Source organism: Colius striatus, chromosome 2, assembly GCF_028858725.1.
Source record: "Colius striatus isolate bColStr4 chromosome 2, bColStr4.1.hap1, whole genome shotgun sequence".
Lineage (NCBI taxonomy): Eukaryota > Metazoa > Chordata > Aves > Coliiformes > Coliidae > Colius > Colius striatus.
The window spans coordinates 63308915-63381003 of record NC_084760.1 but is presented as its reverse complement, the minus strand read 5'-3'; the positions used below and the strand labels follow the sequence as shown (position 1 = coordinate 63381003).

Sequence of the window (72089 nt, the reverse complement as noted above, 5' to 3'; positions counted from 1 at the left end):
TGTGTGGAGAAGGAAACCCAGCTCAGTCTATGTGATGGCCGCTTATTTTTCCTGTTCAAGGAGGTGTCCTGCCTCCTTCTGCCCCTTCAGCGTGACTGTGGGTAACTGAGAGGGGGGAAGCAGAGAGGAGGAGCAGAAAGCCAGGCAGAGACATGGTTGAAAATCCACCCAGTGCTCTCCTGCGGCAGGCCTCCTTGGGCCCCCTTCAGCGAGGATGGTGGATCTGGAGCAAGAAGCAGAAGTGCTGATATTGAGGGCCAGGGACAGAGGATGGGGAGGATTGCATGTGTGGGTCTGCCAGTGCTGTGAGGCAGGGCACTGTGTGACAGGGTACTTCACCTTTGCAAAGCATGTACCCACTCGCGGTGCTCCACATGTTCTCTTCTTCTTTGCCATTCCAAGAAAAACAATCATAAATGATGCTAATAAACCTCATCAAACCGGCCAAGGGCAAGAGTGGGTGGGCGCTCGTCCTGCACACCCCGGGTGGCTGTGGGGCAAACAGGCTAGATGGAAGGATGTGGCGGGAGTGTGCGGGCACCACCACCCCACCCCCCCATCCCCCCCCCCCGCACATCTCCCGCGTGCGGAGCCTGTGTCTATGGAAAAAGGTGGATCTCGGAACTCGCCTCCGGGAGAGGGGCCAGAGCCGACGTTGCCCACGCGGGTGCGGAGGTCTCAGGTCCCCAGGGCCGGGCACCTGCACGGTGTCGGCGGAGGCGGCGCCGGAGCGTCCGGACCCACGCGTGTCCGCGCCTGCCGCTCCGCAGCGCCACGAGCGGAGAGGGCGCGGACGGCCGGGGCCGTGGGCTGCGGGTCGCGCGTGGCGCCGCTCCCCGCCACGGAGTCCCGCTTTGTTCCCGGGGGGAGGCGCAGCCTCGGGACACTCGTGTGGCCCCGGCGCGGGAGTCGGGTGCTCCGGCCGCCCTCCCGAGCCGCCGGGACCGTTTCCGCGTGTCCTCCTGCGCGCGTGTGCCCCGCTGCCTGCGCGCGCGGGGTGTTGGGTTTGGGTGGGATTTTCTTTTTTTTTTTTCCCATGCTTGCTCCAGGTTTTCCTTCTGGTTGCCTGTGAGGGCTTTGCTCCTCCCTTCTGAAATCCTATATTAGCTGTGGCCAAAGCCGGGTAAGGAACAGAGCTCATTGTTGGCAAGTGCCGATGAGCCTCGCAGAGGAGTGAGCAGCGGCTCCGGGGCTGCGGCAGCGATCGCGGCACCGTCACGTAAGCGCCGGGGAAAGAGCTGGGGAAGCCCTCTCTATGCTGGGTGACTTTTACTGACTGATTTCGCCGCCACCTTTAAAGCAAAGGAAGAAAGAAGCCGGGAGGTGAGTGCGGCGGCTCTCGTAGCTGGTGCTGGGTGTCCCTTTTGTGTGCAACAGGAAAAAGGAGACTGCTTAAACACGCGAGGAAAGGTGTTTCTCAGCTTCCCGGCTTCACCTCCTCAGTTGTGCATCCCTGTATTTTTTAAAATTCTTATTTTTTACCAAATTAATTGGGACTTGATCCCAAAAGTTGCTGACAGCTGCTAGGTGGGACTGGCCGATGCTTTGCTCGTTCACCGCGAGTTAGCCAGCGTGCCGTGGAAATCCGCTGCCTTCCCTGGCGAAGCCGGGGGGCTCGAGCGCCTTTCGGCCGGGCGGGGAGGAGGCGGCTGTTGCCGTATGCAACACTTTCCGCTGATGGGTATGCACAAGTTGGAGCGGGAAGGCGTGTTGCTCGCCGGATTAGCGGAGAGGACTGGGCTTTTCCCACCGCAGGCTCATCTTTTTATTTTTTCCTTTGTACTCCACGGTAGAGCCGCCGAGGCAGGGTTTTCCTTTTTTTTTTCCTAACCCCCTCCCTCCCCGGAGAAGGAGAGGCGGGCGGGACCGTCCGAGTCGTTTCTCCCAGGGCCAGGCAGATGCAGGCGGTCCAAGAGAGGGTGTCTGGGTGTCCGAGGGTCTATTTTCTTAACGTCTTCCCACGCTAACTTTCCAGGTGGGCAATGGCAGACCACATGATGGCCATGAACCACGGGCGATTCCCCGATGGATCCGGCGGGCTTCACCACCACCCAGCGCATCGGATGGGCATGGGGCAGTTTCCCACCCCCCACCACCACCACCAGCAGCAGCAGCCGCCGCCGCAGCAGCACGCCTTCAGCGCCCTGATGGGCGACCATATACATTACGGCGCTGGGAATATGAACGCGAGCAGCGGCGTGAGGCACGCCATGGGCCCGGGGAGCGTCAGTGGAGGGCACCCGGCCGGCAGCATGCCGCCCACCGCTCGCTTCAGCGGCTCCCAGTTCATGGCCCCCCCCGTCGCCAGCCCGGGAGGGCAACTGAGCGCCAGCATGCAGCTCCAGAAGCTGAACAACCAGTACTTCAGCCACCACCCGTACTCCCACAGCCACTACATGCCGGACTTGCACCCCGGCAGCCACCAGCTGAACGGCAGCAGCCAGCAGCATTTCAGGGACTGCAACCCCAAGCACGGCGGCAGCGGCGGCAGCAGCGGCTTGCCTCCCGCCGTCCCCCACGTCCCCGCGGCAATGCTGCCGCCCAATGTCATAGACACTGACTTCATCGACGAGGAGGTCCTCATGTCCTTAGTCATCGAAATGGGGCTGGATCGCATCAAGGAGCTTCCCGAGCTGTGGTTGGGACAGAACGAGTTTGACTTCATGACAGACTTCGTTTGCAAACAGCAGCCCAGCAGGGTGAGCTGCTGATTCATTTAAAACAAACAAAGGACTTTCTATCGGTGCGAATGAAAACATTCCCCCAGACACGGTGTCTCACTTTTCAGGGCTTGAAAAGGTGAGAGTCTGGAAAGCAGAGTCAACTATGCGCTTGTATAAATTTTTTTTTCTTCTTCTTTAATCGCTGACACTTTTTTTTTTTTTGTAGCTTTTGACATTCACGTCCCCTCCCGTAGTAATAATTTCTAGCGAACTCTGCCTTTTTATGTTGGTCGCCCCCCTCCCCTCCTCGCACTCTTCATTTCCTCGCAGTAACGTGCCCATAATTCCCACAGTGCTGAACTGTTAGATATTAATCTTGGCAAATTGCTTAATCTTGTGGATTTTGTAAACGATGATTTCCAATGACTTGAACCGCATTCAGATTCTGAGTGAACAGGGGAAAAAAAATATTGCATTAGTTGGTTGCATGAACTTTGAAGGGCAGATACTACTGCACAAATGCTGCCATCTTGCTTAATTTTTAACTATGCATTGCAGTGCAGACTAAGATTTCTTCTTTTTTTTCCTTTTTTTTTTTTTTTTACCTTTTCTGAATACACTAAACTGGAAGCTTAACAGATGTGGGCCAAACCTTTCCAGATCAGGAAAAGTGATACTGTTACTTTAAAAAAGTCTGCTACCCATTCCCCCTCCCCCATATGTACAGACAATAATATGGTGTGGATGGAATGTTGACTAGTGGCAAACATTTCACAGATTTTTTTTTTTAATTATTATTTTGTTTCTGTCTTCAGCATTTTGACACTGTGCTAATATAGTTTATTCAGTACATGAAAAGATACTACTGTGTTGAAAGCTTTTCAGGAAATTTTGACAGTATTTTTGTACAAAACATTTTTTTGAGAAAATATTGTTAATTTATTCTATTTTAATTTGCCAATGTCAATAAAAAGTTAAGAAATGCTTTAGTTTTTCTAGAAGTCATTTACCAATATTTTTCTTCAAAATTCTTCCCCACTGTCCCTGGTAAGTAGAGCATCTATCCGTACAACCCTGTCAGTGTGCAAAAAGACATTCCAAAATAGAAGGTACACTACACCCATATATATGTCATGGTGAACTCGGTAGGTGAGCGGGATTTGAACATCCTTACAGCATAAAGCCTCATACGTAACATTGTATTATGCCTGTCAGTGTGGTTTTATGAAAAATAAAAGTTGCCGTCACGCAACTTTTTTGTGACTTGCCAACATACTTGCTTTAAATGTAGTTGTCCAGAGTTATGATGCATAAAGTATTTATTATATTTATCTATTAAACTTGTAATTTTATAAATCTGCTTTCATTTATATAGTAGACTCTGTTCTTTTGTATATTTGTTAATCTCACCTGGAAGACCTATGTAAAAAGGTTGAGCACTTCAAGTGCAAGTCTTTGTAATTTGGGACAGGGGGAGGGTGGTGGATGTTCTCCTGTCCATCTTGCCTCACAGGATCAACACAGGAGGTTGCTGCATCAAGACAGATCTGCATCACACCAGAGCTGGTTGAGTTTCATTTCCAGTGACCTCGGAGAAAGGGCATATATCCTTAAAATACTCCACCGTGGGACATCTCAGATCCCTTTCTGCCAGAAATTGCTACCAGATAATGCCACTGAAACAAATTCATACAGCAATTCTACTTTAAAATAATTGTGAGAAAAACGCCCGTTCTTATAAAGCAATTGACATCTTGCTCCTTTAGTGCCAACTTGTTGCAGCCTTCTGCCCCTGCTCGGCCTTTGGCAAAGCTCCTGCACAAGCTATTACTTCGTTGAGGACTGTGGGATCAGGACCCCGATAATACATGTAATCTTGTTTAGCCACGCTTCCTGAGTTCAATACAGGAGTGATACCACTATGCTTTCTTTTTCCTTACTTTTTCATCCACTTCTTCTGAATTTATTAGGAAGAAAACCAGCATAGTGGATGTAGTTAAATTTCATAACTGGGCAAGTAAATGGGGCAGGATATCACCAGACAATCGGAATGTAAATAGCAGTGTTTTGAATTGAGCTGGGAAATTAAACTGATTACTATTGCTAAAACTGTCCCAGCTGGTGAGAAAAGTGATACTTTGCCTTACAGACATGAAGCTGCTAATATGTTTTATGAATGTATTTTTTTTTAATAAAAAAAGCTTGTCTTAGCAATATTAAAAAGAAGAAGGTGTACACTTTGGGAAAACCTGACTAAATGCTCTGCAGGCAGTAAGAGCCCATTCTTAAGACAATTTGTCACCCAAGAACTTAAAAAAACAGCTTTCTGGTTTCAGCCAGTGACTGCTAATGTTTTGTGACAGCAAATTTAACATCAAATGGTAGAGAATCATAACTTAGCAACTCACTAATAACATAAGAGGCTGTTTAGAGGAATACAGGTGTAGTTTTAAGACCCATTGCTCAATTTGCCACTACATAAATCCTTTTTCTGCTTTAAGGCACACATTGCATTGCCTTCCTCTGCTGGAGTTTGGGAGGTGATTTTCCTGATTCTAATCAGCTTCTTATAAAACAAACTATCAAATTATATGCATACCAAATTGCATAGATATTTAATGCCTCCAAGATCTCCAAAAACAACAGGCACTACTCTCACTTTAATGACAAGTACTTTTGCTCCATAAAGTTAGTTAAACAACAGACTCTTCATAGTGAAGACGTCACCCATTAAGCCTGTGAGCATCAAATCCTTCCATATAAGCTTTTCCAAGAATAGGCAGTTTCACCTGCAAGCTGGTGAGTCTATTTGCGTAGGACTCCTTGTAAAACTTCTGAGGGCTTCCACCTGTGAACTAGCTACTGGAAGCATTAGCTCTGAGCAAGACATTGCCAAGGAGTTTAACAATTTCTTAAAAGCAGACCACAGGGAACTCTGCAAAACAATCATTCTGCTTACCCTGTCCCTTAATTTCTAATGAAGAATCAGATTCCAGCAGACTGCACAGCTACATGTTTTCTTCTCCATAATATCATCCACCAGGCAATATTGGGGGCCTGACCCTCATCTTCCTGACAAGAACCCCTTGGCAATCCTCCCACTAGCTCCCATGGCTGAAGCAGTAACAGGTCTTCAAGCAGATCCTCTCTGGCCACCACACTGTTTAGAAATACGCTGAAGTAATTTATTATTTGAACCCAGCGATTAGTGAAAAATGCAGAGTGACCCAGTTTTCCAGCTACTGCCGGATCCTCACGAAGGACGTTGCTGTCTTGCGTCCCAATAAGTTGCTTTGAGCACAGGAAATTTGACCTCTGTACTTTGGCAGTTTTTCAAGAACTTCCAACATGGTACATGAGATCTGCTCCTTTTTAAGCCCCGGCCATAAATAGACGCGCTGCTTTATTTGGAAGGGAGATCATCCCTAAGCCGCCCTGCCACGCAAGGCACTCACGGCAGAAAATTAGGTGCCGATTAAGGCAATTCGCTGCCTTTTCGCCGGGAAAAAAAGAATTCACCGGTGGGTGCTGGGGCGCGCGGTTGCCCCTTCACTAGCAAGGGAGGCCCGGCCCGGCCCGGCCCGGCCCGGCCCGGCGCGCCTGCCGCAGCCACCTGCGCGGAGCGACCGGCGGCACCACGGCGCCCCCGTGTGGGCGGCCGCCCTCTCTCCCTCCCTCCTTCCGCCGCCCTGCACCCCCAGGCCCGGCAGCTTCGGCCGCGGGAGGGAGAGGAAGGGGCGCGGCCTGCAGCGAGGCGTGCCGGCCGTGTGCCCGCGCGGCGCTGTTCACAGCCCTGCCCGAGGCATCCCAAAGCCCTGACGGGTGTGTAGCGTGATGCGGCGCTGTACGGCACGGCACGGCTGCCCGAGGGGCAGGGCCTCCCGAAATTTCTCGGCGTAGGTTTAGAGCAGAAGCAAACAAACCTTGTGAAAACATGCCTGTTGGTCTCAGGTTTTATTTAAAAAAAAAAAAAAGTTATATAAACGAGGATTATCCCCTGCTTATCTTGTCTTGCTTGGGGGATTGGAAAATTCCAACATCTGGATTTGCAGAGTTCCTTTCATTTATTTCTTTTTTTACTCCTCTTTTTTTTTTCTTTTTCCCCCGGGAGATGTTTTCCACACTCCAGATCTGCAAGATAACTTGGATACAAAGCCCTGCAGATCATTCGTGTTTGGCCAAAGGCTATGTCATGTCTCTGTGGAGCCACATAGTAACACTTCTTCAGGACATGGGTAAACTCAGCATCAAGGTCTTTCTATAGGAGCCACTCTGTTCTCATCCTGTCCCTCCTGCCCTCTGCCTCCACTGGCTATACTGCTCTGTCACTGGCTATGTGGCACAGCAGGGCTTAAGCACGTGAGCTGGTACCCAACGGACCGATACCTCTCAGCAAAGAAACCTCAGCAAAACCTGGGTGGGCACAGGCATGAAGGGGAGGGAAACAAAGTCACAAAAAGTAGGTATCGTCCCTGACCTTACAGCTGTCTTTTTTGATGCCTTCTTTTCCTCGAAAATATTCACTTCTGGGTCACTGCAGACAGGAATAAGAAATGCCAATGTTACTTATCTGGGTTACACACACCAACCTTAACCTGATCTATTTCTGTATCATCGCTCATAGGGATAGCAGTGTGAACAAGGACTAAGTAACATTGACAGGAGCTGTTTAAATCATAAGACAAAGTATTTTTTAAATAGTCAGACATATATTTGTCAGATAACACTGCATGTACAATAAAACTAAGACAAGGAATCAAAGGAATTAGAACCCAAGGCAGCAGTATTTTCTCAGAGTTTTATATATTCTAAGTGTATCATTTTGTCAGTACAGAGGAGATGTTTTACATAGTTTCTGAAAATGTATTTACACATCTCAATATAGTACCACTATTGTGCTCATGGAGAAGATAAAGCTGACTGCAACAATAGAAGTTACATCAAATGACTGAACAGATGAGCCACTGTTATGGTAGGTTCTGTTATTCTCTTCCCCTCATTTTAGAAAGAAATTTGCAACACCACGTTTTTCATAGAGATGGATCAGGTATTGTAGTCCCTGTGTGCCCTTCCCTCTCTTAAAAAATGACAGAAAGGGAATTTGATCACAAGCCCGAAAAAGAATTTGAAAGATGTATTTACTATATTAAAAATAAGCAAAACATTTTCCACCTTATTAGGCTTTGTAAAATGCAGGTCTCTTTTATAATCTTTTTCTTCCACCAGGTCATTTTGTTACCTCTGTTTATTGGCATGTTCATTTGGTAATACATTCCATTTTATCAGCACTAGTAAAATAAAAGAAACTTTCAGAATTGTCAAGCTCTGAAAACCATGTCTCAAGTTACTAGTGTGAGTACGTAGCATTTTTAAAGCTCAAAAGCTAAATACTAAGACAATATTTGTCCCAATAAGATGCTGAAGGCACACCTAACATGCAGTTTTGATCAAGAGCATCTCAAAAATTGCACTGTGAATTTTCTACTTCAGCCTGCTTAGCTAACTGTGCAACTCTACAGGAAAGAGTGAGGTTTCTGAAATGATATAAAATGCCTTACCTGCTAATGCTCAAACACAGTAACACAGAGTAACACAGAGAATTTCAGATTTCACTTTCTCTCTCTGATAGGATAGCTATTTAAGTCTATTACTCAAAATCTTTTCTATTTTCTTCTACCTACATTATTTGGCCTAATAATTGATATTATCTCTGCCTACAAACCTCGTTCAGTTATATGTCCTCTGTCAGCTTCATATGAAGGAAAGTATGTATTTGAAGGCAGGAATGGATTCTTGGGATTTTCCAATGATAGGAAATGGCTCCAAACTTCTGCACATACCTGCTTTGTGCAGAAGCTAAATAGTTATATTTTGGGTTGCTTATAGGATTATAAGGGTTTTTAAGTTATATTTTGGGTTGCTTATGGGTTGCTTATCAGCAGGCTGCACTAAGGCTAGAATGCGATCCTAGAAGATGAAAGACAAGGTTCAAACACAGGTATGGAGATGAATATAACGCCTTTCTAAGTAGTAAGTAGAAAAAAAAGTGAGTTATGGCCATCATAGAGGAAGTTTTAGGGGAGAGATCTGAAAACCAGCCAGCCCTAACCCACAGGCTAAAAATAGGTTCCCGTCTGTGGAGTGATAGGGACAGCTTGGTTTTGCTTGTCGCGTCTGACAGGACACAGTGTTGCACACCAGGGAAGTGGAGAATTCAAGAAAACGTGAGGCATTAACTTTCTTCACAGACCATTATTTACAACGTGAACCTGAATTTGCTCCATTGGATGTAAAGGAATGTAGTTACTCATGGATGGAGCCAATGAAGCCTGTGGTCCTGTGTGCCAGCTGCTCAGCTCTTGAGGACAGACAGAGGATTTGTGTCTTTGCCCCTGAAATCTAGTATCTCGGCTTCATCTGGAGGGATTTTCTTTTGTTGGCTAGGAAGCACCACAGGCTTTCTTGTGTTCCCACTTTAGTTCAACTGAGGCAAAAATATCATTGAAAGTGTTTGAGGCATAGAGTGTTTCCTTTGGGATGCATAGTTTTGGGTTATTGCAGCCATGCCTCAGGGTGGAAGGGGAGGGCGACAGCTGGTCTGTCACAGGTCACCTTGTGTGTGACTTTACCCTATAAGGACAAGAGCAACCTCTGGCATCTCATCCTGTCCTTGGCTTTGCAGATGGAGACCTGCTGCAGGGCAGCCCACGGTCCCATCCCTTGGCTTCATTTTTCTGAGCTCTCACTTTTGAGACAGGGTCCTCTTGCTCAACCTTTTGATCAAGAGCATTATGTGAAAGACAGCACTACATAGTCACACAGATTTCTGAGAGGAGCTGTTTAAATTATTGATACTTACTTGGAGGTGTTCAGTTTCAATCCACAGTTTCTATATCGAAACAGAGCGTGAGTGATTTAAGATGGCAGATAAACCCAGGCTATCAGAGTGGCTGAGAAAGGCAGCAGTACTCAGAGCTTGCCCACTAGGTGTAGCTGAAGCCCTGTGTTTCTTATTGATTAAAGTCTTTAAAAGAGCAGCCTTTTAATTTGATTTATCGCATAGGTTTTAACCGAATGAAAGGTAGTCAGAGTGAATAGTGATGGATGCTTATGGAGTAGAGCCTTTACCTAATGCATGGATTACGTCTTGGCAATTGCCCAATATCGTCTCAAAAATTAGATTAATATGTACAAGGGCTCTTTACTCGGGTTCCTCTAGTCCCAACCTTCTAGTCCAGCAGGGTTGTTTTTGTTTTTTTTTTTTTACATGATTGGTTTTATATGTAAATATCACAAGCAATGAAATCCTCTATTAGAGGATCTCAGTTTGCTTGTGCATTTTTTCCCCAGGCTCTAATACCAAGGGCTGTGTTTAAAAGAGCAGGTTGGCTCTACAGAAACCAGTGAAGCAGAATACTTCTAAATTCCAAAGCTGAATTCTCAGTTAGTATTTTCGCCTAGGGAAGAAAAGGAGAATACTTTGCTTCTTTGCTTCTCCTTGAGATCTCTCCAACTCTTTTTGTACATAACAGCTTTGCCCTGAGTGGTATCTTTATTGCTTTGATTGAAGATAAGGCAAAATAAGAAAAGACTTGGTATGTAAGCCAAGTTCAGGTTCATTCTCCTGTTTTTTCTTTTTCTTTTTTCATGGTTAACTTTCAAAAGGCAGTGATCTTGATTTATGAATTGTGATGATTACCAGATTATTATTAACCTGTGATTTTCCCAGATAAGCTTCATCACTAAAATCTAGATCAGTGATACTCTGGGTCTAGTTCTGACCTAGGTAACTGCTTGACCAGTAGTGTCCAAGTAAAAAATCAAGGCCTGACTGATAGCGTACCTTGTACAGCCATACTCTTAGTATCCCTTTTGGAGTGCAGGCAGCACTTTATGCCAAAACTGCATTGAATATTCTAACACAGTTATTTCATAGAAACATAGAATGGTAAGAGTTGGAAGGGACCTTCAGAGATCATCTGGTCCAATACCTCTCAGCAGAAGCAGGTTCACCTAGATCAGGTTGCACAGGAACGTGTCCAGGCGGGTCTTGAAGACCTCCAAGGAAGGAGACTCCACATCCTCCCTGGGCAGCCCGTGCCACTGCTCCATCACCCTCACTGTAAAATAGTTTTTTCTTATGTTTAAGTGGAACTTTTCGTGTTCCAGCTTCATCCCATTACCCCTTGTCCTGTTGCTAGCTACTATAGAAAAAAGGGATGTCCCAACCTCCTGAAACCCACCATTTAGATATTTGTAAATATTAATAAGATCTCCCCTCAGTCTCCTCTTTTCCAGACTATACAGCCCCAGTTCCCGCAGCTTTTCCTCGTATGAAAGATGTTCCAGTCCCCTGATCATCTTGGTGGCGCTGCGCTGGACTCTCTCCAGAAGTATCCTGTCCCTCTTGAACTGAGGAGCCCAGAACTGGACATAGGACTCCAGATGAGGCCTCACCAGGGCAGAGTAGAGGGGGAGCAGACCCACTCTCAACCTGCTGGCCACACTGTTCTTGATGCATCCCAGGATACCATTGGCCTTCTTGGCCACAAGGGCACATTGCTGGCTCATGTTCAGTTTATAGTCAACCAGCACTCCCAGGTCTCTCTCTGCAGAGCTGCTCTCCAGCAGGGTCAATCCCCAGCCTGTATTGTTTCATGCGGTGGTTCCTCCGCAGGTGCAGGACTCTGCACTTGTCCTTGTTGAACCTCATGAGGTTCCTCTCTGCCCAACTCTCAAGCCAGTCGAGATCCTGCTGAATGGCAACACAGCTTTCTGAAGGCTTTCACCTTCCCCTACGTCACTCCACAAGTGCCAGTAGGACTAAAAGTGCTCTGAACACGTTGTTCATTTCAGGAAGACTATATTACAGGGTACACCATAGTGGTGTAAATCAGTCTCAGGTCTTGTAAATCCTTCTTGAGAGTCTGGAGTGGTGTTGCTGGAGTCACAGCTGTGACCAAGTTCAAGTATTGCATGAGTTCAGCACTGTAGATGCAGATGTGACTCAAATACCTCATGTTACAATCACGATTTCAGATTGGATTGAGTCAGAATTCACAATCACTATGGTAGACAAGAGCCTAGCCAGGGTCCTTATTAACTTAATTCAAATATAACTTCACATATTTGAGTATACTCCTAAATTGGTGGTTGAGTTAGGGATGGATTCTTTTTCTGACTCATACTTTCCTCTGAATTAGATTATTAGGTTTTATTACTGTTATTACTATTTATTACTGTTAAAACCATTCTGATAATGATTTATTGGGATCTTCTGATGACTTTTTTTTTCCTCAGTATAAGGTGAAATAACTCAAAAATGTCTTCTTTCTTAGTTTAGTGGGTTTGTATCACCCTGGTAGTAGGTGGCCTTTAACTACTGAAAAGGAAAGGAAGATAGAAAGAAAGCAACTTCCATCCACAACTTCCTCATCTGTGTGACACTGCTGTGGATTACACCTTTCATCCTGAAGAAGCTGGACAGTATTTGAACACTTAAGGAACCCAAGTGTATGAAAATGTAAGTTAGATGTTTTCTGCTAAATCTGATTGACTAACATTTTCCTAATTTATTTCTTCTCCCACAAAAATGAACCACTCCAAACTGCTTTTGGCCAGTGTTTTTTCCCAGCCCCTTTCATTGTGAAGAACTTACATGTTCCTTTTTAAAGAAGCTTAAGTGTATGCAAGTTTTGCTTCCATGTATGACACATCTTAGGGGTCTTTCTGATTGTTCTGTTAAAATGGTGAAGAAATAGATGTATACAGTATTTAACATCCCAACCAATTAAGGTTACCAGTAAAGCAGTCATTGTTATCGGGAGGGGGATGGATAGTTTCCTTTAGAAAACAAGTTGCCAGCTTATAACTGCTTGTACCAGCAGTTACCGGGTTCGTGACTGCTCAGTATTTGGTGCCTGAGATGGATGATAATGCTGAAATGCTGCATTTCTCTCTTCTTCCAGTTTTTGATGAAGGTTACCTGGAAGATTGATGACTTGTGAGTATCCTTGACACCTAACTGTCTAGGAAGCAACACGATGACAGAAAAGGACTTTGAAATTGATAAAGCCTCAGTAAGGCTCAGCTAGTCAAACATCAGTTGGTGACATAAAAGAAAGAGAAGAGAGAACAAGCCAAGCTTAAAGGAACTGTATGTTCTCCCTGTTTGCTTTTGGGTGGCACATACGTTTCTGGGGGACTTATTGCCCAATGTGACCTCTAATAGCTTTTCATTTTTGTGACTGGCAAGGAAGTGAGAAAGAACAGGACAAAAGACAGATTTTATTTTCAGCATTTTCTGGTTGGTGAAACAGTCTTGAAACCTTATGAATAGTGACTATCCTTTCTGCCTACTCTGCTAGCTGATCTAGGAGGATTATGGCACAGAGGCTAATACTTAAGAGCCTGGAAGTGCAACCAGAGAGCAGCAACATGCTCTGCTAGGAGAGTACAAGCATGCAACATGAAGGTGGCTCTGGGGGACTTACCTACCGGTTGTCTTATAAGACAGGGAATGCAAGGGGGAGACCAAATGATGAGGGAAAAAAAAACAAGTGGAGAAAAGGTAGTATTTATTAGTCATTAGAATAACAACATGACAGCCCTGGGATTTTATTTCCATTGTCCTGTGTTTGCTGTTGTTGTAGTCACAAACCCTGAAATGAATCAGAGATCTCACAAATGTCTTAAGAATATAATGAAAATCAAAATTTCAATTTTCCATCATCATGTGGAGCACAATTCCTTTGTACAGGAAAGTATTGGCTAACATTGAGGTCCTTTATGAGGTGGACCTCTCCTTCATTCCAAGCATGCAACTCTGGTCCTCGTGTAACGCAAGCATGCTACAGTTAAAGTAGAAAAGAATCTGAGTGCATTTTGTTCCCATCTACATGACCCTGGGCAAGTAATTGGTTGTGTATTAACATGTAACAGTTTATGTTTCAGTTTATACTTTCAAATAATGACTACAGTGTGCTTTTTGCAATTCATTGTTGCTTGATATTTCACTTGCTTCATAGGTTACATTACATCCTTGCACACAAGCTACTACACAACTGGAAATCACTGCCACAGAAGTTTGTTCCTACATCTTCAATTCTATAAGTTTCATTACAATATCTTAAACACAGATAATCATGATTTGGGGCTCAGAAAAGAGAACTAATAGTCAGAGGAAAAAAAGTCATTAGTATGGTAAAAAGTAACTACTAATGTGTCTTGCAATGTTATAGGAACACAGGCAATATTACAGATTGGCTGCTGATGACTTCAGAGTATCTGAGAGAACTAGAATTGTTCTCTCTGGTTCCTAGGAGGGTGCTAAGTAGTTGATTTTTCACTGTTTCAACGACTCCCCATACACCAACAGATTTGGGAGTCTGCAAATTACAAAACCACTCTGAGGCTACTGAGAAGCACTGTGATTCAACCCATTCACTCATTTAGAGTGCCACAAGAGAAAAAACACTATTGCAGTAGTAATAGTAGCAGAGCTTTGGAGACATCTCTGAAGATACCTAAGACTGAATGTTATGCCTATAGCTGTCCAAATACTCCCATTGAAGTCCAGGATCTAAATTAAGGACCAATTTGCTTTTCACAATAAATATGACTTGCACAGGCTTTTATGTACACAAAACGAAGATATACTATATTCTAACAAATTGTTTACTTTGGTACCACCTCTCATATTTGTTTCTCAGCTTAGTAAAATGTGAAAGTCACATTCACCTGATGTTTTCTTTTTTCATCCTTTCATCTCTTGGGACTCATTTTCCTTTTTACACATTTGGTCTTCCAAATGTTATGTTTAATAAGGTGATTCTACCTAGACAGCTAGAAAACCCTTATAAAAAAAATGCAATTAACAACATTTCACAGTTTTGGTCTATTAATGACAATATACCTTTTGCATTCTTTTGCATTTTCCATGCAGAGATTCTCTCTCCACGTCTTAAAATAGATCATTGATCGTGTCACCAGCAGCAGTTTTAGACATCAGACAGTAGTGCTGCCAGCTCTGCAGACCACCACATGCCTCCTTCTGAACTAACAGTTCATCAGCCACTCTGTCGTCCTATGAAATAAGATTCTCACTAGACCATCACCATCTCTGTTATTTTCCTCCTTCTTCCTATAGCTCTTTATCTTTCCCTGCAAATATTCTCCTCATTTCCAAGTGTCATTTAATCATTACCTCAATCAATGTCATTCCCAGTTTGTCAGTCCCTATTCTTCTGTAGCCCTGGATAGATTAGTAATAACCTCAGTGTTATCAGCTATTAGTTATAGTTATATATATGTTATTAGTTATAACCTCAGCCCTTCATCCCTCACAACTTAATTATTGTGGTCAGCAGAATTTGGACCTTGTCCTTTCCAGAGAAAGATGTTTGGTTCCAATTATGAGATGTTTTGCCGCCCATGTACTGCCCATACAGCTGAGAGAGCAAGCCTTCAATTTCTAATTTGCTTTCTTCTCTGTGCTGCCCACCAGCAGATGCTGCTTGGGAAATCAATGGCAGTTCCACATATGGAGCAGCTGCAGTACTGAGTCTTTAATAAGTCTTGCCCATTTCTAAGTTTTACAAGTGAGTTCTAGCAGCAATGTAATAAAAAGTTGCTTATTGATAATGAAACTGGTGCAAGTGAACATTACTAGTAAATGGAAGGAGCTATAAAAGGGTAGGAAAGACATAAAGCTACGTTATAAAAAGTAAGTCAGTTTACATTATCTTACTGAAATAGACAATTTCTTCTCTAGAACTCACCTTCAATGTACTCAATGAGCTCAATGTACTGTTGGCATTTAAAAGGCTTCCAAATTATGCCTGGTATGTGATTTAAAGCATGATTTAAAGCACATCTGAATTGGGCTCAGAGATGCAGGGCCACCAAGATGATCAGAGGACTGGAACATCTTTCATATGAGGAAAGGCTGCAGGAACTGGGGCTGTTTAGAAAAGAGAAGACTGAGGAGAGATCTTATTAATATTTACAAATATCTAAATGGTGGGTTTCAGGAGGTTGGGACATCCCTTTTTTCTATAGTAGCTAGCAACAGGACAAGGGGTAATGGGATGAAACTGGAACACAAAAAGTTCCATTTAAATATAAAAAAACCCTATTTTACTGTGAGGGTGAGGGAGCCCTGGCACAGGCTGCTCAGAGGGGTTGTGGAGTCTCCCTCCTTTGAGGTCTTCAAGACCCGCCTGGACATGTTCCTATGTGACTTGATCTAGGTTGACCTGCTTCTGCAGGGAGGTTGGACTAGGTGATTTCTAAAAGTCCTTTCCAACCCCTGCCATTCTATGATTCCATGATTTCCCCTGGCTGGTTCATAAAATGTCCAGCCTTGATGGCTGACTTGGCCCCACTTTGTTCCCACAGTTTGTTGATAGAAGATCATTTCTAGCTAGAGTAGATTAAAAATGAAATTAGATGAAAAATAGACTATTTTAGGATCCAGTATAATTTTGAAGTTTCATGCTATATTCTATGTTAGCTTATAATTGTGTAAATCAGTAGTAACTTCACCACGGTAACAGAATAACTGGAAACAGCTAGTTCTGCTCTTTTCCTTCCCTATAAATTACCTGTATATATTGGAAAAGAGTTGTTTCCAAACTGCAGAGATGTATTCAGGTGTGACTGCATGCCTCACCTGAGGGATTCCTTTACCTTATGTATGATTTTTCAAGTGAAACTATTCTCCACTTTGCCAAATCCTTTAAATAGCACATAGCATAATGTATTCATGGAGAGTATCTCTCTTGGGCAAGCTGAAGCAGTGGAAATTGCCTGGAGAAAATTGAAACCCTGATAATTGATTTTGCTTGCTCTTAAGGTTTCAAAAGACTTGAATCTTTCCAAGAATAAATCAAAAACTGTTCAGTAGCAAACCATGGGGGATTCTTCTAGATTCTTAGAGTGGTTTCCTTGCTAAAATTCAGAAATTATATTCTTACTGAGGTAGATTAAGAATTAAATTATTTGCTTAAAATAGTTAAGTCTGTTGCCTACTGGGATTTCCCATGTCAGCTAATTTGGCTGCATTATTAACTGCCATCAGTAGCCAGGTTCTTTGAGCTGTAGAAGAAAAAAAAAAAAGGCAAACCTTAGGTATATGACAAACCCTTCAGGCCATAAAATCTTATTAGAAGGCAAATCACAACCTCCCAACCCTTTTGAGATTGACTTGCAGCTAGGAAAACTGTAGAAAATGGATGCAGTGGAACACCTGCTTTGTGTATGCAAATAAATGCAAATATCTGGGAGGTTTCTGGTTTTGGGTTTTTTTTTTCCTTCATTGACACAAGACTAAGCAAGAGAGAAATGATTCCCAAGAGGTCATTGTGCAAAATGTCTAATTGGTCCAGATGTTTATGCCATTTCTATAGAAGTAAATTAAACCCAGTGGAGATCAATCTTGGCAGACTTTGCATTGGGACCGTGTAGGACTCACCCAGTGCTGGTTCAGGTCTAACTGCCCACAGCAGGGAAATGCTGCCAGACTCAACAAGTTTCTGACTTCTAGGCCACTGCTCACCCATCACCATACTTCGGTGTTTCAAGACCGTTATCAGGTCTCTATCTGAATTCTAATATACTTTTTATAGTACAGGCATTTCTAAATCCTTCATACATGCTATATCTTCATTATATCTCTTACACACCTGATTGCTACTATATATTATCATGTTATGTTATGTAGTTATGTAATGGCTTAAGTATATCATGGTACATATTTAAACAGAATGGGTCAATTTTATTTCCAATATAATTGACTGAAACTATGGTATTACAGGAACTGGTTCTGCCTAGGTATAATAATATGTGAAAGACTTGTATCTTTCCAAAAGCAAACCAAAAACTGCTCAGCAGGAAAGCCATGAAGTAGGCCTACAGGTTCTTAGCAGGGTTTCTATGCTAGAATTCAAAAATTATGTTTTCTACTGGTACGGATCTGGCGTTGAAGTGGAAGACCATGGCAGTCCACTGCAGTTTGCATCCCTGTGTATGACAGAACCAGGAATGGTTGCCTCTAGATTTTCTTGTGCTACTGCAAGTGGGATCTCATGCAGCAGAGGCAGCTACAGTTTGCAGGGGACTGCAGATGACTGTTTTCTGGCCAGCGTGGAAGTGCAGACAGCCCTCCCCAGCCTCTTCACATTCTGTCAAGAGACTGGCCTGCAGGCCAAATCAGTCTGTATGGCTTCCAGGGGATATTACAGCTTAGGTGAAGAAAAATTAAGACTTGCCATTGCTCGAGGTCGAAAAGAAGCCCTCAAACGTTAAAGTGGTTTTAACCAACACAGTATTGCCTTCAGACAGAGTCTGCATTTTTTTAAAGCCCTTGAGCATTTGACAGACAGACTCTAATTTTGAACTGTTGATCTTTTGCCTACACCTTCCCATGGCACACAAAAAAGAAAGTGCAAAAATCCCAAAAATAACTGTTTCAATGCCAGTGACATTTGGACTGGAGGGAATGGGGAGAGCATGAGCAGGTGAGAGATGAACGTTGCAGTAGAGAAAAGTAGCCTGGGGAGAGAAAGGAAAAAAATATGTCAGAAAAAGATAGGAAGAAATCTTAAAAGCTTTAGTAGCACTGACTTAATGATAAACTTGTCTTTACATTTGATGAGACTGAATGCATTGATTATTACATAAATCAAATGACAAATATAGGTAGAAATTTTCTTTCTCCCTCTTTCTCTTTATCTCTTTCTCTTTTCCTTTCTCTTTGTCTTTTTCTTTCTCTTTCTTTCTTTCTTTCTTTCTTTCTTTCTCTGAGAAGCCTATGTCTTCAGTAGATTTCTGTAGATGATTACATTTAATCCAGAAATGGACAATTTCTGTGCAACACTAGCAATGACCTCAGTGGAAATGTCACTGAGAAATAAAGAGTGTAGGGTTATGGGTGTGCAATCCACCTGATAATTGGACACAAATGAAAAATAAATTCCATCTTGTCACAGCAAATTTTCAAGCAGTGGTCTAGATTAAATATGAAGAAAGTACTTTTCTCTTCTTTCTCAGGGATTAGAGAAAGGATTTTTTCTCTTACCCTAAACAGAGACATGAAGTGCTGAAAGCATTTCAAAAGCAGAAACCTCAGAAGCAGTGCAGGTTCCACAGAGAATGTTTTCAGCCAGTTCTCTTCTCAGCTCACCAGATGCAACCATCCCAGCGTGCAGAGTTCGAATGCCAGTCAGTATGTTGTCCTCAGCATATAAATTACCTGCATGGCAGTTTCAACACACTCCTCTAAATTTCTCAGTCTGAATTTCCCTTTCCATTCTTAAGGTGATTGTTTCAACTCACAGGCCAAAATCCCTTTTAATCTTCCAGACCCGCACACACATACTCCCCACATACTCAGGAACACTGATTTTATCTGCTTTTATGTGTTCTCTGATTGTTTACTTGCATATTTAGGAACCATTCAGGACACTTAGCTTTGGATCTCTTGTAGCTATTTTTTATAATGATGACCCTAGCTAATTTCCTGTTACCAGTACGCTCTGATGTCTCAAGGACATGACCAAGTTCTCACCACCCAGTGAATCCTCGCATGCCATTTGAGCTGTGATAAGGGTCTGTGTGCACACTGTCAGCATACTGCAAAAATGAGCTAAGACATCTTAGCTTTAACTCCAGAGAAAGACAGTAAGGCTGAATGTGTCTTGCCTTGTGTTTCCCGGGGGTGGTGAGGATATGCCAGAGTAACTTTCTGCAGCTAAGCTGTAGCTTAGCTCTTTGGTAGCTCAGTTGTGCATTTTGATCTCAGAAACCCTGGAGCTGATTTTATTTCAAAAGGAAAATGAACAGAGGACTGGAACAGAAGAATTCTACAGTTAAAACAGGAGGAACACAAGGAGTCTGCACAAACACTCTTTATCTTCACTGGCATTCTGCTGGCTCATTCTGCCCTGTCACAAACACCCCCAGAGCTTTATCTTCTCTCAAAACATGTCCAGCCAGTTTCCAACACCTTCCAAAAGATTCACAGCAGAAACACCTGATTTTCCAAGATCCCTTTCATTATTCTTAAATATTTGACTTCTTAGGAGTACTACCAAGCCACCATGAGTGCCTTAAGAAGATTCATAGAGCTGATTTTTCCTTAAGCCACAATGCCTATCCATCCCCAGATAATACAATCTGCCTTTTCTAAGGACATAAATAAGACTAATGAGAAACTACCCCAAGTATGTTCTTTCTGCCCCACAGACACCATCTCCACAAATATAGCAGGACCTTTAGACCTCTCCAGTGACCACCTGAGATACTGCTACCATATGGACTGTTTCTGAGCCAGTACTTCTTGATACTGAAATACCCAGTACTGTTTTATCTCATATCGCTTGAAAATCAGCAGCAAAACATTTCTGATTCCTCTTATGCCGTATAATAATGTTTTAGTTAGAAGTATTACATCAAGTCATTGTAGCATACATGTGGTTTTCCTCCTGTTGTTGTTTTAAGCCTTATTATTTTTCACTGAAGCTGAAGTCCCACTTCTTATAACCCTGGCTGCCACTTCCAGTACCAGCCTATTGCTTCTCAGTTTTTTTGTATGTTTATGCATTAAACTGACCTATATGTCTCTCAAGGGAGTAGGCAGCAGATGGTCCTTAGGCCATCTGGCATCTCAAGATGCCACCTGAGTAGCTTGTGGGTCACAGAGGTGGGAGATGCTGATTGCTGGATAAACAGCATGCACTGAGCTCCCTGGGGAGTGCTCTGTTTGTTTGTATAAACAACTTTGGGACAATGTGAGATGTCATGGTAACACACAGAAAGTAGTACAGACAGGTTACCTGGACAGCAAAGAGAATCTCTGTTTGGGAGCTGGTGGGATCAGGAGGGCAGTTACACCAGCCATTTCCATTAGCATTGCTGCCCCAATAAGAGAAGCCGGTCAACTGACTGGAGTGGTACCATGGTGGCTGGGGCTGGAGTACTTGTACCATGAGGAAAGCCTGGAGGAATTGGGATATTTGGCCTGGAGAAGAGACATCTTTAGAGGCCTTGACCATAGTCATGGGGTGGATGATGTCGGAATCGCACACAAAGGGTTAAAAATGCCAATGTCTGCTTATATCTTCTGCAGACCTGGAAGGTAGAGGCCTGAGAGATCATCATGAGAAGCAGTCAAGGGAGGAAGCCTTGCAGAGGCAACACAGTCCTGTTTCAGCAGTAAATCATGGGACCAATCAGACAAACAGCTTCAAAATAGTTTCAGCATGGCCACAGTACCCAGAATGAGACCTTTACCTAATTAACTGTGAAATTAATAATAAAGTTAACATCATTTTTTATATAACACCTTCTTTGCTCTGTGGCAAAGAATCCCTGGAATAAATACTACTGTGATTTTGATCATCTATTAGCACTACTGCAATAAGTGTATTTATCAATGGCAATCTTGAATCCATTATCTATCTCTTTAATAAACTACCTATTTTGCAGCCTCCTAAAACTGTGGCTCATAAGCCAAACTCTAACCCTTGTCTTTGTGAAATTGCTTTCAGTGAAAGTCTCTGGAAGGGACTCCAACAGGCAAACATCAAGCTCCCATCCTTCACATGACAGTAAAATTGGCATAGTCGGCAGGATTGCTACAGATAAACTGCTGCAAAAATTAAGGCATGTACAGGAATATAATGGGACCTAAAATTTTGGAACTATGAAGATAAAGTGTTAGAGCACATAGAAATGTGTAAACGTGCAGAAAAGTTTAAAGATGGTAAAGTTAAAGGTATTGCTTGTTCAGTATTAGGGTCTCGTGCACTGAAGGAAGCAAAAAAGTCCCCTTCCCTCTGAAAGAACTGCAGATGTAGAATATACTGCTTTGAAGTCAGAAAATGAGGTGTTGAAAACATAATTAACCTTTGAATGGGAAAGCCAAAAGAAATTGTCAACACAAGTAAACATTCTTGAAACTGAAACCTGAGACCAGAAAAGAAAAAGCGAAGAGATGAAATCTAAAACCAAGCCCTAAAACCAGAAAATTGGGAACTTAAAATGTTTTCATTCTCAGATGAAAGGCAAGAGAAGCAGATTCAGCAAAAATTAGATTTCTTACTGAACCAGGTGCCATCATCAGTCTCAGCTAAAAAAATCTGTAAATTAATATACTGTGCTGACCTTGAAAGCTGGAACAAGGGTATTTGGCCCAATGATCCCAGAAACAAGTCTGAAGGGGAACTCAATCATGGTGATAATAATAAACTTGAACTTATTCCCATAAGACCCTTGTTTAAAACTGAAACTACAGATGACAGGGACAATGATGTTCAAATCACTGTGTCCCCTGGTCTTCTGGTCAAATGGCAAACTTGCAGGAGAAATACACCAGGCATCCAGAGGATGAATATGTGTGATGAGTCTTCCTTACAGGAAGAGATAAAATTCTTTTAAGAAGAGGCTACAGAGTATTGGAGTCCTGGAGTGTTCCTGACCACCCTGAATGGTGATAATAACTATTCACTCACTACACAAACAACTTACTGGGCTGGTGGAATAGACCCGTAAGAAAGATGAGATTCCCTGATTATTTAAACTTCAGGGTTCTCTTAGCCGCATCGGTCCAAAAGGCAGCCTGTATACAAGCTATATATGAAAGGAATTTGGAGCAGAGGTCTCCACAAATGAGCCATGACTGCTGCTGCAGCTGCTGCTCACCCCTCATGGGATCAGACACACATAAACACCTTGAGTTAGTTTATGCAAGAGTTAGTGAATTACAGTTTATAACTGTAGTAGCAATTAAGTTAAAATTCAAAGATTGGGTTGGATGACTAGAGCCTTCCGACTAGGTTGTATTTACCCTGACTATACCACCTCAATCGATGACACGATCTCATTTGACTAACAATAGTACCTGGTCTGTCATAACCTGTTCAGAACTCATTTTACCATCTATGGGGCACACTGTGTGGGTTAGCAGTGATGAAACATAGTCTACGGACTTACCAGTGTGGGGGCCATGATGCCAACACAACACTGGGACTATTAACACTTTGCCCCCTCTGGAGAAAACAACCTCTTGTACCAGCAATATGAGGATGGATCAAAAAAAGGTCAGAAGACCCATGGCAACAGCTGACAACAGGAACTGTGGTAGGATGAGCTCTGGAATCAATTTTTACACTTCAAGTGACAGCCTTCCAGAATCAAATGATGCTATATAACCTCACTGGACAAACTGAATCATTGGCTAATGCAATTTGTGCTGAACTAGAGCAATTAACTACACAACTACAGGCAACATGGATTTACAAAATAGACTAACCATAGACTTAATATTACCTCATGAAAATGGAGTATGTGGATTTTTGAGACTGAACAAAAAAGATGCTTGTTGTATCCACATATCAAATGTAACTAGACATATTAATGAACAATTGGACCATACAAAGAGAGTGGCAAAAGTAAGTAGAGATCTCAGAAATATGGCGAATGCATGGCTGAAAAAACCTTTGCATGGATTAAGGTTTTCATAAACAAGATGACTACAAAGTCTACTACTATCTATATTGATAAAAGTCATAATGATTATTACATTTTGTGTATTATTGTCCTGTGTTAGATCTTTACTACCTCAGGTATTAATTTGCCAAGTGTAAATAGTCAGAATAGACAGAACTGGACAAAATTGGAGACATGTCCCAACAGGGAAGAAAAAGGACTATGCCACGAGGGGTACTCCCAAATCGGTTTCATACAGGTATGATTTGGGATTCGCGTTGAGTGACCATGGTCACGGGGTAGATGACATGGGAATCACACATGCATTGCTGTCATTTTTATCATCTATTTGCACTACTGCAGTAAGTGTATTCGTCAATGTCAATCTCAAATCTATTACCTGTCACCTTAATAAATTGCCTGTTTTTCACCTTTCTAAAACTATGACTCATAAACCTAATTCAAACCCTTGACTTCATAAAACTGCTTTCAGTGAAAGTCCCCAGGAGGGACTCTGATAGGCAAACATCAAGCTCTCACCTTTCACACAACAGGCCCCTAACTGTAGCTCCACAGTACCTATGAGGAGATTATCAAGAAAATAGAGACAAGAGCTTCGTAGGGGTTGAAGATGGGAGGACAAGAGGCAATGGGCATAAACTGAAAAGAGGGAAATTCAGGCTAGAGAGATTTTTTTATGGTGAGGTCAGTCACACAGAACAGGCTTCCCAGGGAGGTCATGCAGTCTCCATCCTGGATGATTTTAAGACTAACATAAAGTCCTGAGAGACCTGGTCTGAGATCACAGATGAGTTTGCTTTGAGCAAGAGGTTGTACTAAATATGTCCTGTGGTCTTTTGCAGGATTAAGAATCAATCTCTGGTTTAACAAATCCTTCCCAAATCCCAAGTGGCAAAGGGCAGTCACAGCTTGGAGTTCTCATTATGGAAAGCCATTCCAGACATCTGGTACAGATAGAAAAATTAGACCAAGTTTGACCAATCCACAGTCAATACAGACAAATTTCACATAGCACAACACATCAAGTCATTGAAGGATCAAGACGTAATTTTGAAGGGTAGGGTAGCAGCTGTGTATGAAACCTTCCTCTAATTTTCTAAGGGCCCAAGTCTCTAATCTCTCATGCTATCTCTGTCACAGCAGGGAATAGCCAACATAGCTGGTTTACACTGCCAGACTGCAGGCAGCCTCCCTGCTCGCCTATCAGAGCCAGCCCCCTGCAAAGCATGTATTCAGTCTCTGCAGTGTTTGCTCCTGCTGTGTCATTCTGTCCTTCCCCCCTCACTTGGTCTTCCTGTCCCTCTTCTCTTGGTGACAGGATTATAGTAGCAGTGTCCTGTTGCTGGTGTGCCCTTGTCTGAGCTTTCTGCCTGACTTTCCTTCTCCTCTCAGCTCTTCTCTTTGCTCCGGTAAGTCTGATGAGCAGCTTCCTTGCTGTCAGTCCTTGGTGGCATGGCACAAGGGCTTTAATCTAAGTACTTCCCTTTGGGACTGTCAGCCTATGTTTTCTAGGAATAGAAAAGCCTGGGCACCATGTGATGTGTAAGGAAAACAAGCAAGTATCTGAGGCTGTTGGTAAAAGTAAGAAAAGTCTCTCTAAAGAGTGATGAAAAAAAAAATGAGTTGACTTTGGTAGAGCTTGTGTTTAAGTGAGACCAGGGACCATGACTGATTTGCTATAAAAATAATTGATCGAGAGTCATGTGCCACCTGAGAGGTGAAGCAGGGCACTGCAGAAAGTCTGTGAGTTCGGTTTGTTCCATGCCTATAAGAAAACCTGCCACAAAGCCTCCAAACTTTTGTTTATTGTGCATAAGTTCTAAAGCTAAATTCAAATGTAGCATGCAGTTGATAAAGTTGATTTTATCACCTCTTTCTGAAGTAATACATAGGATGGCATCTAGGCTATAATAAGGCTCTTCTGTTCTTCTGGAAGGTAATTGGAGCTACAGCAGCATGGGCCGATCCAGAGTTTAACTTTTGCTGCTTTGTGGTATTACTGTAATTCAATCTGGTGTTGTGCCAGGCAAAATTCAGATTTTATTTTATCAGCATATGCTGGCTGGTGCAATTATATGGAACATTTTATTTTAGAGAATTTGTGTGTGTATTTGTGAATTTTGAGCCTAAAGTGCTAAATGCCATTCCCAGTTTTAGAAGCGCTTAAAATAACTCCTGGCTGCAGAGCAGGTGCCATGTGTCCTTCTGCTGGGTACATGGGGAGGCAAGAGCTAAATATAGACCCATTTGTAAACCCTCCAGGAGTTCAAGCTGCAAGAAGGGAAGGAGGAAACAATTCCCATGAGAAGGAAGGGGAAACACTCTGTTTAAAAAAGATAAACAAAACTCTGTGACACTATGAGAGATAGTCTACCAGAGAGGTTAGGAAGAGGACAATGGGTTTGTACATTGTTGGTGCCGGGATGCTCTAGCAGTGCCAGAGGCCATCCAACACGGTGCCTGTGCTCCAAGACACTCCACTGCTCTCCAGGATCATCTCAAGTTTTGAACAGAGGAAAAAGGAGAATGGAGAACAGCCTCTCCCACAGTGAGGTGGTAACATCCTCCATCTCTTGGGGGCTTTTCCCACTGGAGGAGAGAAGGACCATGGTGATGATCTGTAGGCAACCACAAGTGTCAAGCTTCTATCCAAAACACCAGGGCCATGCAAGACAGTGATCTCAGGGCTCTGGAACAGATCCAGGATTTGAGAGCACAGGGGTAAGAGACTAAATGAGATGCAATAATCAGACTCAGTTGCTCAGCCCTCCTTTTTGCCATAAAGCAGGATAAGGCTGTGCTGGAAATTCAGGTGCCTGAAGGCAAAAGCAGTAGGAGCTGCAAAACTCAAGAGGTGTATAGTCTAAAACAGCAAGTCTAAAATGCCTTGAGGAACCAAGGAATCCCTCCTTTGGGTTCAGTAACCTAATTTTTAGGTATTACTGTTTCCATAGTAGTATGTAATGTAAACACTTTGGGTCTTGCTGAGATTGGCACCAAAAGTCTTTTATGGACTGATTAAGGAAGAATTCTTGATGTACATCAAAGTAGTTATCAGACCTCTGGTTTAGCCTTAAGAAAAATGGAATCAAACATTAAAATCTTTCTTTGTGTGTTTAAATACAACCCCTGGCATGACCCAGCAGGTGGGCACTCTTGGGTTAAAGGTTCATCTCTGGATATTTCTGTGTTTCATGCCTGCTCATCCTTCCAGGCTGGTGGCCTGAACCACAGCAGATGTGAATTGCTATGGTTTCAGAAGCTAGTTATAACTAACTCCTTTCTATCCAGGAATGTATGTTAGGGAAGATTTCCTTCAAGGCCAGCTTTTAAACATCTTGTGTCCTTGATTCTAAATATGCAGTCTCTTTTTAATTCACATATGGTTTTCCCTTTCTGCTGAGAAACACCATGTATAATTGGTCACTGCTGTTGATTTAGTGCCCACTGTATTTGCAGGTATGCTTCCTGATTCATGTAGGATGAAACCTTCAGCCAGGCAGTGCTGTTCCCTGAGTGATGCAGCTGGGAGTTGGGAGGCAGCTAAGAGAGAGAGTTGAGGTGCAGTCAGAACCATGTCAACTTGTGCCTTCCTACAAAGAGGGAGAGATAGTCAGAAGATAAATTCATATTTGGAAATGGAGCATTTAGCCAACCCGTTCTTCGGTGATGATTGTATTACAAAAATAGTTTTAACTGGGGATAAATTTTGTGAGACATTTTGTTCTGCCCAGGCGAGAGTGGTGATCCTGGGTTTTCTAGCTGATTGATTGCCAAATGCCAGTTAGCTCACACTAATGAATACAGTTGTAAACACTAGTCTGAACATGTCAGAGATAGACACATTTTGTGAAGCTTCTAGCTTAACATTTACAATAATCTTACTGACCTTGAATTAATTGGCAGTCAATTAACTCTGGTTAAAGCCAGATCATAAACTGTAGTATAACATCCACACTATGTGTAATTATTTACTTAAACACACGGGTAGGATCTAATCTTTGAACATAAATTAAACTTGATATGAAATCAAATTAAATGGATATAATTTTACAATCACTTTGCAGTGATAAAATGTCTGTGCCACACGCAGGAAAGAAAGAGTGTGATCTGACAGAGTCTGTGAGACCAGGTCCAGCTGCCTTCCTGAGACAGTCCTGCTGGCAAGTTGTACCTGTGGGAGGAATGCAGGGGCATGGATTTATAGCTAACAGTTTTCAAGCACGTCCTGAGCCCCACTCAAAGCTTTCAATTATTTTCTTGAGAGATAATAAACCATATTTTACTATCTTATCTGTAAGCCTAGTCAAATAGCTACACAATCAAATCTTGAAAAATGCCTTAGCGATGGCTGTCACTGCACTTCCAACCATAGCTTTAACTGGGGAGAGTTTTATAACAAACACCAAGCCATATATTACAGTAAATTACATCTCTCTTATCATATACTGCCTTTGGCCAAGTTAGTTTATGAATTTGAAAGCTGTAGAACCTTAGACACCATAGAAGATGTACGTTACGGTCAACTGAACAGGGAAGAAAGTGTTGCCCAGTTAGCTCCGTGCTTTCAAAGCAAGTTGTCTTTTGAAAAATGAGAAAACAACCACCTCAGAGGCTGGAACAGAAACAATAAAGTGATCTTCCTCTCTTCATTCCCCACTGGCACTATTGTAAAACATACTGTTTAAGGGAGGAACAAAAATCATCCTGAAAAAAAGAGAGAAAGGACTCATGGCTATAAAGAGTACAGAATACTGTAGACAACCAGAAGTGGGGGCTAGTTGCAGTGCGAGACCCAGCTGTGCACCCCACACCTCCTGAGGGCAATGCAGTGGTGACAGCAGCTCTTCCAGCACTCTGAGAAGAAAGGAGGCTTCCCTGCACTGAGTATTCCAACCATACTCAGTCAAAGATGCTGTTTATGCTGGTCTACACCTTGCAGAAGCTGGGAGCAGGTGCCTGGGATGCTCTTGCTGACACTCTCATCCCCAAGTACTCAGTAAGCTGGAGCAACCTCCAGAGGAACACAGACATACTGAGAGCTCTGGATTTGCCTGGCTGAGTGCAACCACTCAAAGACATGGGAAAACAAAAATTTCTCTTTGCAAACTGGGAACAAACTATGTGAAATTCACACCAGAAAACACCATGGACTATCAACCCCTGTTACATATGGTTGGTTTTACTCCACTGTTATTTATTCTGTGTTTGTACTTTGTCAAACAGTCAGCAGCAAGTACAAGATAGAAGCAGTCTATAGTTGTTTATCTTGTTCTTTGCTGTTACTGTGATAGTACCAAGCCAGGCCAACTCATAGAGCAAACACCGTGCTGGGCTTTCTGAGACCACAGAACAATTTTTGGTGCACCGGTTTCATCTAAAATATTACTTTTTAAACGATCATTGACTTCCAATATGCCAACGGGGGAGAGATAGGAACTTAAACTGATGCAGCTCTGAAATAAAGCTGCCCATATTGGTAGTCAATATTGCAAGTAAACAGATCAAGAAAAGTAAACATGTGGCAAATAATATGTTCAGAGAAGGAAATGGTATAAATGACTCAGGTGTCATTTTGAGTGTTGCTGTTAGCCACAGAAATAAAAGGGTTTTATTTTAAAGTATTGGGTTTGGGCAAGCATTTCCTCTTGGAAAGTATATAATTTGGTTTTCTCCCTGCAGGCAAATCACCTTGGTTGTTCATTTAAGTGCAACATATTTATCAAACCAGAGTCGACCCATGAGCTGCCGTCCCGAATTCCACACAAAATCACTCACGTGCTGACTGAACTTTGGGGAAAGTCAGAAGACTAATTTCATGTGCTTTTAAATTAACCCTCCATTTGTTTGCTGCTAGGTACTGCACCAAGCATGGAGAATGACCAATCTCCCACCTCGCCTGGGCAGGATGTTCAGGAGCATAGTGCAGATAAAGCTGTTCCTACCTCACAGCCCGCTGCTCCAACCCTCACAGGGCAGTCGAATGCTCGGCCTGAAGCAGCCGTGTGTGACATCTCAGAGGAGCTGAGCCGGCAGCTGGAGGACATTATTAAAACCTACGGGTCTGCTGCAAGCCTGATGGAAAAGGAAAACATCACTGCGGGAACTGACAGGCCTGAGAAGGGAGAGACAGGCAGCATGGACGATGTGGAGTATGAAGATGCAAGTGAGGAGAATGAGAAAGAGAAGTTGTCTCCTGGGGATGCTTCCAGAGTAAAGGAGCCAAGTGGCAGCAAGGAGCAAAAGTTAGAGAAGAAAATACTGAAAGGACTAGGCAAGTACCTGCATGCACACAGAGCCCATCTGCAAACAGAAGTAAAACCTCCCTTTCATATGTTAATGCTCTGCTGTGGATGATAGAAACCTCTTGTTGCCACTGAAAATTACATTATAACTTTTCTCTAAGTGGTAATTGTTTTCAGCAATTACCTGACAGATACATCTAGGCTGTATTAGATATTAGCCCTTTTAAAAAGAAAAAAAATTTAGGACTATTATCACACAATTCTGAGGTACTTTTGGGCCACCCAAATTAGTTAGTCAAAGCTGTGAGTCTGACCACACACTGCAGAAAGCTGCTTCTTAGACAATGGAAAACGTGACCTCTCACTTGTACCTCAGCAAATTTTTTCTTCTCCAGCTTCCTTGGGCATGAGTCCTTACCAGGCATTAATGGCTATGAGGCGTGGGAATCTGCAGAACAAATTCAGTGTGATGCCCAGGTTATTCTTTACCTAGCAGACCACCGGCCTCATAGAAGACTATATGAAATAAGCACAACGGTTAGAGAGCACCTTGGCAATGGCAGGGTCCTGTTAGCTAAGCTAGGAAGAAGTCCCAGCTTTTTGTGAAGTATGTTCTTTCTGCTGACAGCCACTAGAGAGCAATGGAGTTTCATCCCAATCTAGTAAACGTGATTTACTTCCCTTTCTACATTTAACTCGCTCCAACGTTCAAACCATTCTGCGTGAGAACCCAAACTCAACAGCAGGTTAAGCCTATAGAAAAATGACTGCAGGATGCTCTTACAAACTAGGGACTATCCATAGGACAAAGCATGGATTTTTCCCCCAAATTCCTTGAATGTTCAGGAAAAAGTTCCTCAGCTTCTATTGCTTTGGCTTTGGTGCAGTCATTGATACCTCTCTAGGATCAGTGAAAACACCACCAAAGCACAGTTCTCCAGCTGCATTTGCAACAGTTTTCACTCCGAGATTTTATTTTGGCACTCTTCAGCTTATTTATAGTAGTACGGTAGAGAGAACTTAGTGTCAAACAGCGGATTTTCTCCACAGGCAGTACTCCTGAACTGCACTAGCCTTGAAGTAAAAAAAACATTCAGCCTAAAGCACTAAGTAAATTTTTTCTCACAGCCTTGGGAAAGAGGAGCATTTGGAAAAATATGGCCAAGGCTCTGGCACCACAGCTATCCTTATCTCCAGGGATGCCAGGAACATTTTTGTGTTTTATGAACAATCAGTATTCAAGCTCCAGCACAATCTCAGGGCTGAAATGAATACCAAGAGGTATCAGAAGAGAAGCAATACATAGACGGTTATGCAGTAATTTAGCTATGCATGTTCAGGTAGTTATTAGGCTATCTCTGCTATCGATATTCTCTTCACAAAGTCAGGGAACTGATTCACACCACTGCTGCATAGCACAGACCAGGCTGGCAGTAACCACTGCTCTCTCATTGTTTCCATCCACATCAGTCTCTGTGCCTAACTTATCTTCCTTATTTATGTCTTGTATGAGCTGAACAGCACAGGAGCTGAGCACACCAGCTTTGATCAGTTTTCAACTGCAAAGAAATCCAGTTTCTGGGGCCTTCGGGATCCAGGCCCCTTCTACCCTACTTCAGTCGAATGTGTCATATATGTGACTCGGTCACATTTCAAAAACATCAAATGAAAATCAGATTATACAGCACAGAAGTATTTCACAGCCAATGTTTTTGCTACAAGAGACCACACTACTGAGATCTGAAATGGAGGAAAATTCAAGCATGTTTGTACTTATGGGAAGAAATAAACCCCAGAGAATCATCACAAAAAATACCCCCTTCCTTCCAAAATGCCTCATTTCTTCCTGAGTTTTTACAGATTCATGCATCAAAATATCAACTTAATAACAGTACATCAGCTACAAACTACCTCTACTATCAATTCTCTGTTTCTTTTTTTTTTTCAAGGGAAGGAAGCCACACTACTGATGCAAAGCTTGAACAAGCTGAATACTCCAGAGGAGAAGCTGGACCTACTATTTAAGAAGTATGCTGAGCTGGTTAGTATGGCACTGGTTCTTTTCTGTGCAAACTGTCTATCCAGCAAGGCATAAAAAAACTTATGCCATGCAACATGGTAAAGCCTCATGTAGCAGTGTCTGTCCTGTTAAGTGAATCCCAAAATAAACGTCAGGGTCAAATAATCAATTATGGATGAGCAGGAGAGAAAAGTAAAGAATGAGGAAAACAAGCTGGACTTTAAGTTAAAAAATTCATGAGGCAGAATATTTGTACTTAAAGGCCAATCTACCAAAGTGACCTACACTGAAGACAGGTGTTTAGTCTCCTGCCTTCACCTTCTGCAAGGACTTTTGCATCCCTCTGTATGCAGGTATTGCTTTAAATTATAGATCAGTGATTTAATCAAAATGAAAATAATACAGGACTTTGTATAAAATGTTAGGAAGCAGAAAATAAGGAAATAGAGAACTGAAGCTAATAGTGAGAGAAATCATAACACAATGAAATGAAGAGCCAAAGCCTCTGCCGCTTATAATGCCACCCCTCTAACAATGCCACCTACCTCACTGTTTTTTTCACACTAAAGATAGGGCTTTTTTCAGATCAAATATTTTCTTCGTAATAGCTACAAGACTTTATGATCATAAGCTGGGGAAATCTTACAAATTAAAAGGCTGCAGCATTTTGCAGCTTGTGGAGTACTGAAAAATGTGTCAAGCAGAAAGCCGACTTTATAATTGGTTTTATGCACAGATGTGTCCATGTGTCATCATAATGTGAAGTTCAGCTTTTCATTTTTATAATGTAAAATTCTCTGATTTCATAAATTGGACTCTAATGTTTGTGGTTTAGCTTGTACTTAAAGGGACTTCATGGCCATGGATTAACTGAAAAAATCATCTTCTTCTTCCTCTGTATTCTCCACTGCATTCAAGCACCATCGGAGCAGTGTATAAAACAAGGACTGTATTTACCAGTAACCTGTGCAGAAGGAAAGAGATAAAACATAAACCCAGAGAATTACTTTTTTACATTCTGTGCAATGCCACTACAAAAATAAATCATTTCATAAATACAACTAAAAGCTCATTAGATAAAGTCTTACTCTGCTCTCTCAGCATGGCTGAGGGCTGTAGTGTGATTAGTAACTTGTCAGCAGTCAGCTGTAGTAGTTACCTCTGTTCCCTCTTGTCCATCTCCATCACACACTTCAGATCACTTTTTACTTTTGCTGAGTTTTTTCCCAGCCAGATCAGCTCCTTGGTCCACTGAAGCATGTGGTGACACAAGTATTTGTTGCAACAGAGCCCAGAGGATGATGCAGCCATTTTCCAGGCCAAGTTGAGTGCCAGCAATGACTTCAGCTGCACTAGATAGTGCTACTGCTGGCTGTGGCTTAGGAAGCTGGCTGTACTCAGGAACCCTGCACATCAGCAGCACTTACAGCCACCCAGCTATACACTATTTAACTCCTAGCACATGCCCTGGCACAGTCTATAGTGACAAATACACCAGGGAAAGGAATGGGCTAGTGTAAAATTATAGAATTGTAAAATCATAGAATAATTTCAGTTGGAAAAGATCTTTAAGACCATCAAGTCCAACCACTGTCTTAATACTGCAAGCCCATCACTGAACCATGTCCCTCAGCACCTCGTCTATCTGTCTTTTAAATATCTCCAGAGACGGTGACTCCACCACCTATCTGGGCAGCCTATTCCAATGCTTAACAACCCTCTCAGTGAAGAAATTCTTCCTGATCTCCAATCTAAACCTCCCCTGGTGTAACTTGAGCTCATTTCCTCTTGTCACTCATTACTTGGGAGAACGGACTGACTCTTGCCTTACTATAATCAGGTAGTAGTGATCACGTCTCCCCTTAGCCTCCTCTTCTTCAGCTAAACATCCCCAGCTCCCTCAGCCACTCCTCATAAAACTTATTCTCTACAGCCTTCATCAGCTTTGGTGCCCTTCTCTGGACATACTCCAGCACCTCTTGTAGTCAGGGGCACAAAACTGGCCAAAACTTAAGATGCAGCTTCACCAGCACCAAATGCAGGGGGACAATCACTTTCTTGGTGCTGCTGGTCACACTATTTCTGATACAAGCCAGGATGTCACTGGCCTTCTTGGTACTCTGGGCAAGGAAGACATGCCTGCAGGGATGGGGAAGCAAGACAGAGTAGCCATTTGAGCACAAGCTGTGTCATGTTACTCACCAACACAGAGTATTTTATATAGTAACACTGGTGCAGGCAGAATGGTTGGGGTTAGTAAAGCAGACAGTGCTTTATTTCAGCTTTTGCCTACAAACATCTGTTGCACAATTGCATGTGGTAATGGGTTTATTTTCAGAGGTCCTGAGGGTCTCACAAGTGCTGGGGGCTAGAATTTATACGCTAATAAATAAATATGAGTGTTGCAGCGGAATCAAGATAAAACTTTTTTCCTAAACTAAGGGCTTATCTCTCTAGGTCAGCCTTCCAAAATCAGAATTCCTTCTATTTGTATTTAAATTTAGCAAATATTTCATTAATTATTCTTAAAAATTCATTACTGGTGGCTGTTTTGTTAGTCCTGTTTATCAAGGGATTCCTTTCTTCAGTGCAAAAGTACCACCATGTCTTAGACATTTCTGAGAACTTACAAATACAGGTAGCTAGAGCATGTCCTTCTAATGGGGAAAAACAAAAACAAAAAACCCCAAAAAAGACCAAAGAAGATTCTTGGAAGATTCCTCATGTTATGATTAAGATCTGTTTTATTCTAAGACCCCTATTTCAAACATGGATTGAGTGAATTGTCTAAAATTTGGATAAGTAATTATCCGCACAGCACAGGCTGCACATGCAAAATGGGAGTCAGAAAGAATCTATTCTGTGTTTTTAAAAGAGGAGAGGCCAAAATCAAGCTTATAAAAGAAAACAAATCTCAGCCTTAATTACTGAGAGGCTATTTTTTCCTTATAATACTAGAAAAATTATTTCAACTAGTGCAGCTTGATTAGACACAAAAGCCCCTATTCTGATCTACTAGGGTAAAAAAAACACTCAATATACATGCTGAAAGTTGAGCATAAACTGTAAATATACTCCAAGATGGTGATTGCATTGTTTTGTGGTATGCCTAGCTGTGATCTGATTGATAATGCACAGAGCTCTGTACTGTAAGCATAAATTACAGAACATCTGCAGAAAACAGACCCTCAGGCAGAGAAAGTGTAAAATATGATGCCTGTTGACTGTCTTGTTTGAGCTGTACCCCATTCCCCTGCACTCACAGACTTTCCCAGTCATACCAAGGTTATAGTGGTACCATATCATTACATAATGCAACTGTTGTTATTACAGATTGCCCATTATAGCTCATGTGCTACTGTTTTCCAGTCAGAAAACATCTGGATTTCAGAAATGTTTTGCAACATATTAATGTCTGTAATACAGTGAGGAGAGGTGCTGTGTTTTGAAACAGGAGATGAAATCATCAAAAGCTTCTGAGGTGAAATGCTTCTTTAACAACCATTACAGTGTTAATTTGCAATGCAGGAGGAAATTTTTCTTTTAAAAGCCATTAATAGGCAAGAGTCAGAAGAAAAGATCAGTGTGTGCTGGAACTGCTATTAGAAATTCTGTTGCTGCCCTTCATCATTCCTCCAAACACACCATCCTCCCCACCAGCCCTCTAGGGAAGGCAGAAGCCACAAACCAACAGCAGGTTCCCAGGTGAACGTCAGGGACTGTACATGTTTTATTCAGTAATTACATGGAGCTAAAGAGCCCAAAAGAGGTTTGATTGTCTGTAACCCACCTCTGTTGATGACAGGACCTCCAGAAACACAAATGATGGATTCTCCCATTTGCCCCTGCAAGCATAAGAAGCCTGGCAAGAGGAGGTGCCCACATGTACTTTTTGGTAACTCTTCCCTGAGGAGCACTCTCTTACATCAGCAGCAAAGCCTCCACACAGACAACATCCCTGGTCCTCATCATCTCTTTTGCTGTTGCTTTTTTTCAGTAAGTTCCTGCATATCTAGGAAGCTGCCTCTTTTTCAGGAAGCTGCAAAACAGAAGGAGCAACTACTGTGTTATCTCATGATCTGAAGAAATCTCACCACGTAAAGCACTACCAGCTGCTCTATTTCCTAGCGTTGAAACAAAAATAAAAACCTCACAGTTGTCCTTCAAAGAAATTTGAGCCAGAGAAGGAAAGGCTGAAATGGTCTGACAAGAGTTTTAAAAACTATGTTCGCCCACCCACACTAAGGCACAATCAGGACTGTGTCAGTGAGCAGGCTTGGGACTCCCTTCAGGTTGCTCACTCCTTTCCTATTAACGCTGATAAATACAAAAGATTTCCTAAGAGGTTAACCAAGTTTGAAGTACAAAAGAGTTCATATTCTTTTCTTCCCTGTCACTCATTGTTTCACTTTAATCCCTGTTCTCTACCCAGCTCGAAGAGCATCGTTCTGAGCAGAAAAAGCTCAAGTACCTGCAGAAGAGGCAGGCCCAGATTACAAAGGAGAAAGACCAGCTGCAGAGTGAGCACAGCCGAGCCATCCTTGCCCGCAGCAAGCTTGAAAGCCTGTGCCGGGAGCTCCAGAGGCACAATAAAAACCTCAAGGTGAGTGGTGGCCTTATTAAGGTACCTAGTGGGCAAGGGAGTGAGAGGAAGAGTATGCTGATGCCTTCCCATCTTGCTCTAGCACGAAATCAAAGAGATGTTTGTATCTGCACATGCAATATATAATTAGATATACTCTGTAGTCTTGAGGCTCCTTTACACCAAGAATCCCTTATTCCTCACCTGGAAATATCCAAGCACTTTTGGACACTGAGTTTGCTCACATTAGCTGTAAGCTCTCCTTGTGTTATATGGGAGCTCAGCACAGAGGAAACCAGTGGTGCTAACACACCGCATCCCTGAGAATGCAGAGGTGATTATATGTTTGTGGACAGAATGAAAGGAACACCAGCTTTGCTCCAGGGGAGTCTCAGAAGGCTGGCAGGTATTTTCATGTAATTTGAGCACTCGGGCATGTTCAAGTGATCTATGATGGCTAATCAATCAAGACATTTGCCTCAAAACATCAAACCTCAAGACAGGAAGAATGCCAACATCGCTTGTGGAAGTCGTTTGGGTGACGAGAATCAGTTCAAAAAGGAAATTGTCAGGAGTTTCAAAAGGCTAGGATCCATATGCTATGTCTGCCTGTTTCTTGTTGTATCATACAATTACAATGTGAAATTTAGAATATAGTTATGCTTTTTGAAAACTTTTATGTTCAGGAAGTATGTTTCTATTGTGATCTTCCTTTTTTCCAAGCACATGTTGGTGATAGTGGTGTTACCATTATACAAAAAGCCTCTGCATTTATCTATTCAAAATCCTTCTTTATGGGGATATAGTTATGTATAGAATTACACATATGCATTGTCAGCAGCATGAATTTCACCTGATATAACCTCTGTTAACTGTAATAGATTTTCATTCATTCCCACCAACTCGGGAGTGGGCCTTCAGTGTCTAGCTCTGAATTTCACTGTAATTTGGTAAGAAAATAGCTGGCAGAGAGAATAGCCATATGTACACTCAAACTGTGCATAAGTAGAAAGACAAAAGTAGTTTAACAGATAGTTAGGAAAACTAGAAGCAAATCTCTGTGTGTTCAGTTATAATAGCACAAAACTGGTAGTGCAAATTAAATTTGTGCCCGTCACTTGTCAACAGATGGTACACCTCAGTATTGAACCACTGATCTACCAGACCATCTCTGGGCAAAATCTTTCAAGAGAAACACAAGTCAATTTTAAAGTGATTTAAGTGCACAGTGCTTTGAATAGACTAAGAGTTCTAAAACAAACAAATCACATAAGTGGAACAAATCAGTGGGAAACAGGGTATGGAGAAAAATAAATTATATTTGAAAAACAATTGGAACAAGTTTTGTTGAATTCCTCACATGACTTCCCAGCTACCATAGGCTTATTCATTGACTATTATTCTTACTCATCACTACAGAGCATGATTTTTCCTTTTTACCTTTCTCTTTGCACATAAATACATTTCATCTTAACAATTAAGAAAATATCTTTATAAGATATTTCTACTTATTGGATTGCTTTACTTTTTATCCTGTATCAATGGCAGTTGAATCAGACAAGGTACTTACGGTGATCTTGTAGTCGAAAGTGTTCAAGTTTTATCCACTTCTTTCTGAGACCTTTTAAGAAATCCATAACACTAGCTTTCCTCTAGTTCCTATGCTTTCAAGGTAAAAAAACAAACTTAAATAAGACTGTAAGACAAAATACACTTGCAGAATGATTGGGGACTAAATTAACAGATAAAGGCATTCAATATCTCCATCTAGTTTTGTGTCTCTAATAATTTTAACATTACTCTTGGAATATTTACCTTTAAGCTTTAGCTCCTGAAGATATGTGAATCTCCAGAATTTAATCTTCTGTGAATTTAAATAAGTCCCATTTTCTTTCACTTATGACTGTGCTGAGAGGACTCAAAGCAGGAGAATCCATCAAATGTTATTTTTAAAATCTCCTGCTTAAGTAATTTTTTGTTTGGTTTTGGCAGTTCAGAGAAGCTGATTCATACTTTTTTCAGCACTTGGGATTAGCACCTCTGGTTGTTTTCCAAAGTGTGGAAAGCAACAAAACTGTAGGAGATTGTGCCATTTCAATAGCAAAAGAGAAACGTGGCTTGTCCAGATCACGAACCTCCTCTGACTTGCCATGTGGTGCATTATATGCATATCACGTCATGTAAATGTCATCTTCACTCATCTGGTGTGTGGAATTCCCATTAAATGGAGATCGGTGAAGCCAAGTGGTGATGAATATGCAATGCAGAGCTGCACTGAAAATCCGCAGGGCAGATCAGAGAAGAAAAATTTCTGGTTAGTATTGGATACTGGCCTCAAAATTTGACTGACTTACAGTCCAGCTATTTAGATTATTTCCTTGCAGTTACACTTTACAGCAGAAAACAGATGTTTAATTCTCCCTCCACAGAAAGCACAATGTTCATGAAATAGCAGAATGCATTCCCACTGCAACAGAGAGTAGCTCTGCTAAGACCAGTAGTAACTCATTTCTCTGCATGGTATTCATATTCTGTCAATTATCTGAGAGTTTGATGGCTACTTAGCATCCTGTACTGACAAAAACATCTCGGGTCCCGTGTCCTTCCCGCTACCAGGAATTACGCAATTACTTTCATACACAAATGTCACACAAGTCAATAGTTCTAATTACAGGCTCAACTCCAAACTGGCTCAGACCATGGTGATGGGATTGAAGAGAAAGGTTCATTGAAACGAGGAGTCTGAGCTTGTGTTGTCTTGGCTGATGCGACTTCAGCAGACCAAAAGTCTTCTTGAGTTGCCTCAGAGAGGACCAGAGATAATTCTGCCTTTCTATTTGAAAATTATCTTACATTCCAGCAATAAATCCCAAACTCAAAAAATACTCTTTTCTTAATTTTACAAGGTTTTATTCAATGCATTTTTACAGTTTTATCAGTAAAACGTGAGAGTGGTAACAGTATTGCAGTAGGACATAAGAATATAAATTTGATAGGGTAGATATGGAGTATAAAGATTAAGAAAGGGCAGAGGAAAGGGAACAATAGTTTATAGCTGGGCTTTAGTCATCCACAACTGGAAATCTTAAAAGAATTGACAATGCTTTATTTTACTCACTAAAACTGAAACTTAATTTAAAACTACTATAAGAATAAGCACAGAGCGAAGCAGTTGACAAGGCAAAGTGTGTTTGCATGTTATGAATTCATCACAACAGTGCTGAGAAGTTACCGCCGCAAACATTCTGCTCTGCTCCCTACAACCAAACAAGCCAGGAGGTCTGGACTCCACACAGCTACTTCAGCTGCAGCAGCAGTAACACAAAGCAGAAATCAGTTTTCAAGCCTGAAACTTAAAGCACTTTTTTCAACAGTTTCCTTAGTCTTTCCCACTTCAAGACCTGGAGTAATATCCTTTTCTCAGGTTACAGGGACAGGTATAAGCAAAGAGTTGGAGATGTAGCTGTGTGATAACAAAACCTGGGTTATGACAATGATTTGGGGTTTTTCAGACTGTACCTGCCCAGGTGAGGTGGATGAAGGGGACCTGGCCCCACAGTCCTGCAGCAGAGCTGGTAGGGGTGCAGGGATCTACTGGTGGCACTGTGGGCATCCAGACCTTCCTTGGCTCCAGTGCAGAAGTAGCCTCAGATGTAGGATTTTGCAGCTAGTAATGGCTCAGGTTTACAGTAGACACTCCAAAAACCCATCACTATTCTCATTGTATTATTATTAGCACATAGAAGGCTTGGAGACTGAAACTGAGGGACTGCATACCAGCCTACCATCACCTGGACACCAGCAGCATCACAGCTGGCTCTGTGGCATAGGAGAGCGCTGAGGCATTAACAGCTTTGTTCTTTGGTGCAGGGAAAAGGCAATGCCTGCAGGTCTCTGCACAGTGCCATAGTCTTTTTGCTCAGTCAATTCCTCTCACCTACGCACATCCTTAATCTATAACTGAGGTCTCAAGGATTTAACAAATCACTGACATTTTATGACAGACTCCAAGGAGTTCTTGGGACACATCCCAGTCTCCCCCATGGAAATATCCTCCTCAAGTATCTTTTTCTCTGAAGCAGAAGCAAAAGAGGTCAAGAGAAATATCGTGCCCTGCAACTAAATGCTTCCTGGCTCAGTGTCTTTAACCATGAATCTTTGTATTGTCTCTGTGCTCTGTATAATTATTCCACTTCAGAAGAGAGGATGAGCAGGAAATAAGATCCTCTGAGTAATACATGCACAAGGATGGCTTTGATTGTTTTTTGTACATTCACATGATTGCTACTCTCAGGATGTCTCGATTCACCTTGTAACAGAATTGTTCAGTGTGACACATATACAATCCAACAATTTTTTGTTTTATAGTCAGCTAGATTTATTACTCCAGAGAGCTTTAAATCACAGCAGTGACATGTTATGACACCATATGGTCCACTGAAACAATAAAATATTTTTGAGCAATGATGTTTTGAAGCCATAGAAATAGGACTTCTGATAGGCAAGTTCAATTTCTCACTCTGACTCCTTGAAGTGAAAACACTCGGTTACTCTTCTCCCTGCTCAGAGCTGCACCTATGCAATGGAGAGCTACGAGGCATGAGCAGTTTTTTAATCAGTGCATTAGAGGTAAAATGGAGTTCTGACTTGACTGAACCTACCTAGGAATTCAAGTTACATTTACCAAAGGACAATATTGTTTGTGAACATCCTCTTTCAAAAGCAAATTAAATGTTGGGAATGCTAAAGCAGTTGATTTAAAACACCTTCTGAGTTGTATTTTTAACTCTACTTTGGAACGGCTTTTCTGTTTCAGTATTATACTAAAAAGAGTTAAACAAGAAGCAACTGCAAGCAGAACACAGATCAATTTCTGGTCAGGCAGAAGTTTCAGGATCACTCAAAATTGCTCTCATCAATTAAAAAAAAATAAAAACAGAGACCTTCTCTTTCATCTTGCTGCAAATTTTTCATGTCTCTGATTTCTAACCCAGGTACTGAACCAGGACCTTCACCCTGAACCATTTGTCCAGCTCCATCTGAAATTTTTTTTTCCTTCCTCCTAAGAGAGACTTTCTGGGCTTACACTTTGTTTTACTCTGTTTGTGAGGGCCCATGGCTGTTCTTGTGTAAAATGCAGAGCACAGTAGGCCTTCATGGTGATTTCCATTCACTAAAGTATTATTAGCATGAATGGCTCAGATTCTTTCCTCCCATCATCCAAAGCATCATCATCTCCGTCACTTCCTGGTCAGCAAAAGGACAAACATCTCTTACCTTGAACAGCTGTTGTCCAAGATCAGGCTTGTGTTGTGGATGCTAAGTGGAAATCAGGTTATTTGGCATTTGTCTGAAGAGTAGGGCCTGAATCAACACTTTTTGTGCCACATTTATTATATATAAATTATACCTCATTAGAGTCAGCTAAGGCTTTATTCAAGTATATTTATAGAAAAGATCCATATGCAGTGTTATCAGAGATTTTTATGTAAATGGCTCTGGTAGTTGAAACCTTATTAGAGTATGCCACTTGCATGCTGTGGAGTGGATTCTTAATATGGTCCTGGCATGATTTTTAACTATAGTAGACACTGTCCTAGCCAGTGAACATCAGTATTATCTTTCCCAGAAGGGCAGACTGCCTTGCAAGGAAATAAGTGTGTCAGTTAAAAAGTTAGGGAAGGAAGATTGAGGAATTGGGAGAGATTCTACAGAAAGTGATGGCTTTATCTTAAAAAATGTAAATTGTTTCCTCATGTAAAAAATATAAACCAAATCCTCATTTGATATGAGGATTTCTAGTTAAAATGAGGTATTTTAAAGGATGTTTTTTTATTAAATCAAAAATAATTTAGATAAAGGAGCTTTTGACTACTTCCACTGAATATCTTCTTCCAAAGCAAAAGCTGTGCTGGGTATCATGAATCAAGACATACATGTGTGTCCTCTTTTCCAGGTTTGCTTTGATCTGAAACTCTGCTCTACATTCATCCTTATAAATGGAAATTCTTAGGTCCCTAATTTTTTCAAGGCTATTGCATAATTTTCTTTGTAAATTTAGAATCATGCCTAATGCTGGAACAGATGAAAGCAAGAAATTCTCCAAAGTGGAATGCAAACACATATAATCCTTCAAAGGAAAGCCTTATGCCACTCTGAAACTGTATCTTTCTGGAACTGCTTCTGATGCATCTTATTTACATGACTGCTTTCTCTCCCATTTAACCACAGGAGGAAACAATTCAGAGGGCACGGGAGGAAGATGAGAAGAGGAAAGAAATAACTAACCATTTCCAGGGCACGCTGAGTGAAATCCAGGCTCAGATTGAGCAGCAAAGTGAGAGGAACATGAAGCTCTGCCAGGAGAATACGGAGCTGGCAGAGAAGCTGAAAAGCATCATCGACCAGTACGAGCTGAGGGAAGAGGTAAGAGCAACACTCTGGCTGTATATAGAGAAAGCAGAAAACATTGCAGCCTGTCCTCCCCACTGGCTATTGTTGGGGTGTCTCATAGAGGTCATGAGGGTGGTCCCCAACATGCTTTGCTGTCTGAGTGACATGCATCAAGCCCACCAAACTGGGGAAAACTCTGATAGCAAAGAGTTGTGTGGGCTGGCACCCTGCCTGTAGCATCCATGGCAGCATTGACCTTGCAGGGAGATGGGGTGAGGCATTCAAGCAGCAATGTGAGCCAGCCAATTGCTAAGCTGCAATTGGCCCCTCACAGCTCCCCCAAATCCCCAGGAACCTCTCCCAGCACCCTTTTCCTGCTTCGCCCCAAGTGTTCACTGAGCACTTCCCAGCTCTCATCTTTTTGGACAGCCTACTCTGCTGGTGACATCAAATATACTATTGTTCCCTCCAGACACAGATTGCTGAGAGGGGCTCTGATGCAAACACTTTGACCCTTCCCCATAAGCAGAAAATTAAGAAAGATAAAGGTGGCCCTTTGCAGTGGAATAGATTCTTCCTTTCAGGCACCATGCTCATCATAAGATCTAACAGATAATAGACAGATGGGATATTATTCTCTCTGCAAACAGTAAAGTTGTATTTTGACACAATGCTCCCCCCTCCAGTACTATCCCAAAACTATCATGTGGGTTTTTTTATTTTATGACAAACAGTAACAAACATCACAATAGGTCTTTTTATGGTTTCTAAATACATTTTCTGTGAGACTCAGTGCAATCAGACAACATTATCATACTGAATAAAACATAAGTAATCTGTCCTTACAATCTGGAATGCCCAATACAATATATACATTTCCAAATCTATTACATCGTGTATGAAGTCTTACACTGAATGAGGAAATGTCTTGTGGTTTCTACAAGAAGAAATGTAAAGCAGACAGATGCTCTCAGAATATTTGCTCCTGTGAATTTTATCTAAATGAAGCAAGAGTGAAGAGGTCTATCAACAACATTTACCTTCTGAAAGTTACCACGGAGCCAGGTGTTTTACAGACCAGGGAAGGTCTCTGATTCCTTTAGTCTGATCTCCTTCACATCCCCACTTGTGTACTTTCACTCAGGTCCTCCAAGCTCACATTGTGTGTGTGAGGTCAGAGCAAAGGGGATGTACGGGGCTTGTACTTAAACAGAGGATGGCATAAGCTGTGCACATGCGACCAAGTACTTGCAGTTGCAAGGTGTCTTTACACAATCATCCATACAGTGGCTTAGATCCACTGGACACTTAACAGCTGGAAAAAAAAAAAAAAGTGTGTCCTCAACATATTTATTATTGATGAGCAACTATTTGATCTTCAGTTTACTAGATTATACTGATGCCTTCATATGTAGACCATAGAAATGACAAAGATGCTAAAGTTTCTTTTTTTCTTATTCCTTTTTTCCCTACAATAAATCAAAAGAGATAATGTAAACATTTTTCCCATCCCGTGCAAATTATGCCAGTGTTTGTTCTTACTAGTGCTGTAGCTTTGTAGTAATTGCAGTAGGTTGGGAGTCTTCCTGTTTCCCAATACTTTTGTCTTGCAAGTGTTCCAGTTGATAGTTATACATGTATGAGCATGAACGTCTGTGTACATAATTAAACGTGCACATTCAGTGGAATTTATTCCCTTACAGCACCTTGATAAAATATTTAAGCACCGAGAACTTCAACAGAAACTGGTGGATGCCAAGTTGGAGCAGTCTCAGGAAATGATGAAGGAAGCTGAGGAGCGACATCAGAAGGAAAAGGAATATGTACCTATCTTCCTAATCTGCCATTTATCTAACTTTAAGCCAAGACAAGCCCTGCATGCTATTTCACTAATATATTCATCCTTCCAGGCTGGTAGCAGAGATGTTTTCATTGCTACTGTCAATGCTCAATGTAAAGCAACAGCCTCTGAAAGGCCGCCTTCATTGGCATTTACAGATTTTGAAGCAAACTGCAGAGGGACAGGGTAAAGCACAGGCTGCTCTAGTGAACTCACTCTTACTACACAATTGATTCATCCTGACCTTAGGTCAGGTGATGCCATTAGCTTTCAAACAGTTTGATATTTGATACTTCATCTCCTTACATGATGAAAGAGCACATTTGAACAACCAGAGAGGAGCACAAGAACATAGGATTAAAGTGAGATGGTTGAAGGTTGCTGTGCCTCACAGGCACAGCTGTGCCTCACAGGCACAGCTGGGACAGGACGAGAGCACCCCTCCCTAGTCTCACACATTTTTGCAACTCAATCAAACCCAAAATAATTTTCTCAGGCAGCTTGCAATTTTCACAGCAATGCTAGCATCTACAAAGGTCAGAGTTCAACACCAACACCTAGTCCCTCTTAGCCATGGCGCCTCCTGAGACTCCTCAGGGAAACAACAGGCTGGAAGAAAGATTTTGTTCTCACCAGTCCTCCAGCTAACTCAAGAGCAACATGAGAGAGCTCTAAAGAGAGGATATTTATCCCCTTCTTGTATCTAGAAAGAGATACATTAGTACAAGCATGGCCAAAGTATCATAAAATATGGATGAAAATGCAGAGCTCTGAGCTCTGTGGCTAGAGAACAAGGGAAACACAACAAACACCTATTACCAAAAATTGCCCATAAGATCATTTATTCTTTTTCTCCATACTGATCTTGTGGCTGGGACACCCACTCCTCCTCAGCTTTACTCCCAGTTAAAGACTGAGGGGGAAGAGGAGTTGGAGCTTTTCTGCGTGCACAGTTGCTTGACTTGCATGACAATTTGTAGCCAAGTTGAGTCATTTGCTTTATCTGAAGCCTATGAAAAGCTAAACCCCAAAATTTCATTTGTAACAATTGCTTCTTGGCATATTCAAATCCCAGGAAACATTTGAAATAAATCTCTTACAAATGACGGAGCAAAATTTGGCTTACTTTACTACTGTCACTGGGAGTTTCACTATTGAGTACTAGATTTCAGATACTAGGGAAAAAAACAAAAACAAAACAAAATATGTAAGTGACAGAGTATTGGCTCTGTGGAAAACTGACATATTCAGCCTAGTGTCAATGCCCTTTCTTGCTGGACCTCATAGATTGTGAGTTTTAGGTCTTCCTGTTGCCTGTGACTGATTCTGTTTGTAGCCAAACCCTCTTTCTGTATTGTATCCAGAACTGATATGCACAGTTTGGGTATTTTAATTTCTTTTAAAGCAGTGCAAGTCATCACCATCCACATTTGGGAATGGGAGACTTTCTTTGTGGCTTTGCTGTATATATGACTAGCACCTATAAAATAACAGGTTGGAAAACAAGCCTTTAAGCGGTGGGCATATAATGACATGCACCATGTTCCAACTAATGCTTAAAACCCCTGCCTTTGTGGTAGGCTGGTGATGTACGGCTAAGATCACCTCAGAGCAACGTAGGTTTAGCTGAAGAACTGAAGTGACTGGCCAAAAGCAATGCAGAAACTAGCATGTCACAATTTGTCCCAAGTAGTCCAGCCCCCAGACAGCTGGCCTACACTCGTCTCCCACCTCAGTCCTATTGCTGAGCTCTTAATTCCCACCCACCCAGCTATTGTGCTAGTGTCTGTGGGAGTCACATATATACATGCATGTATGAAATCAAGGTGGTTTTGATGGAGTCCTCTCATTTAGCTGTATCTCTCTCCCAGCTCAGTAATGTGTGAAGTCAGAGCCTTACTGCATTTCATCATCCCATCTTTTGAGGGAACAGCTTTCAGAAGTTTTATCTTCATGACATTTTTTACATCCCTGTGCATGACTTTTGCTACAGGATCTTGCAAATTAATTTTTTTGTATTTTTTTATCTAATTGATTACTCCTTGAAAGCTCACTTTGATATCTTCCTAGGCAGCATTTCCACGTGGGAATTGTGGCCTCTATACAAAACTTCTTTAAATCAGATAAGAAGAGATGTCCCCTCCTGCAACTTCTGTACATCACATTTCAATAGGAAGGCCATCTCATTGCTTGCACAATTCACTCTACACTTGCAACAAGGAATGCCAGTATAAGCTGCAATGGTTCATACAGTGTGGCTTTCTCAAAAGCTCACCTTGATCTAAAGATGCAGTTTTACTATCACTGTTAGCGCTGCTTGGATTACCTTTCCATACCATACATTTTTAGCACTTGAAATACAAACTTTGATGTGCAATTAATTGCAGTTTAAAGCCTTCATGGCTTTCAAGTGTATGACTGGAAGACATTGATCAGATTTCTGTGTAACTGGAATTTGCAGAGTCTGGCAGCAAAAAGAGGAGCTTAATTTTCACTAAGCTAGTCCCTAGATCCATGTCATTAAATTGGCATGTGTGTTCTTGGGAACTGGTTCTTTTAGTCCTGAGCATGATGTGACTGTCTAGGCCTCCAGCAGCTATCACATCTCTAATAATATAGCATAACATCACCACACTTCACTGGAGTGCTGCTTTGGTAATGCCACGCGCAATATTTATCCATTTCTTCATACTTCAGCCTCCTTGTTACCACTTCATATCCTATTAATAAATGTATCGGTTCCCCTGGTTTTTTTCTCCCAGCTTGGTGTTTGCAGATGACCTCAGGCTGCATAAGAGTGCATGCTAATTTGAGCGAGCCTCTCTGTAGCTTGCTTCCATTACAGAAGAGTTTATTAACTCTTGGATTTTTACTGGCTGCAGAAGCTATGTGAGCCAATAAGAGAGAAGAAGGATTTCATTAACATGCAAAAGAAACAACTTTTCTTTGCCTTCTCTCTCTTGTGCTCTTGTCTTTTGTGCTATGTCAGAAGACATGGTGTGGGAGGTGGGACCTTTTCACTATCCCAGGCACAATGGGTACAAAGGTAACTTTAGTTGAGATTTAAGCTATACAGGTGAAAGCCTGGTTCTTGAAGTAACGACTAGCTTAGAGACTGGGTAGCTCTGAACATTTTCAAAGCACTTTTCATTAAATCATTTGAACCAAACACCGTATAATTCCTGCTCAAAAACCTAGATTTCATCCAAACTTTTTTAAAAAAAATTACTGTTGTGTGTGTAAAACACATCCTCTCCTAAGGAAACAAATGCATGAGCTGAGGCTCATTTAACCTAGGCCTATTCATATGATGTCTTTTTAGTTGTTATGACACAACCAAGCATTAAATTAAATTATCAAAATAAATATTGAGGAGAGTATAAAACAAACAGGATGTGGTATTTCATCATACAATGCATACTTGATCTGAAAAGCTTTCTTGTCTTGGAAATTTTACATAGTAAAAATTCAGTGGGTCCAAATCAAAAAGCCAAATTGATGGAACAAATACTTTTGTAGAGCTAATATATATATATATATGTGTGTGTGTGTGTGTGTGTGTGTGTATAATAATTCAGATAGCCTTTGTGCTACAAATAGCTAGAGACAGGAAGGGAATTCATAATGTTGTTTAGTCAGCATTTGTCAGCTCTTTTGCAAGGTGGTATTCAAGTAGTTTATATGTGTTATTTCCAACACTGTGGTTAGAATAAAAGTTTTTACTAGGGATCAAATACATTTTCTGAATGTGGTTCTACTCACCTTTCACTTCCAATATGAGAGTAGGATCTCTTGACTTACACACTACTTTTATTTTCAATATATTTTCACAGCCAAACTGTGCTATTTTAAAGAGTACAATTTAATCCAACAGAAGAAAGTCCTGCAGTAAATTTACTTGTTTATATCTCATTTCTCAAGCTATCATTAGCATTCTTTGTCTAAAATACATTTGGCCTAACCGGTAAAACACTTCATAAATGTTTGGTAGGCAATAGGCACATTTCTTTAACACTTCAGTAAATGTTTCCTGCTTTCAGATTAAACCAATTGCTTGATTATTAATACATACTTTTGAAGTGCTGACTCAGCACTGCAGCCTGGAAAAGTACCTGTGCACCTCTTTCCTGCAATTTATTCAGTCTCAACCAAGTCTCCTGTCTGCAGCCTACATGTCAGAATGTAATTTTACCACATATCTTGAAGTAGAGAATCACACCTTCCCAGGAGCAGGCATGGATGAAACTGTAGTCAGGCTCTTCCTAGGCTGCCTCCTTGATCTAATTGAGGCATTTATCACTTTGAGCTGGGATCCTCCACTTATGTCCTGTCAATGCAGATGGAGCCCAAAGAGAATAGACACCAGTAAACATATAACAACTATGCATTCCCTTCCAAAAGTTTGCAGATTTTCTGAGGAATGTCTGACTACGACCATACCTAAGTCCTGATCATTCATGCAATGGGGAGCTCGACATTCACTGGCAAGCAGGAATGTGGCCAGGGCTGTGCTGAAATGAAAGTCCCAGAAAGTATCATAACCACTCTCTAGAAGTCTGGTGAAGATATGGTTAAATGGCACTTTTTAGAGGCCACTGTACTGCAGGCTGCCCAGAGGGGGTGTGGAGTCTCCTTCCTTGGAGGACTTAAAGACCCACCTGGACATGTTCCTATGCAACCTGATCTAGGTGGACCTGCTTCTCCAGGGGAGTTGGACTAGATGATCTCTAAAGGTCCCTTCCAACCCCTACCATTCTATGATTCTATGCTTCATTCCAAGCAGACGTTGAACTCCTATTCAAATATGATTTTGGAAACCAAATGACCTGTCCCACGTCTAAGGATAGCACTAAATATCTTGTCTTACCTAACTCCTCTAACTACATTCACCTGAAACTTAGATCACTTCTTAGATCAAGTTAGTGGTGGGAGAACCATAGGTAGCTGGAGGATGATGATTTCCAACTGATAAACTAGGGAGCTAACAATTTTCTCTCGTTGCTCAAAACACAGCTCTTGAACCAAGCTGCAGAATGGAAGCTCCAGGCCAAAATGTTAAAGGAGCAAGAGACCGTCCTACAGGCACAGGTGATGTAGGAGAGGTGATTGCATGGTATGCCTTTGTTTCCCAGTTTCTAACCCATGAGGCATGCTCCAGGTAATGTATCCAAACTACTCATTCCTTCTAGCCTTATTCTAACATCATATAGACTATCACAAACAGATTCTTTTCAAGCCCACTGTAAGGTAACACCCATACTGCAAGTCATACTGTGGATTGTGGGTTGTTTAGACTGTAGAAGAGAAGGCTCTGAGGAAATGTTATTGCAGCCTTTCAATATTTAAAGGAGGTTTATGATAGAGACGGGGAGGGACTTTTTACCAGGGCTTGTAGTGATAGAACGGTAACAGTTTTAAAATAAAGGAAGACAGATTTAGATTAGGTATTAGGAAGAAGTTCTTTACTATGAGGATGGTGAGACACTGGCACGGTTTGCCCAGGCAAATTGTGGATGCCCCATCCCTAGAAGCGTTCAAGGTCAGGCTGGATGGGGCTTTGAGGAACCTGGTGATGTGAAAGATGTCCCTGCCCAAGGCAGGCATTTGCACTAAATAATCTTTGAAGATTATTTTGCACTAAATAATCTGACCCAAGCCACTCTATGGTGCTATGATCTATGAGCATTTACAGTACTCAAACACATAATAATATGTGTGTCTTGGCTTGATTATTGACTGTAACTACTTTCCAGACAGGTTTCTAATCCAGTAAAGCATTGAAGTACATATATATCATGATGTATATTTACCAAACTGGAGCTGACATGCTCATGTGCTTTTCTGGATTGTGGTGTATTCTTTAACTTCAGTGGGAATTCTGCCTACTCTACGAAGGGGCCTCTAGGATTTCAGTGTTTAGTTGGGATTTGAAACCTTGAATAAAACAAAATTACTTGCCAAAATTACACTAAGAGGCAGGCTGGAGTGAAAGGCAGTAAAAAACAAGAAATGGGCAATATATACTACACTTTGCAAGCAAAGCAATAATTGACCTCAAATATGACTGAGAGCACTAGATGATATGCTGGACTTTCACATCAAAAAAAGAGGCAGTATCAGTAGATCTTCCTCAACTTACAGAAACAGTCACATAGATTTATCTTCTTTGGCCTCCTTGTGAGAAAACTCCCCCTCAGCAGAGCTTTGCAGGTGGGGTGGTATCTGTCCTTCAGCTCCTCTGCAGATGCCCATCTCCTCACCCATTGGGAAGCTTCTTCCTAGCCCTTTCTCATAGCTGATCATCCTGGTAAGTTGTTCCAGCTTTGCCCTTACAGATAGTCTAATTCCTACCTGTTGAGCAGTCAAAAAAGACTAGCATTAAACTGATAACCTCTAACCACACTAAAAGGAATTTAGTTCTTTACATGTCTTTTTCAAAGGCTAAGATAAGCTGGTAGTGCACCAAAAAATATCACATACACCGCTGCTGACACCAGTTTGACATGTTCTGCAATCAAACCTCAAAGGCCTCCAGCTGAGTTTGTCCCAACTGCAAACCTGTTCCAAGTTTTCTCAGACTGCTTTTAATTAAACTTTTATGTTCAACTAGAAAGAGTTTTGTATGCAGCCAGACCTCTGTAGCCAGTTTAATGAAACCAAAGGTACTGATAAAAGCTAGAATATATTAAGCATACATTTGAAATGGTAAAGTTGTTTTTAGGAAAAACACAGTCAAGTAAGTCTGTGAAGGCACTGATAATACATATGCCCCTTGCAAGCTTGCATAGACAAAAATTAAGTGATTCACTTTGCTGAAATGAAATATGCAATTAGGTGTTCTGCTCAAGTGTGAGAGCACTGTGCTACACAGAGCTACTGTGTCACATAGCAGCCTCCATTGGAATTACTGTTGTTATTATTATTATTAGCATCATCATCATTTCCAGTATGATAGCACTGAGGGGCCTCCCTCGTGAACCACATGCCATCATGCAAGGTGTACAAGTGCAGAACAGAAAAAGCATGATAGCTCCTTGATGCAAACATAAAAACCCCAACAAATAGATATTAACAGAGGAACAGCTGCATGGAAATTATGAGAAGACATTGGTCAATGAGATAAGTAGAAGCCATAATAAAGCCCTTACTGCCTGCCATATTTAGCAAAATACCACTCTATTTTAGAGGAGGTAGTGATTCACAATGGTACTTCCAAGTGTGTTGTTTAAGCCGACTTTTTTTAGCTTTGTGCTTTGAAACAAAACAAGAAGACAAAAATCAGTTGAGGACTTAATTTTTTGGTAGCCAGCATAGTGCCAGCCACTGGGCTACAGCAACTGAGGAGAGTGTAACAGGGCTGGAGAGGTGTCCTCATGGCATGGTGACGCTGAGACACCCCCATCTCCCAAAGCCTTCCACTTACAAGTTCTCACTGAAAACAGTGCTGCTTCCACCTTCCCTGCCCGTGCTGTCATGGGCAGTGGGCAGCAGCAACGGAGTCCTCATCTTCCCAACTAAGGAGCACAAGTACAAGCTCCTAGTGAGAGACAGCTGTTGCAGCCTGTTCCCAGACACTATGAAAACATTCATTTATCATTTAGATTTAAATTGCAGAAGCTATTCTTGGTGCCATGGTACTGCTTAGGGCTCCAGCTGAGATCAGAGCTTGCTCTGTTCAAACCTGAAAGGTTTTTAATGTAATTAAACAATTGTCAAAAGTTGGAAGGGAAAAGCAGAGACACAGAACTGAGGTGTCTTTTCTAAGACAATGGCTCTGGGCTAGGAGCTGTGGTTTGCTGACTCCCAGCCCTGTTCCCTCAACTGGCTTTGGGATGCTCAGGCATTTCTCCTTAGAGCCATGTCATCTATTCCAAATGTCTCACTTGCTATCAGTGTCCCACTTACACTGTGGCACTCGAGCTACTGAAACAGTAGCTGTGTTTCTGTTTGTGCACAGGCCACAGCTCTGGCTACAGCCTAGGATAAATGCACACGTGCAAGTTTCATGTCAGCTAGCTCTGATATTGGCACCACAGAGCTCTGTAGATTACCCTCCTGTGCCTTCAGCCAGCTTGCCAGAGGACGGCTGCAGCCAGTGTTGTATTCACAGTCACCAAGATCCTAACTACCTAGTTTAAACTTAGCTTGGGCATATCCACAATATGCTGCAGTTTTGGCCATGACAAAGGCTATCATAACAACTAGCCAGAATGAACACAAAACATGATATAACCATATCCAATTTCAAAATCAGAATTAAAACCACCCCACTATTAGCAACATTTCCTAAACCTTCTTTTCCTCAGGAACTAAAGAGTAATATCAGAGTAGGATATCTGTTGGCTGGCACCACACAAAAGAAAAACTCACAGCTAATCATTTAGTTGTCTCCCTGCCAGGGCAGAGGGGGCAACTAGCCCCCAGCCAGAGGCCCAAATACTGCAGGCTGCTCTTCAGCCTCCCATCACTCTGCAACCACCCCACCTCTGGCACAGCAATAGCTCTTTTTCTAATGAGAGCTGTCGGACTGGACAGATGACATGTGCCATCACCTAAACACTGCTGGGGATACTCTGGCAGCAGAAGGATGTGGATGAGTTGGTCTTTTCCAAAGAGCAGATAACTGTTATCTATATAGCATCCTGAATGATTTGGGAGCTTTGAAAGTAGTTTTCCCACCTAGGGTGAGGAGGGGAAAAAAAAAGTGAAAAAGCAGAAAATAGGAAAATCTTACAGAAAAACTAACCTCAGATCTTTAGAAATTTCTTCCAAAAACATCCAAAGACTTTAGATATAAAAATATGGATTACTGATAAACTATAGCCACAAATGAACTTCCACATGGCTGCCAGGTGTAAACTGATAGCAAAATGTGCAGCCCTAATACTGGCTCATTGCAACAGGTCTTTCTTCTGCTCTGCTTCATGAAGTGAAACTGGTAGAAGAGGCTAGCAGGGGATTCTTTTCTCTGCCTTTACTGTCCTTGCCTGCAGCTGTAGTCCACACACAGGCTACAAAACAGCTTGCTCTAGCCACACTGCAGGGACCCAGTTCAAAGGAATCAAGTGCAGGATCACAGAGGTGGGAAGCAAAGGGTGGGCTTAGCTCAATCATGTCTGGTAACACAGGAGAGGACCAGAGATGCTCATTTGCAATGGTGGAGTCCAATGAAGCACAAGTGCTGCCTGATGCAATTCTTGACCACAGCTTGAGTCACCAAGTAGGAATTCAAAAGATGGAAGCGGGAAAACTGTGGCTGCAGTGTGATGTGGGAATGCCTCTTCCCCAACTGGTTAAGATATCAGAAGCAAGGTAGCTAGGGTAGCTCTCAGCCTGGCTTGTTGGGTGATGAAGAAGGCAGGTAAACAGCTGGGCAGCCAGGATGTACTGAACTCCATAGCTTATGACCTGAGGTTAAGGTTAGCGTTTGGCAACGTCTGCATGGAGAAGTAAGGCTTAGACTTAGGCACGGCTCTGACCACACTGGCTCTCTGCAATTTAATGTCCCTGCCTGGTCCTGCGTGGCATCAGTGGTTGGACCAGCTCAGGTTAGTCCCTGCCCATGGAGATGGTCTAGGGATCACATTATTATTTTCCATTCTGTACATCATCCTAGAAGTCATTTCCTGTACCTATTAGCTGCAATTGAAAAGAAATATACAGGGCTTGTGAGGAAAGGCAGAGATTAGAAATCCTTTCAGACTTTAATGCTATCCTCTTGAAGTCTTCACAGAGTCACCAAAGGAATGTTTTCAGAAGTCTCTACTTCAAGGGGATTCTTTTGCTTCCAGGCATCATGAGTAGAGACATCATAGATGCAACATTCAGAACAGGGCACCCATAACTCCAAGGTCTTTTAAAAATGTCTTGTAACTTTCTATTCTCCTTCATTGTATCTTGGTGCAACAGAGGAATCATAATAGTTTGCAATCTTAAAAGGATGCAGTGAGTTTCAGTTCTCTAATGTTTGTGCTTCATAGTCTTCAAATAGAAGCTAATTTCCAGGTCCAAACACAATACTTATTCTACCAAAGTAAAAGTTTAGCATCCTGGAGACTCCAAAATTACTGTGGGTTTGTTTTGTTCTTTTTTTCTTTCCTCTGTTAATGCAGATCACTCTCTACTCTGAAAGGTTTGAAGAATTTCAGAAAACATTGACCAAAAGCAATGAAGTGTTTGCCACATTCAAACAAGAGATGGAGAAAGTGAGTAGCAGCTCACACCTGAACTCTGTGCTTGAAACTTTCATTTTGGATTTTGACATTTCTCACTGCCATAATTTTGTCTGGGATGGGGGCATGTCTGCATATTTTGGAGAACAATCTTGTCAACATCCATATAAGATCTGAGCCACAACTGACAGCAGCTGAGACTTCAGCACTGCAAGCTTAACATTTCACTCTCACTTTCTAAAAGTGAAATCACCTGGAAGAATAAACATCTTGCCTAAAACAGAACATGGTGGTTGGGTATAGACCCCTCAGAGATACCAAAGGGGGATTTTGGAGCTGCATTTTCAATCCCATGTCTCCAGGAGCGCCCAGTGCCTCCTGAGCAGCTGGCACTGGGGCAGAAAGATTGAGAGGCCACAGGTCTTCTCCCTGGAGTGAGTAATCCGAGCTGAAACCCACCAACAGCTTCCACTAAGCCCAAGGGACTGCTTTCTTGCAGTTGGTGTACTTACTTCCTGTGTCAAACAATGTTAATTATTTGTTAATTATCATTATTATGTCAAATAATGATCTTCACAGAGAGTTCAAATTATTGAAGGGAAAGATGGTGCTACTCAGTTAGTGGTGTGTTTTGGAGGTGGTATAGAGGTGACTAACCCAGAGTCACTTTCTTGGCAGTGCTGTCTCAGAAGATACGAGCGCTTCTTTAACTTCCAAGCAATATAACACTGTGGTCTGGCAAAAAGACAAACAGAATAATGTCATCTTTTCTTTGCCTTTGCTAGTTTGTACTGTGAGAGCTGGGTACACTTTTAACCATATAATCAGCTGGTCCTACTTTAGGACTACACATTGAAGGCTGAAAGTCATATGGTTAAATCCATCCCTTAACGTAAGTTATTACTAACAGCAGAGCCACTTACAGCTGCTGGTAGCAGACTTATGACTACAGCCAAAGTCCTAAATAAAAGGGCTGCCATAATTTCATCTGCAGCATTGAATTCCTGTTGTGATTCAGCTTTTCCTCCTGCTTCTATAGATGACAAGGAAAATGAAGAAGTTGGAAAAGGATACTGCTACATGGAAATCCAGGTTTGAGAACTGCAACAGAGCGTTACTGGATATGATTGAAGAGGTGAGCATTCTTTTTCTTCTCAGGATGCACCTCTTTCACCACATAAATCTTTAACTAGGAGATCAGGTTACCTGAAAATGCCAGAATTCAATGAAAAAATTGTTCTTGTATCTAAGGACCATTTTTTTTCCAAGTTACCTTGAAAAATTATATGTCATTAAATAAAAAGATAGTCCCAGCTGCCAGGGCTTTTAGATTGTGTAGAGACATTCACTATGTCCCCAAGAAACTGAACTACGTAACTGAATTTTAAGTGCTCTAAAAACACGTGATTTGTTAATGCTGTCACATAGAAGCAAACTGGCATTAGTTCATTTCACACTACTTTCTTTCCCCATAAGAACATCCACCCATGGAATTAGTGTGCTCTAGCTAATAAACTTTAAATTCATGCCTTTCAGTAACTTCCTGTGTAGGCAAACTCTGACAGCTAGAAGCAAGTACGGTGGCTCACTGTGGCTTTAAACATTCTGTCGCAGGGGCATTGCAGAGGAAAATCATAAGCATGTTGGAACTCATTCAAGTAAGATAAGAGGCTGCCTGAAGTTTCACCCAAAACTTACACTGAACTTGGATCTAGTCTTTCTGGCTAGCTTTGTAGCTATGTACTATCTCTACTTCTATGGATTTCTGTATTCCTTGTTTCCTCACAAGGTGTAGAAGCAATAATATCTTCCAATTCAGGCTGCTCTCACAGAATCTAGAAGCAAAATAAACAAAGGCTATAGTACAGTTTGTTTTTCCCCAAATTCACGCCCATCAGAAGTCCAAGTGGGCTTTTGGAAGCTTATCTGTACAGATATCCACTGTGTTTTTCCATCTCTACAGATCATCAACAGGTATTCCTGCAAATATTTTTTAGCTGAATGGATCTGAATCTGTATGGAGAATGCTAATTCATTGCAGTGACAGGGGCAAATTTCCTCTTTAAGCTTCAATACAAAAGACCATAGTTATTATAGAGCAGCTGGGGAAAGCAAAGTCCTGTGAGGGCTGCTTAGGTCTCAAATTGTGGCCTAATTACCAGTTCCATCAATGAATTGCATGCACTCAAATTCAGTCCACGTTTCTGTTTGATCTTTTTGACCACAGAAAGCCATGAGGACCAAGGAATATGAATGCTTTGTGCTGAAAATCCAGAGGCTGGAGAACCTTTGCCGGGCTCTGCAAGAAGAGAGGAATGAACTGTACAAAAAAATTAAGCAAGCACAGTTCCCTGAAGAGGTTAATGGAAATGGCATCTTAGAAGAAGAAGAAGACGATGCTGATATGAGCCCTTCCTCCTCTGCGCAGACGAGCATTGAGTTGCGTGCTACTGATAAGAGCGTGCTGAAGGAGCTGGCTGAAGCTTTTAGAGTGTCCCACAAGGGAGAGGAGCCCCTCCCAAATAACAGCAGCAATCGAGAGACCTGTGATGCTCAAACATGTAGTGCCATCCTGGTGCCAGAGCTCATCTCTCCTCTCACCACACAGTCAGAAGCCGAGAATCGCTGTGAGCAGCCCACCACAAGCCCACCATTGCCCACTGAACACATGCCAGCACCAACTGAAATGACGACAATGCCCACTGAGAACATGCCAAAGTCCACCAAAAGCATGCCTATGCTCCCAGAAAAGGTGCCAACACCCACAGAAAGCACACCAATACCTCCTGGGGGCATGCCAGCAACCACCGAGAACGTGACAAAATCTATTGAAAGCATGACAGCAAGCCTCGAAAATGTGCCAACATCCCTAGAAAACATGCCCAGTCTCCTTGAGAATATGCCAGTACCCACAAAAAGTCCACCAAAAGCTGCAGAATGTGTGGATGATCCAGCAAAGCAATCTGGCCAAAGGCAGGCCGCAGAACAAAGAGGAGATACAGATATGGAAGCAGTAGATTGAAGATACTGGTGTGTCCAGACTTGTCTCCTACAAACCACAGCTCTTTTTTGACCTCTAAATAGATACTTTAAAAAAACCCAACCAAACAAACAAACAAAAAAGCAGTCACATATCTGCAGGCAAATGTAATGACCACACTTCTCTTTGCTACCACTATCTAGTAATAGCAGGTCTGCAAATTTTGCTGTCCTTCACCTGCTTGAAGCATAATATTTTCTGAATGACAGGGAAACACAACAAAATTACAGGATCTTTTCCTCTAGTCATAATGAGTCATCTCATTCAGTAAAATAATTTTAAATTGTTGGAGCTTTGTGTTTCAAAAATCAGTGCAATTCACATACATAAATTTAAAGACTCAAAATTAATCATTTGTTATGATGGTGTCTAAAATATAGCCTACTTGGACACATAGTGATTTTAATAAATGGAGTGAAAAGAATCTGTAATTACAAAGTAAAAATAGTGAAATCACTATGGTCAGCCATATCCAAGGAGAAGTGCAACAGAAAAAGGTGAATTTTTGTACAAATGAGCTACCATTCAGCACTATGGCCACAAGCTCTTAGTCTTAGCCTGAATTGGCCTTTTTTGCTTCATATTCTAAACCAGGTTTTGTTTCCAATAGAACTACAGGGGAGAGAAGATCTTCTCTAAATTCCTCATAAAATTACTGAAAAGAACAGCAATTTCCAAACTGATAGCAATTCCCAAATTAGCAATCACAACCCTCTTTATTCATACAACAAAAATCCTGCTAGTTCATTGTACTATTTGGGATCACGATGCCAACAGAGGGGCTCATGGCTGTTTCCAGATCACAAATGAGGTCAGAAGTTCAAAAGTTGACTGCAGATTCCAGCTTCTAGGCCACGAGCAGAAAGCAGTGTGCAGATACGCCAGAAGGTATCAGGATGTATTCCAGAAGGCACATCTGAAATCATGCTTCTGGATGGTGCCATCTCTCCTAGTCTCAGCCACATGAACCTCTTTACCACAGCTTTCACCTGGCCCTGCTGCATGTGGTGATGCTCCCAAGAGAAAAGTGAGTACACTTGCCTGTCATCCCGCTCAATGGAGTGGAGCACAATAGAAGCAAAACAGATTCCAGAAAGCAGGAATCTCTCACAGACTCCTTCAAGAACCAGTTACATTCTCACCTGCTCTTTTTTAACCAGATCTTTCCATCTGCCTGTCAACACCTCATTACTTAATAATGTGGCCACCTTTTCAGAAACTGGTTGATTCTGGCAACAAGAAAAAGGATGGGGAATCAGAGTAACAGAATCACAGAAGGGTAGGAGTTAGAATGGACCTTTTGAGATCATCTAGTCCAACCCCCCTGCAGAAGCAGGTCCACCTAGATCAGGTCGCATAGGAACATGTCCAGGTGGGTCTTGAAGACCTCCAAGGAAGGAGACTCCACATCCTCCCTGGGCAGCCTGTGCCACTGCTCCCTCACCCTCACAGCAAAATAGTTTTTCCTTATGTTTAAATGGAACTTCTTGTGTTCCAGTTTCATCCCATTACCCTTTGTCTTGTTGCTAGATACAACAGAAAAAAGGGATGCCCCAACCTCCTGACACCCACCCTTTAGATATTTGTAAATATTAATGAGATCCTCCCTCAGTCTCCTCTTCTCTAGACTAAACAGCTCCAGTTCCCGCAGCCTTTCCTCGTATGAAAGATGTTCCAGTTCCCTTGATGGCCCTGCACTGGACTCTCTCCAGACGTTTCCTGTCCCTCTTGAGCTGGGGAGCACAGAATTGGACACAGGACTCCGGATGAGGCCTCACCAGGGCAGAGTAGAGGGGGAGAAGAACCTCCCTTGACCTACTGGCCACACTCTTCTTGACACATCCCAGGATGTCATTGGCCTTCTTGGCCATAAAGGCACATAGCTGGCTCATGGTTAGTTTATTATCAACTAGGTCTCTCTCTGCAGAGCTGCTCTGCAGCAGGTCAATCCTGTCCCCAGATGCAGGACTCTGCACTTGTCCTTGTTGAACCTCATGAGGTTCCTCTCTGCCCAACTCTCAAGCTGGTCAAGATCTCACTGAATGGCAGCACAGCCTTCTGGTGAATCAGTCAGTTTGATGTCATCAGTGAACTTGCTGAGGGTACACTCTGTCCCCTCATCCAGGTCATTGATGAAGATGATGAACAAGACTGGTGCCAGAACTGATCCCTGTGGAACTCCACTGGCCACAGGCCTCCAACTCAATTCTGTGCCATTGATCACCACCCTTTGGGCTCTGTCATTCAGCCAGCTCTCTATCTACATCACCATCCACTCATCCAACCCACACTGCCTGAGCTTTCTGATGAGGATGTTATGGGAGACAGTGTCAAAGCCTTGCTGAAGTCAAGGTAGATGACATCCGCTGCTTTCCCCTCATCTAGCCAGCCAGTTATGCACTCATAGAAGGCTATCCGGTTAGTCAAACAGGATCTCCCCATGGCGAATCCGTGTTGACTCCCCCTGATAACCACTTTTTCGTTCATATGTTTAGTGGTGACATTCAGGATGAGTTGTTCCATCCCCTTTCCAGGGACGGAGGTAAAGCTGACCGGCCTGTAGTTTCCTGGGCCGTCCTTCCTGCCCATTTTGAAGACTGGCATGACATTGGCCTTTCTCCAGTCCTCAGGCACCTCTCCTGTCCTCCATGATTGTTCAAAAATTATAGAGAGCAGCTTAGCAACCATATCAGCCAGCTCCCTCAGCACTCTTGGATGCATCCCATCAGGATCCCTTGACTTATGAGTGTTAAGCTCGGCCAACAAGTCTCTAACCTCTTCCTCATCCATCAAGTGATGGTACACTTTTGTCCAGACCGTCCTACTGTCTCTGCTGGACTGGGCTTCCTGAGGGTTGGCCTTGACTGTAAAGACCAAAGCAAAGAAGGAAGAGAGCAAAAGAGGATACCTACCTGAACAGCTGTATGCTCTCAAGCAAGACGAGTGAGAAGGCCTTTTGGAATGAGGTTTAAAAAATCCTGTTGGCAGATTTCTTGTTTCTCATCCCCTTCTGAATTTAGTCTAGGTTATTTGAAGTCTGAGCTGGATAGCTTAGGAACTTGAAAAGGGCAATTAAACAAGATGTCCAGAGGCTGGAAAGGGAAATGTTACAAGCAGATAAACCTATGTTTATAGAAAAATTGCCCCAAAGAAGCCCATGAAGACAGAGTGATTCAAAAGGAACCAAGAGAAAAGATGCCATCTTTGTCTGATTATGAGAGGCTGTGGTCACAAATTCCTTCCAGCACATCACCTTTCAAAAGTGGGGCTTAAATCTTTGCTTACTGCAAACATGATCCACACCCCAGTGAAGTAAATCTGTGTCTGCACTGCTTGGTCTTTTTGAGAGATAATTATTGGAATATAGGGAGCATGATTTAAAACAGTTTGTTTTTCTATGGCCTTACAAGTAGTTATTGTGCCTACAGTTTTCAAATGTGGATGCCTTGTATTAGATGCCAAAACTGACAGGATTTATTTCGTATCTTTAATACCCTGAGAGTATATCATTTAAGTCTTATTCATCTTAGAATCCTAGAATGGTAGGGGTTGGAAGAGACCTTTAGAGATTATCTAGTCCAACCCCCCCTGCAGAAGCAGGTCCACCTAGATCAGGTTGCATAGGAACGTGTCTAGGTGGGTCTTTAAGTCCTCCAAGGAAGAAGCCTCCACATCTTCCCTGGGCAGCCTGTGCCACTGCTCCATCTTCTTTTATAAGCAGTGTAGAAGAATAGGCATCTTTCAAAGACAAGTCATGTCATGGTAAGACTGGCACTCAAGACAGATGAAATTCCTTTCTCTCTGAAGATGCCATTTTCTTCACTGATTCCAGAGCCAGCCTAAATTTAAAATGTCTATTATTAGGTATTTAAATTAAGCAAGATGAATCCCATCAAACGTTCAGATTCAAAGCCCTAAGCAAATGGCCATCTCTGAAAACAAAGCCAGTGATGTGCCTGTGAAAATGTTAACCTATAGCAAATCCTTCTCCTGAGATAAAAAGTTAAACTCACCTGATTTACTTTTCAGTTTCCATTTAGTTAACTCTGTAGAAATATAGTTTCCATTACAAGCATAACCTTTGTTTGTTGTTAGGGTGACATGAATGAAAGCAATTTATATACCTGTTAATGTGTTTTTTTCCTTTCTTGGTCTTGTTTTATTCTGTTGCCATTTTAGTAATTATCTGCATGAAAAGAACTTCTTTTTCTTCAAGTGGGCCCTTAAAATGCCTTTGATTGCTGAAGTTTTCTTATACATTAAAAAATTCAATTACATAATAATAATAATAATAATGGCCTTCAACATGGTTCCATTTTGCATAATCATTATGGTTGCATCTTTAATTATATAATTGTTGCCTCATACCTTCCAACTTTAGCAAGCAGAGAGAGAAGAATCCGACAGAGAAAAACTTCAAACATAATCATGATTGATTTTTAGAGCATCATCTCTCATGAATAATTACACAGCCTTCTGGGAAAATCACTCCCACTCTGTTCTGCCTTCCTTATTTTCACTCTTTTAATTCTTGCATCTAAAATTAAACTCACACACTTGCAATTCCTATTACTCTGTGAGTTTCTACCCACATACCTATTGCTTCTTTTCTTCCATATCATCTGTCAACTGCATTTTATCCCAACAATTTTCTCCTCGTTCTCAGTGCATAAATCCACAACTGAAAGCACAGGGGAGTGACTCTCCCAGTTTTCAGTTCCAGGATTCGACCTCACACGTTTGCAAGAGATGGGAGGAATCCCAGGCTGGATAGATAATTTAGAATCAAACTATGAGGATGGCCTATGATGATGTGTAATCTCATGGCCTATATAGCTGAGGGAGGCTGTAGTACCCTCAGCACAAGCGAAAAATCTGTAAAATTCAACCATGCACCTGTTCATCATCCATTGTATCAGACTGTCAGTTTCAACCACCACCACTATCACAGATATCTGTGTGCTTACTTACTTTAACTGCTGATCTCCTCTTGCTCTTTTCTTTCACTGGTGGCACCCAATACAAAACTGCCTCTGCTTTCTCAAGGTCCTTGTGGAAAGGCCTTTGGGATTGCAGTCTGCACATCAGTTCTGCCGCACTTCCCTTAGGAATCTCTGGCACTCAAGACACAGAAAATCACCACACTTCTGTGATCATGTGTGTGCTGTGGTTGCCTCTTTCAGTCTTGCTTTTCTTTCAGTCAGTTATTCCCATACTTCCAGGCACGGATCTGGGGGAGTGAGGCAAGGTGGTGACGGTAGCTATATCCTCCTTACTAAAACCATCCATTGCTGTGCTGCTTTCAAACAAGCAACAGATTTTAGTTACAAGGAAAGAACAAAAATATTTTCCCTTTCTGAGTGTCTGACCTTTATCACCTCAAAAATTTAACAGCTCCCATGCTGAACATGTAAAACACAAGATTTTTCAATAACTCAGCGCTTATCTAAATGTGAGGGGACTTTCATGATCACAGCTAAAATCACATCCATGATGCTAATACAACCCTCTCACCTAATTTTTGATCCTTGTGGCAGACCACAGTAATGACAAATTGCGTTGATGAAAGATTAGCAAGAAATAGTTGATCTGTTTCAGCTTAACTTTTCCCACAAAACTGAAAAGAAGTAGATGCAGGCAGGGAATATACAATCCAGATGACAGAACTACAGTAGTAGTTCAAGTGACCCAGAACAGGGACTTATGTAAAATACAGTGAAACATTGATTCTAGGCTTCACTATGTCATCTTTAAATTCACTTTGTCCATGAGATTGCAACCAACCACATATGCAGTCATCTCCAGATTTGCTCCATCCCTCTCTCTTTGCAATGAGCATCATTACACTCATCAGTATGGAATTTAGACTTTCCTTTTTACTTTATTAATGATGGTGGGACTCATTCCCCTCCTGGGCCCACAAGTTACCCCTGCCTTGCCATTCCATAGTAGCATTCACCTGTGACCTTTGCTGAGTCAAGGGACAAGCATAAGGAATGGAGACAACCCTGCTCTCGAGTCAGCCTGCCCAGCAATACAGCATGTGTCATCTGGATGGGGCAGTTGGGAAGACAAGGAAGGGCAGGCAAGGGTGTGTGCTGCACCGGCACCGTCCTCTTTCCCTGAGGTTTTTGCACTAACATCATTCACTACTGTGCTTTTTCTACTTAGAAAAGATTTATGACATCCCTTTCAAAGATGCAGGAGGAGACAATGATTGTCCCTCAATCAGGGCCAGTGCTGGGCCAGTGCTTGAATCCCAGGGAAACCCAGAAATGTCAACATCCCCAGTCCCCGCTGTCTCACAGCTTCACACAACTGACTGGTCAGGTGGCCCCACAGTCCCTGCTGCTCATCACACTTGACCCAACATAGCGAGTCAAGCGGCAATTGCTCATGGGCCACAGACAGCTGGACAAGCCACAGTCCAGCTGCCCCTCAACAGGCACGGCGAGGAGCAGCAGAGGTTCTTATGTTTCAGTCCTGACCTTGGGAGACGGGTGGCAAAGAAAGATGCCAGGGCATGTGCCAATTGTGAGCAATCGTCTACCAGCAAAGTAGCTTCCACATTTCTGCTTATATATAGAGATGATCTGAAAGAAAGGGCACATGAAGAGCTAAAAGAAGTAATGGTCCAGAAATAACCCCAGAATAGTCTGTTTTACAATACCTACAGCACTTGTATATAGACAAAGGTCTAAAGGAAATGCTCTTTGCCTCTTCTCAAAGAAAGACACATAATATAAGCATGCCCAGACAGTGCAACTGAAGTCATGTATCCAGGCTAGGGCAGTCCTGAATTTACCCGGAGAATGCAACAAAGGCATGCACATACATTCATTCATGTTGCCTAATGAGGCATGTGATCTGTGTCCAGTAAGGATGTCCCATAAGGAGGGAACAACCACACTATCCTCCATCCCTCGCACAGCTACTTGTGGCCCTGACTGGAAGACTAGGAAAAGCTCTACCTGTAACTGGATCCTGGGTTTTTTTTCCTCTGTTCCTTCAAGCATCTCTTATTTTAGGTTACTTTCTCTGTATATCTCATTGAAAGTATTTTTATGCTTAAAAGGAAAAAAGGAGCGGCTCAAGTGAAGGTCTATTTCTGACACAGTTAGTAAGCTTCAGCTTTGAGGTGAAGGTGAAATGCTTGGAATCCAGCCTGAGAGAAAGGCAGCCCTAGCAAAACCACTATGCTCAGCACAAAAAGGGATTCTATAGTTGGGCTGAGAAGTTGCACCTTGTGGCCACAAGCCATGTGACAAAGAAGAGATGAAGAAATTATCTCACATTCACTAACCAAGAAAATAACTTCTATATTAGTGGAATATTCTCCTTTTCTTCTGGAAAAAAAAAAAGGAAAAAAAAGGATGTTTAGGAAGCCCTCTTATTGGCATGAATCATTTTGTAGACTGATTATCAAAATACACCACAAAGAATGCCTTCAGAGGACCCCAAAATGCTTTTCAAGCTTTAAATGCTAAGGAATGACTTGTGACTCCACTTTGGGCTGAGGGCCAGCTTCTCTGAACACAACAGTAATACACTGCAGAAGCAGAGAGTTAGGGCAGAGGCTTTCACTAGGTACAAACCTTCAGAGCAGAATCCAACCACTGGTAATAGAAATAAACCTTTTAAATTACCAGTTTGTTCCATAATTACTTTTGGTTTTTTTGTACCTTGCCCTGATAATTCTGGCAGGGCTATCAGCAGAAAATAAAGGTCCGGCTCTTTGCAGGTGTAAATCAGAGTAGTTCCTTTGGAGCCAGCTGAGCTCCACACATTGACATCCAATGAGAATCCCATCCAAGGGGCCAAATTACTGGGGTATTAGCAAGTCTTCTGTTCCTATGAAGTGAACATTTGACCCAGACACTTCAGTGGCTCTGAGAGAGACAGAATGGATTTACTAAATTAGAATTTGGCCAACACATTGCATTTAAGGAAGCTACTTTTAGGAAAAGTGCCAAAAAAGTAATCTTTATTGACCACAAGTGGTTAGGGACTGCACTTTGCAGCTCATCCAAACATCAAGTGCTGCAGTGCTGCAGCTCACCTCCTCTCCTCAGAAAGGATAAAAGGCAGAGCACCATTTCTTCAACCATTTCACCTACTTCCTGCAGCTCTTTGCTCCTTCTCACACCCAATGACAGGGCTAAACCTATTCTGCTTGCTGCAGCTTTCTGGATTGTCCTTTTTAAAAATAGAAAAAAATATGGTTAGATTCAGGTTTCATTTCACATTAGATCTAGGTCAGGGCTGACAACATCATTTGAGCTGCTGCAACATCTATCTCTCTGTCTCCACAGCTGGAGAGGTGCTGCTCCTCTCACCAGCTTACAGCTCTGCAGACCCTCCTCTGCACCAGCTGCGGTGCTTGTCAGGCTTTCTGATGAACCAATCTAACTCATTAGCCCAACAGAAGAGTAATCCAACTAAGAAAAAAAAGCTTATTTTCCAGAACATTAGAGTGTAGGTGGATAAATTGAGAATGGCCCTTCTGGCAGCAGCAAGCTATGAGGTCAACTCAGCTGTACCCAAATCCTGCTCACTCACTGCTTAATCGCGGTGCTACTTAAAGGATGATCTTCCTATTGCCACAGCCAGACACACAATATAGGACCAGAGAGCAGCAGGGTATTTGACTAGCTGTCACCAAAGGAATCCTCCTTCCTCCACTTCTGCTGAGTATCACAGCCTCCTCTCCTGTTTGGGTGCTGGTGTCCCTCTGACCAAGCTGTGGGCTGGTTTGGGGTTTAACATGGCAGAAAATCAATCTTGGAAAAGAAAAACAATGAGGCGTTTTTTGTGTGGCTCCCCAGACTGCCTTACTATGGAGTTGGGCTGCTAGTGCTCCACTCAGTGCAGAAGCTGAGAGGAGGCAAGGGCTTCTGAGCGCTCATATGCCCCTGCACATCAATAACAGGCAGGCTGTGAAGAGCTGCTCTGGCAGATCACTCTTTTTTCACATCACTGTGAATGGCAGGCTGTGACAGCACCCAGCTTTGCAGCCCGGAGAGAAACGGTGCACTATACAACACCATGGACCCCCTAAAGCAAGGGTTTTGGTCTAGGGACCTGGGGACTGGAGATATCTCTCAGGCTCCCATCTGCATGTGTCAGCTATGAGGCATGTTGTGGACACAGGGTTGAGCACTTTACCAAAATCACAATAGGGCTGGGAGACCTGGCCTCTTCAAGTTGGGTACACAGACCATGCCAAATCTCATCACAGGCAGAGAACTTTTCAACATCCCTTCTAGCTTTATCATTTCATGATTTGTCAAGTGTCAGCAACATTACAGTTGGGCACTGTGATGCTCAGTCCCATCCCTTTAGAGGCTACTACTAAAAACAACAATAACAAGAAGCAATAGCTTTTTTAAAATCAGCATTTGCTGAGATTCATCAGTTTTCTGGAATTTCTGTTCTCTCAGTTTAGGTGGTCCTGGTGTCTTATAGCTAACACCAGAAAGCTTCATTCTACAGACTGCCAGCTAATTCTGAAAAACAAAGTCATAAGCTGAACATCTCCAGTGTCACAGCAGTCTTACGTAGAAAAAACCTTCAGCAAGTCCCAAGGGGAGAGTCAAGTTGTGCTAGTCATCATGTTACTCAACTCTCTCTCCCCGGGTGTTTCCCACAGAATTGAAAACAAGAGGCCGTCTCTAGCAGGAATGTGACTTACAGCTCCTTGCTGCATCTCTCTGTTCCAGGCATCGCTCCCACCCACACACTGCACCCGCTGCCCTCGCCAGCGTGCTGCTGCATGGCAGCACTTGAACTGGGTCACTCAAACGACTCAGGTTAAAAATACACCCCCCTGCCACCACCAAGAAGAACTAATTATAACACAGATAATTGCAGTGATCCAGTTGGGTTTTAGGGGGTTTTGGTTTTGGGTTGGTTTTTTTTTTTTTGGTGACAGTATCTTATGAAATTATGACCTGAATTCTGGTCACAATAACTGTTAATTGAACTGACCCATCCTTTGCTCGTAAAGGAATCCACAGATTTGTATGTTAAGCCTGGAGCATAATGCTGTTCTCAGAGTTACTGGTAGCCTTTCTGTTGCTGTTTTAGCAGGCGTCTCCTGGACTGAAAACATAATTTGAAAAGTTGTACTTTAAATCTCAATCTCACCCTCTACACAAAAGGTGAGTAAGACAGAATACCCAACATACGACAATAATGGCCAGCTCCAGTGTTTGGAATCGTGTGTTACAGCTTCTGCTCACAAAGAATATGAAAGCTCTGGCATTTCCATACAGACACTCTGATTCTCACACATAAGAACAGCTCACATGCCTGCAGCAAGGTGATTGCTCAAACTTCAAAGTTTGATCACTTCTCTGCTCCCAGTGATTCTGGTAGACCATAAATGTGAAATTCCCTCAGCAATATGAATGTGTTGAGTTTCTTCCATTTTTTCTTTGCTTATTGCACTACAAAATACTATTAATGCCTATAGACCACAGCATCTGAGAACATAAAAGATTCATCTTTCCATTACGCTGAAGGTTGAATGTGATGTAAAGAAAATGAGGCATTTGTTTCAAAGAGAGGAAAAAAAAAAAACAGTGTGGTCATCCAATTTTTATTGGAAGCAGCTTTTTTTGGTGGGTTGCTAATGCAGTGTTACCTCCTGAAATTCATGGTCATATCTGAATTGCATGAACTAGAGACAGTTTTGGGTTTAAGTTTGTCCTTCTGGACCATTGCTAGACTGCCAGACCATTGCACAAAACCACACTTCTGACTAGTGCTATTCTGTATAGTTAGAAAGTTTGTTCAGAAAAGTCTTGATGACAGAAATATCAGTTTGACATAAGGTCAAGAAGAGACAGACCTGCCACCACGAGACATGTCTTACTCAGTAGCAGTTCTCTGCAGTTGCCTCTGTCAACCCATTCCTCTTCACCTATAATTTTCTGCATCATTAAATACACCCACAACACCTTAAAATATAGATTAAAATAAATGCAATTTTCAAACATGGTACACAACAGCACAACTTCAGCTGGCTCCCCAGAAAGGAGATTGAACTACTCCTTCTATGAAAGATAATATTTACCTTGTGTGCGCAGCACTCAGGTCTTCCACATCTTTATGATGTTTGCTATTATCTATTTCCATGAATCTAGACACAGATTCGTGATGGAACACAGCTTCATCTGCAGTTACTAGTGAATTACCATATACTATACTAACATCTTAACTATATTAATATAACATATAATATGATGTAGCATGTTCTATTATAGCTACGAGGCACAGAGACCTGCAGAGCTGTAGTGAGGCATTTTAATGGTGTAAGCTTTTTAGCACCACAGCTGCAGGGACACACTGCAACACTGTGGTTCCATCCGGTTCCCTTCTCTGGGACCCTTGCTGCACCACCCTGCTGCACTGGTAGATAGCAGGAGGAGACATACAGTGTAGACATCAGCTTGTGCACCTGAAACCTCTGCAATTTTTGCATCATAATACCTGGTCTCGAGACCCTGTGTCTCAGACCAATGAATGATCTTTCTGCCTTATCTTCCTGTATGTAAAATTCAGGTTGAACAAACCCAGCTGTTCTTCTGATGAGATGACATGGGACACTCTTAGTTCATGAACTCCACTGCAACTTAGCTCCTCATTGATTTTGCCAGTGTACCAGCTTGTAAAGCAGCCTGCTGAAAGTGCACCAAGCAGGTTTAGCTGTAGTCAGGAAAATACTCAGGCAGATCATTTTGACCTAGCTTTGCCTGGTGAATGATTACAAAGGAAGCTGTGCCAACTGAGTGGAGGAACAACCACTGGTGGGTTCATTCAGGTCTGCTAGGAATGCACAGTCCTCACCTTCCTGCAGCTGCAGCTCCAATGAGATGTGTGACACAGCATCAACTTCTTGGGCCCTACATCCCATAAACTCAGGTTCCTACGCTTTAAATAAAGCGCTTCTCAAAAGGCTTTGTCAAACCCTTCTGAGTCATCATAGTAGTAATTGTTAAAAATAACATTTACACAGGTGTATGAACTTTCCATATGTACTGGTCCTACTTGCCAGGAAAAACGTTAAAAGCACTAAGAAGAAAAATGCAGCACCACGAGAACTTGGTTAAAGCACATCCACGTGTGTTACTTTCAACCAGAGAAAACAAAACAAGCAAAAATATTTTCTAATCCCTAAAGGTTAAGAAGCTTAATTCAGCCTTGTAAAGACATTTTGTCTTCTCCTATCAGCCTACCACTGAGAAGCAAAGAATAGAATAGAATAGAATAGAATAGAATAGAATAGAATAATTTCATTTGGAAGGGATCTACAATGATAATCTAATCCAATTGCCTGATCGTTTCAGGGCTGACCAAAAGTCAAAGCATGTTATTCAGGGCAATGTCCAAGCACCTCTTCAACACTGACAGCCAAGGGGCATCAACTAGCTCTCTAGGAAGCCTGTGCCAGTGTTTGACAATCCTCTTAGTAATGTCCAGTCTAAACTTCCCCTGGTGCAGCTTTGAACCATTCCCACGTGTCCTATCACTAGATACCAGGGAGGAATGCTCAGTACCCTGCCTCTCCATGTCCCCTCCTCAGGAAGTTGTAAAGATCAATGAGGTCACCTCTCACTCTCCTTTTCCCCAAACTAGACAAGCTCCAAGTTCTGAGCCACTCCTCACAGGGCATTCCTTCCAGTCCTTTCACCACTGGGTTCGTTGCCCTCCTCTGTACATATTCCAGAAGCTCCACATTCTTCTTAAGTTCTGGGGCCCAGAACCGCACACAGTAGTCAAAGTGAGGCTATACTAATGCCAGATACAGCAGGATATTCTCCTCTTTTGATCTGCTGGTCCTTCTGTGTTTGGTGCACCCCAGGACACAATTTGCCCTTTTGGCTACCAGGGCACACTGCTGGCTCGTGTTGAATTTGCTGTTCACCAGCATCCTCAGATCCCCTTCTGCAGGGCAGCTCGCCAGCCACTTCTCTCCCAGTTTATACTTGTGCCTGGCATTACTCCACCCTAGGTGCAGGAACTAGCATTTGGACTTGTCAAATTTCATCCAATTAACCATTAATTAGTGCTCCAATCAATCTATATCCTTCTGCAAGGCTTCTCATTCCTCAAAAGGGTCAATAGCACCTCCAAGTCTGATATCGTCAACAAACTTGCTAATGGTGCATTTGACTCCTATATTCAGGTAACTGATAAACACACTGAACAGAAATGTAACCCAGGGCCACTCCAACCAGTCAAGTCTGAACAACAAACCTGTGAAAATAATTTTGAAGTCTGTTGGATACGTATTTTTTTTAAAAAACTCCTGGTGAAACAACTTAGCTAAGAGGCACAGGCACAGCTCACTATTAACTACTTAACTGTTAAGACTTGGGAGGTGTTTGTTACTTGGACCCAAAAGTCAGGCACAAGGTTAAGACACTATGATGAAGTTCATGTGGTTTGTGCCCTCACACTGTTGATTCCAGGACTTAAAAGCCTGTCTGAAATAACTTCCACAGTGTGCAATTATGGTAGTTTCCTGGTTTTGGCTGGGTTAGTAGATCCCTAGTAGCTAGTACAGTGCTGTATTTTGTATTTAATATGAGCAAAATATTGATAACATACTGATGTTCTATAAGTACCACTTATCCTAAGTGAAGGACTTTTTCATACTCTGCCAGAAAGGAGGTGCACAAGAGGGTACAGAGCCGGGACAGCTGACCCCAGCTGACCCAACAGATATCCCAGACCATGTGGCATCACACAGCATATAAAGCTGGGGGAAGGAGGAAAGGGGGACATTCAGAGTGATAGTGTTTGTCTTCCCAAGTAATGGTTACATGTGATGGAGCCCTGCTTTCCTGGGGATGGCTGAACACCTGCCTGCCTATGGGAAGTGGTGAATGAATTCTATTTTGCTTTGCTTGTATGCGTAGCATTTGCTTTATCTGTTAAACTGTCTGTATGTCAATCCATGAGTTTTCTCATTTTCACACTTCCTATTCTCTCTCCCCTCCCACCAGGGGTGGGGGGAGTGAGAGAGTGTCTGTGCAGTGCTTAGTTGCTGGCTGGGGTTAAACCACAACAGGCAGTCAGAAGGAGTGATGGTACTAGAAAAGCCAGGCTTATTTTCGGGTCCTCACTACCACACTATGTGCTTTCCAAAGTGCAATACAGATGTTTCTGGATCTTGTTCATGCCTATTTTCAGATCGATGCAGTTAAACCCCTGCAAGTTCTTGCATGCACATTTCTTATGCTTTGACCTCTATCAAGACAATCAGAGGAAAACAAGAGTTCACAGTGACACAGTATTTTTTCTGAAGATTATACACACCCACTTTAAAATTTGGCCCATGTTCTCTGAGTTGGCTAACAAAACTATGTTTCCACTAACTGGCAGCTGAGGGCAGAGGGGCAAAAAGAGTCAATAATAATCTGGTCTGGGAAGCCTTAGGTGCAGGTGTGTGTTTGCAAAGAGGTGGTAGCTGAGTGGCAAAGGGACAACAACCATGCTCTCAGCACAGGAGCAGAACAGGGCTGGGCTCCCCAGCATTCCTCTCCTGCCAGTACATTCTCATCAGAGAAGGTCAGACATGAAGCATGCCAAAATCCACACAAATAACAAACCTCCGCTG

The 72089-nt window shown here is 42.3% G+C and overlaps 2 protein-coding genes across 3 annotated transcripts; both read left to right on the top strand.

The window, feature by feature from the left end:
* Positions 1 to 916: 916 nt before the first annotated feature.
* CITED2 (Cbp/p300 interacting transactivator with Glu/Asp rich carboxy-terminal domain 2) lies at positions 917 to 4812 on the top strand. 2 transcript variants are annotated; one of them, XM_061990943.1, is made up of 2 exons: positions 917 to 1219; positions 1976 to 4812. In XM_061990943.1, the coding sequence occupies exon 2, from the start codon at positions 1983 to 1985 to the stop codon at positions 2709 to 2711; it is 729 nt and encodes a 242-aa protein (XP_061846927.1). In that variant the 5' UTR covers positions 917 to 1219; positions 1976 to 1982; the 3' UTR covers positions 2712 to 4812. The 2 variants fall into 2 exon arrangements, with proteins under 2 accessions (XP_061846927.1, XP_061846926.1); XM_061990942.1 differs by having other exon boundaries at positions 917 to 1323.
* Positions 4813 to 29042: 24230 nt separating this feature from the next.
* On the top strand, positions 29043 to 57445 carry TXLNB (taxilin beta). Its single transcript, XM_061990326.1, has 9 exons — positions 29043 to 29445; positions 31366 to 31457; positions 35869 to 36039; positions 42250 to 42444; positions 44115 to 44234; positions 49265 to 49339; positions 54364 to 54456; positions 55463 to 55558; positions 56651 to 57445. Exons 1-9 carry the CDS (start codon positions 29043 to 29045, stop codon positions 57443 to 57445), a joined length of 2040 nt encoding a protein of 679 aa, XP_061846310.1.
* Positions 57446 to 72089: the final 14644 nt, after the last annotated feature.

What these genes read in the sequence shown, in the direction of transcription:
- CITED2 (XM_061990943.1), top strand. Translation starts at nt 1,983, where the DNA reads ATGGCAGACCACATGATGGCCATGAACCACGGGCGATTCCCCGATGGA.
- TXLNB (XM_061990326.1), top strand. Translation starts at nt 29,043, where the DNA reads ATGGAGAATGACCAATCTCCCACCTCGCCTGGGCAGGATGTTCAGGAG. An exon ending in TTAAGAAGTATGCTGAGCTG is followed by an intron (nt 31,458 to 35,868) that starts GTTAGTATGGCA and finishes TTCTCTACCCAG; the next exon opens with CTCGAAGAGCATCGTTCTGA. An exon ending in AGACCGTCCTACAGGCACAG is followed by an intron (nt 49,340 to 54,363) that starts GTGATGTAGGAG and finishes CTGTTAATGCAG; the next exon opens with ATCACTCTCTACTCTGAAAG.